This window comes from Lagopus leucura, unplaced genomic scaffold, assembly GCF_019238085.1.
Source record: "Lagopus leucura isolate 7727_CA_CO unplaced genomic scaffold, USGS_WTPT01 Super-Scaffold_100045, whole genome shotgun sequence".
NCBI classification, from domain to species: Eukaryota; Metazoa; Chordata; class Aves; order Galliformes; family Phasianidae; genus Lagopus; species Lagopus leucura.
The window spans coordinates 3459885-3528023 of NW_024962292.1; the positions used below are offsets into that span (position 1 = coordinate 3459885).

At 41.1% G+C, this 68139-nt stretch overlaps 3 protein-coding genes across 5 annotated transcripts; 1 reads left to right on the forward strand and 2 right to left on the reverse strand.

Annotated features, from left to right (window-relative positions):
• Positions 1-3290: 3290 nt before the first annotated feature.
• On the reverse strand, positions 3291-24438 carry CSE1L (chromosome segregation 1 like). 2 transcript variants are annotated; one of them, XM_042884737.1, is made up of 25 exons: positions 24340-24438; positions 22329-22424; positions 21663-21805; positions 19628-19729; positions 19056-19201; positions 18673-18763; positions 18306-18413; positions 17329-17421; positions 15873-16040; positions 15648-15777; positions 14925-14990; positions 12933-13135; positions 11564-11648; positions 10789-10850; positions 10014-10150; positions 9750-9853; positions 9199-9296; positions 8474-8624; positions 7759-7967; positions 6997-7094; positions 6710-6795; positions 6044-6125; positions 5472-5618; positions 4486-4717; positions 3291-3802 (listed from the first exon to the last, which is right to left on the reverse strand). In XM_042884737.1, the coding sequence occupies exons 2-25, from the start codon at positions 22411-22413 to the stop codon at positions 3713-3715; spliced, it is 2916 nt and encodes a 971-aa protein (XP_042740671.1). In that variant the 5' UTR covers positions 22414-22424; positions 24340-24438; the 3' UTR covers positions 3291-3712. The 2 variants fall into 2 exon arrangements, with proteins under 2 accessions (XP_042740671.1, XP_042740672.1); XM_042884738.1 differs by lacking the exon at positions 24340-24438 and adding an exon at positions 23781-23843.
• Positions 24439-27953: 3515 nt separating this feature from the next.
• On the reverse strand, positions 27954-59869 carry ARFGEF2 (ADP ribosylation factor guanine nucleotide exchange factor 2). The gene is made up of 39 exons (XM_042884729.1): positions 59632-59869; positions 52430-52460; positions 51565-51688; positions 50701-50847; positions 50346-50525; positions 49705-49924; positions 48973-49044; positions 48547-48695; positions 48045-48175; positions 47557-47791; positions 47204-47303; positions 46838-46977; positions 46068-46176; positions 45354-45555; positions 44727-44838; positions 43938-44143; positions 43658-43742; positions 43385-43556; positions 42153-42304; positions 41832-41960; positions 41462-41620; positions 40225-40372; positions 39194-39293; positions 38134-38174; positions 37880-38049; positions 37007-37158; positions 36708-36880; positions 35422-35582; positions 34860-34990; positions 34643-34772; positions 34013-34148; positions 33128-33266; positions 32983-33037; positions 32626-32740; positions 32209-32339; positions 31312-31480; positions 30793-30931; positions 29609-29726; positions 27954-28272 (listed from the first exon to the last, which is right to left on the reverse strand). The coding sequence occupies exons 1-39, from the start codon at positions 59768-59770 to the stop codon at positions 28096-28098; spliced, it is 5379 nt and encodes a 1792-aa protein (XP_042740663.1). The 5' UTR covers positions 59771-59869; the 3' UTR covers positions 27954-28095.
• Positions 59870-63618: 3749 nt separating this feature from the next.
• Positions 63619-67284, forward strand: LOC122187356 (protein MANBAL-like). 2 transcript variants are annotated; one of them, XM_042884790.1, is made up of 4 exons: positions 63619-63716; positions 65573-65671; positions 66100-66294; positions 66775-67284. In XM_042884790.1, the coding sequence occupies exons 3-4, from the start codon at positions 66145-66147 to the stop codon at positions 66880-66882; spliced, it is 258 nt and encodes an 85-aa protein (XP_042740724.1). In that variant the 5' UTR covers positions 63619-63716; positions 65573-65671; positions 66100-66144; the 3' UTR covers positions 66883-67284. The 2 variants fall into 2 exon arrangements, with proteins under 2 accessions (XP_042740724.1, XP_042740725.1); XM_042884791.1 differs by lacking the exon at positions 65573-65671 and having other exon boundaries at positions 63634-63716.
• Positions 67285-68139: the final 855 nt, after the last annotated feature.

The window sequence follows — 68139 nt, forward strand, 5'->3', positions numbered from 1 at the left end:
GTAGCCATATCCCAAGGGGAAGACAGCCCTGGGCATGGGGTGAACCACCTCCACTGCTTACAGCACGGTGCCCAAACCTCCACACTGCTACAGCCAGACTTTGTTACCCAAGCTGCAGGTGTATGTTTCTGCTGTACTGCAGGGAACACACCTTTGATTCTTCCAAAGTTTTGTCAAACTGCTTTTAGGTGCCTTTGCCAGCATTTCAGCTGCACTTGTGACTGGATGAGGCGTGCAGTCTCAGGACAAAGGGAAAATCACTTGTCTTCTATGGGAACGAGTGAACCTGGGGGGAAGGCAAAGAATGTAAACAGATTGCTGTGAGCAGCTCTGAAATCTCACCAAGTGCCCTCTGGTTATTTTGTTCGTGTGAAATACTGCTCTGACAGCTCAAGTCTGACCTGTCCTTGACAGCAGTAGAGGAAGGCTGTTCTCATTGAAGGGCCACGAACAAGTGCAGAAGTACATTCAGCAATCAAAGTAGTACAGCTGGGTGCAAGGTACCTTGAAATAAACTGCTGAGAGCCTAAAGAAAACAGACTTTTCTGAAAGCAGAAGTCAGCTGAGAAAGAGTCAGCTGAGTGTGAGAAAGAACGTGCTCTGGCCTCATCAGGTAATTCTTAGAGTGAATGCTCTGGCTCACTGGATGACTTTTACTTCAGCACACATTTAAATGAAGAAAAAAAGAAACATAACTTTGTAGCAGTAGGTGCTGCGGCCACTGCAGGAATGCTGGAATCATTTTGGTCCATTCAGAACCAATGAAAAAAGAACATCTGGTGGTCTTGAGGGTTGTGGGGTTTTTGTTGTTTTGAAGAATAAGGTGGTCAGTTCTTTTCTTTTGTAGCAGAAGACACAGTATTTAGAAGTTGAGAACTGCAAGTCAGTAGGATCCAAATAATCTAGGACAGTAGATTAGTTCCATGGTGTCAAGGGATGCAAAACAGATGTCCTTTTATCAATTTTGTATTCAAAAAGAAGTAATCATCTTTCCCTTGAATACATATACTACCACTATCAGTTACAAGGGTGAACTGGTGACACAGTTCCAGGATGTGCAGTTTTGTCTGAAATCAAAGCAGATGCTTACAGGTCCTCAGAAGATCCACTGACAGCAGGTGTTCCCAGTCTGAGCTTTCTGAAGGAACTGGTATTTGTCCAGCAGTGTAATAAAGAATACACTGAAGGGCGGCTGAGAGAAGTTCATCAGTCTTCTGAAAACTGTTATTGCCTTGCTTGTCAGTTTCCATTAAAGTCAACAGATAAATCTGTGTGGAACATTGTGTTGCCTCCTAAATCTTAAGGATAGGAGATGTCAGAAGTAGCAATAAGGCTTCCACCTGAATAAAGGTGAGGGTGCTGCTATCAACATTTCCTTGTATGCTGAAGAAGAGATGATCTTTGTGCCTGCACTACACTAGAAAATGTCATTTCCCTGAAAGGCTAAGCGTTGTAAATAAACACTCATACGCCTTCTGCAATCTGCAGAATACATCAGGACTAAATAACAGAACATTAACAGTGCCATGGCCACAAAGTCTACGATAGTCAACTCTGAATCTTCTGAAGGACAGTTATGCCACTAGTGTTTGTTGATCTGAAGTCACTTAATCACACAAGATGTCTGTCCAACATGAAAAAGCCACACCTTGCTGGAAGTGCAATACTGTGAATGTGAAGATAGAGTTTTTCCCTGGCTGCCTCTCAGAAGGGTTCTGGCTTGCTGCAGTACATCTTGACCAGTTCCCTTCCTTACCAGTAAAGTAAGAAAAATGCATTCACTCTAAATACTCAGCAGCGTGTCCCTCAAAGAAATCACACTTTAACTGCAGAACGAGGAGATCTAACACAATCAGCCCCTTAATACTGCACTGCACTCAAGAATCCCATTCTAGCATACACACAGAGGCTGTCTAGACTCGGTGCCAAGGTGGCATGTCAAATTACAGTTACCTGACAACCAGTACCGACTGAGCTTTGATTCTTTGAGGTTGACATGAAGAATCGTTCTCCCTGTCATCCAAAGGAAAGGCCAAACTGTGGAGCAGACAGCGACCTGGGAATCCTTCTCAGCTTGTAGGTTACGAACATCCCCAGCTCAATTAACACTGACAGTCGAGGTAGGCATTCAGTTCCTTGCAAACATCACACACCTCTCCCAGATGGTTTCAACCCATTGACATTTTTATTCTGCATAGAACTTCTGCAAACTTGCAGTGCTCATCACAGCCTCACCAGCATTAAGGCAAATGCTTCTCATGGTCTCATTATTTCATTCTAGAGATTTGCTTTCACTTCATACCTATAAACAAAGACAGTCTGACACTGAATTACAGACTAGATTCAAGAAAACCTGTTGATGTCGATTCATTTAATGCATTTTTAGGCACTTAAGCAGTTTAAATTAATTGTCTGACAAGTAACTCTTTACTTTACACTTTAAGAGAGATGGCCAACATGCATTCCCACATGGCAGCCACAGATATTAAAGAAGAACTGAAAAAAAAAAGATGATTGTGACTTATGTTTTACCTTCTGTAAATTCAGTAATTTCCCTGATACAATGCCCAGCTTTATCTGGCATCGTAACTTTAAAACCCCAATACTGATTCAAGCCAACTGCAGATCTACATGGTCAGGTAACTTAAAAAAAAATATATATATATATATATATATATATATATGTTTGACTTCACGCTTATTCAGGAGTCTTGCGGTCTCTGTAATTAAATGTACGTACATCCCTGCAGTATTAGTGTTCTAACAGCCTACAGCATAGCAGTTTGGTGCCCAGACCATCTGAGAACACAGTAAGGATCAGGCATTGAACTTGTCTCCTTTCATCAACCAGAACAACAAGGTTATATGAATGCACTTAGAACTCAGGGCTACCACATCTGATCAGTATATTCAGAAGGAGACAGGGAGAACACCCTAGCTAAACAAGATCAATGCTTCTGTTTTGATACATCACTAAAAATCCACTTGGGAGACCAATATCCACTGTGGCAGGGTACATTACTTGCTTCTACTTCATTACAGTGCCACATCTGAGGAGAAAGGGTGCACCTGTTGATGAATATCAAGAGTAATAGCAGCTTTGGATCTTCTGCCAAAGTTTCACATTTGCTCTGTGTGAACATACAATATATTTAAGCTATTACGTAGGGTAAAGAAAAATCCTCACATTCTCACTATTTTATAATCTATTCTATGTTTAAAACACTTTTTTTTTTTTTTTTTTAAGCCAGCTACACTCTTCTAAAACAGTAAGTGCACAGTGACAGGCATTTTAAACAAGTACTTCTTATTTATTCACAATTTAGATAAAGTTCAAGGAAAGACAAAAGAATTACAAAGGACAACATCAAAATAAAAAGGAATTTTAGTGACCGAAGTGAGTTTCTACAGCCAGTGCTCTCCATTCATGTCACACTTATCCAAATGCTGCAGATTTCAAATAAACAAACCGCTGTGCCTCCTCCCTTGGAAATTAAACTGCAAATGGAAGTTAACCACCTTTTACCTATGATTACGCACACCACCAAATTCTTCCTGCTTAAAGCCACATTTATCTTTTACAAGATGGATTCTGCTATACATTTTCAAGTAGCATTTTTCATTTTGTCTGAGCGCTGCTATAAAAAAAAGTCAGTGTCAACTTTCTGTGTAACAAAACAGCTTTTGATCTTGCTTGTGAAAGACACGCAGCTCAGAGCAGCGTCACGCTTGCAGCTTGGAGGTATCCCTGGAGATACTGCAACGCTTCTGCATTCAGACTAGTGCTCAGCATGGATGGAACCTTAAAATATGACAGAGCAGAAGCATCAATCTGTGTATAACTTACAGTGCTGCTACACCCTGTTAATTGCTGTGCCAACATGCAGTGCGAAGTCAAGCGACATCTTGTCAGCAAGTTTTTTTCTGAAGACAGTTGCTGGAATTAAAATTCTTGATGCTGACAGCATTTAGTTTTATATACTGCTTGCCTGAATTAAATATGAAAGAAGGTTAGCAAACCATCTGTCATGAAAGCAGAGATTTGGATGCAGCAAACTCCAAATCTCCCAGGCAGTTACTTATCAAAAATATTGAAAACAAATACACTTTGAAATAGTTGATTGAAAATAATCAACTTTAACTTCACATAAGTTGCCTGAAGTTTCCTGAATACAAACAATTGAATTGCTGGCAAGTGTTAAGCTATATACCTCCGTGTGGAGAAATTTTTGTTTGAGAAATGACATACTAAGATTATCATTGAAGTCAGTAGTGTGAAAATATTAGCCTTTCTTAGGCTGCTAGGAAAAACCACACTAAAGCTATATTCAATGACAGAATAAGATAAAACAATACTTAGCATTCTGATTAGGACATACTCCAGTCTGCTCGTTATCATACACTGGCAGAAAAGAGTCACTGTCAAATAAGCACTTCTTCTCTGTGCAATTTGGAATCAGCATGCCATGTATGAAAGCCACTTACCCTGCCTGGACACGCAGTAGACAGTTTGTGAAGAGACTGTGCCAGATGAATTCTAGGATTGTTCACCATCTGACCTACAGGATCATGTTCCTTCTTTCCAGCAAAGGCTAGCTGAGAGAATGCAGTCTGATATCCTGGAGTATCTTCTATGTCAATGAAGTGTTCTTCATCAGGAATAGTGTCATCCTCAGGCAGCTCAAAGAGGCCAATGAGTGCCTGCAGCAAAGGAGTCCTACATGGAAAGATGCAAGGAGAAAATCAGAATGCTGAAAACATGCCAGGAAGGACAGATTTTAAAGGAAAGTTCAAGTTATGTAAAACTATTTCAACAATCTTCTCTTTGAAGAAGAGAAGAAGCTACAATTGCAATCAGCTATTGAGAGCACAAGCCTAATATGTGCTGAACTTGAAGAGCCATGGATGTGTGTAGTTTAGAAGCATAATGTAGATGCTCATATTAAAAGCACAAACGATGCCTTTATTTTTTATCAGGTCAAATTCTCACATAGCATACCCAAGAAAAAGCAACTGTTTTGCAGATCACACCTTTTCTCTAACAACATTTTTCCCCCCCTTCTAAATTCAGAATTCAGCCTACCTGACAACCTAGACTGCTGGACAGTCTTTCCAGACAGTTTTCCACAGAAATCCGTGTTGCACAAAGATCTTACAGCACCTATCTCAAGTTATATGCTTGGCTCTCCTGACTAACAGAACAGCTACAAACTAAAACTGTTCCTAGCTTTTCAGAAGCAATACAAGCTAAAAACAAGTAGTCTATTCTCTTAAAAGCAATTCTAGCTAGCCCAGTCAGTGCTATCACAAAAATCTCAAACCAGTTCTGGCATCTGCTTTGATCATGATTTGTTGAGAAGAAGTGATGAGAAAAGCCTGAGATGGCAGCAGGCCTGAAGAAATCACAACAGAACTGAGTAGCTCACATTTTCAAAACCAAGTAGCTTCACTTGAAGAAGTGTTCTACATACCACAGCTTGGTGTACTCAGTGTCCATCATAGGAGGACATTCTGTTAATATTTTTGTAATGCCAACTGCACAGATTTTCTTTTCAACTTGTCCGGACACTTTCTGTATTTCAGGAATTATAATTTTCTCCAGAACCATTCCAAACATCCTATTATGACATAAAAAGAAGTGTTAGAAAGCCTTGTCAGCTTCACAGCGACAATAAAAAGACACAATAAGAGTCATCAGGAAAAAGAAAAACAGAATCTGTTATGATATTGCCCTGTCATAGTGGATGCCTGGTAGAAATTTGATAGCACAAATTTTTCTCAAAGAGAGAAGAATAAAAACATCACTCTTCCCTTTTTATGACCTGCTCAGGAGATTATTGATCTGGAACTATGAGGGAGGAACTGTGAGCAGCAGATCAGAAAAAGAAAAATGGCTCAAGAAAGACGTGAACTACAGCAGAAGAAAAGTCTGGCTAGTCAGTTTAGTGACAAATATGGTTTGCATCTTTAGCTAATGGAGACAGCCATTTCTGCTTTGAAAGATAAAAGCTACACAGCAGTTTGAAATAAAAATCATACTAACTTTGGCTGTATGCTGTCAAATATTTCTTGAAGAGCTAATGCTCCATATTTTACACAGTACAAGTTAATGAAGACTAGGAAACCTGAAATGAGAAAAAGGTTAGAGTTAGCAGAAAAACACGTAACAAGTTTTTCAAGGAGACAGAAATGGTGATCTTTGTAAATGTTCACTTTTAGTGAAGCACATTAACTAGCTACTGTGAAGCTTGTCGAAAGCTGCTGACCTTTTTTCTTGTTCCCTAATACACTAAAACTTAGTGGTAAGACAGCTAGGACAAGGTTCAGCCCCTTTGCCCCTTACAGCAACTATGAAGTGTTAGAAAAGCTGTTCTCAAACTTACATCACATCGATGACACAACTGCATGGAATATTTAACAGTAACAACACAACTATACACACCACACAGAAGTGGATGGGAATATGGAAGTCTTTCCCCTCATTTTTAATTTCAGTCTTTTAGTTTTAATAAAATGGATGTGCCCTGAGGGGGAACTGCCCCATATGCCACCCCGATTGCACAGACAACTCAAAGCAAGCCACTGATGTTATGAGCTCACTGTTCTCTGTCTGCATAATCAAAGGACATGACTGGATATTTATTTGGTACTGCTACACGTTCTAAACTGTTGGTATCACTGAAGCTCTTCATAAAAGCAATAAACTTACTTTTAATAAATTTTGTTGTTTTGGAATTTTGAAGTCTTTGGAACAGTAGAATGAAGATCTGTTTCCTGTATTGGTCAACTGATTCACTAGAAATTTAAAACATTGGTTATTCAAGCCACACTAGCATTTACCAGAAGTCAGACTACAAAAACACACACAAAATTACTCAAATTTATTTTACTGACAAATGCAACATTTTTCATTGTTAATAATTAACTTTGAAGTGTACCAAGTATTAAAGTCTATAGAGATTAGTTTTGAATACAATAATGTCAACTCATACTCACGGGGGCATGTGCTCTATAATACTGTTTAGAAGATAGAATCCTTGATGGTCGTTAGCTTTAGAGGCAATCAACTTCTGGAACACACCTAATAGCCCAGGCTGCAAGTAAAGCAAACATAAAACTCTACACAACAGTTCTTCATATATGACCTACCAGAAGGTGGGATCTTACCTAAAACATACACCGTGGCAAAAGCCTTCACAACCTAAACCAGTATTCTCTTTCTGCAGGAAGACCGATTTCTCTTGGGACCAAATGATATTCCATTAAGTATTAAAAAATAGTCTTAATCAAATGAACAAAAAAGCTAATTTGAAAATGCACGTTTGCTTCATCACTGGTATTGTGTAATCAGGTTTGACTACAGCAGATCATGCAGCAGAATTCACTGATCCTCAGATCTCCCAACATTTTGACTTCTCCTCAGTCACGCTTCTGGTGACTCTTCCAAACAGAATCCCTGAGCTTTCCTGATCCACTGTGTTCCATATGATGCAAGGCAAGACAAGAAAAACAGAGAAGTTTACCTGCCTGAACAAACTAAGTGCAGTTCATCCTAAATTATAAAAGCATATTACTGTGGACCCTGCTCCCAAATCCATCCCAAAAGGTTTGTTGTTGTTGTTGTTTTGTTTTTAATATAAATACAAGCATAAGCTGCACAAATTCAGCTTTCCACTTGAGGAAAAAACTCTTTCTAACGTCCCATCTTAAATCAGCGTGTCTGGAGGTATACAGAGCTGCTCCATCAACCCAACTCACAATTTTGTCAGCAGCAGCACTTGCTATTGTGTTGGCACCTCGCTCTAAATAAGCCTGCAGGAGTCGGACCAGAGGAGGAATATTTCCTGTCCTTTCCCATAACACTGGCTGAAGTAGATGAGGGAACAATGCCATATAGGATGATGGGATTTCATTTTTGTGCATTTCCAGAAGCAGGGACATCACTTGAAACACATATGGAATGAACTCTGCAAAAGAAGTCATGACACTTAGAAATTCAGCAATAACGGTCACTTGCTCATTCATAAGAACCATGTATCTAATGGCTGAGCCTACAACTGCAGGATATTAATGCAAAGATTCTGATAAATAAAACTTGGAATAAATAAATTTCATGACTGCAAACATTTGCAACCACTATATGTATGTACCTATGCATTTTATCTTCTCTACTGTTTTTTTCAGAACACGGAATATAAACCATTAGAAGCAAGGCAAAAATAACATTTGGGGGTAGCAATTAAGATACTTTTAAAATACATTTTTTTTTTTTTTTTAAAAAAAATGATCAATGATGATACAGTTTATGTGCCCTATGCAACAACACAGATACTTCCTAGAAGCGCTGGTGAGGACTGTGCAAACCTTGCCTTCTCACCTGAGTTTCCAGTGCTACAGAAGAAAACTGCCAGGATGTAAACAATGGCAACCAATCACAGCAGAGTGAGCACAAGAATTACTGATTTTTACTTACCTTGCACATCATTCTGTAGTATCTCAGTGAACACCATGAACAAAGCCTCCTCAAAGCTTCCAACAGCATCAGGGTTTGCTTTGCACGTTATCCTTATCGACAAGCATATTGACTCGAACATGTAATGGTTGAAGTGAGGTTTGCTTGGATTCTGTAAAACAAGTTATGAACAAACAACCTGAACTCATTTTGCAAAATGTATTTATTGTTTCAACAGAAGCCTAAAGGAGCAACTGAAAAAAAGGACTCTATGCCTTATTAATATGCTGATGAAGTTGATTCCGCAGATAAAAGCAAACATCAAAATTTAAAAGCCTGCACGAGTTTTCCTAAATATCTCAAAGCAAACAAGTTCTTTCTGAAGCTCTACATGAACCAACAGTTCTGTGATGTAACAAAAACTGGAAATAAGAAATATCTCATTTGTGTAATAGTCAGTTGTTCATCAGTTCTTCGAAGCAAAATTTTTATACTTAGCAGCCAAGTTTACACTGTATGTAGAAGAAGTTTTTGGGATAGCTGATGAAGGTATTCTAAAGTATTCCTTAGGTCTATGTTCAAGAACATGAATTTCACTGGAAGGCTACTTTTACATATTTTGGTCAAAGTATTGAACCACATGCAGTATTTTAACAGCACAGAAACAAAGTTTATATGAATCTTTATAAAGATTGTTCTAAGAAGGAAAAAACGTGAACATTTTGCTCACATGGCCCATTCTTTACCTTACTGACAGCCAGTAGTTTCTGTGTAAGCTGTGTGATGACAGAAGGGATGTATGGAATTATGGATTCCTGTAGCAGAGAAAAACTCCTCATGATTGCTGGAAATAAAAAGAAAGTTAGAATCTTTTGGAGCTAAACGTATACAAGGGCAATCAATCCATAATCTCAACAAAGTCTCACTATTCCCATTCTACAGACTGGGCACAGAAGACTGAGCAACTTGTCCAAGGTAAAAAGATAAGTCTGCAAATTCTCACACTGTGGCTGTTAGCCACACAGCACCCAAACCTCATGCTGACACCACTCAGGTGGCCATGCTGAGCACACTACTGCCATTTGACACAATGCCACTTTGTTTTGTGTTTCTCCTTTGCTTCATGCATTTATTCAAAGATAACTTAACACTGCCTGGTACACAACTGCAGGCTGTTCATACTGCTTCAGCAAGTTTGAGTAAATGACGCTGCTGAAGTTTCAGTAGCCCATGGCTATAAGCCTTTACCTCAAGTATCAAAGTAACTCTTACAGCGTGAGACTCATCCAGCATTTACCTTTCATTATGTATTCATTTTCTGATGAGCCAGGAAGCGTTAATGCTTTGAAAAGGTTTGTTAACAGCACTTCTACAAACGGTGCCATTTCTGCAGCTGTAATGCTGTAAGAAGAACACAGGGCTTTAATTATGAAGCATATTCACAAAATTCAAGCTTTTCACAAGATCATAATACCACAAAATGAAAGATCCTCTACCAGCATTTCATCTGCAATGCTTAAAAACTACATAGGAATGAATTTACTTCTGTTTGAAAACTTACAGTGTGGTATTGTTTGTTCCTCTCATGGTAAACAGCCTTTCAAGAGCGTGTGCTGCGTAAGTATGGACCACAATGCTTTCTGCTTGAAGATGATTGATTAAAAGAGGAATAGATAACAACAGTTGCTCTTTAGGTACCTAAAAAATTACAGCAATAAATTACATACTTCACATAGAAATGCAGATCGTTCAACACCAGAGTATAATCACTGAACTCACCAACTACAAACTGAAAACCTGGCAGAGGAAGAAATCTTAGAAGGCTCTGGTTGCTAAATCACACCAGATCTGTATATTTTCCCCCAGAACATCAGTGTTAGATTTGTAAAAGCTTATATTGCACTTTACTTTGTCTTAATGGATAGTTTAAAAAAAACCATCAAGATTAAAAAGCAAAATGATAGATGCATAAATACAGCATTTATAAATAATACTGAATGTGTTTTCTTACAGTCACCCACAAATCCAAAAAAGTAAAAGACAAAGTCTAGCAACTACTACAATCCAGTGCATGGAGACTAATACTCGAGATGCTAGAACATCTGAGTAGGTCACAGTTCTGAGTATCTGGTGCCCTGCTAGCATATGGACAGCATACACACTACATGCCCCTCTGATATTTATAGCTGCAAAACTACTTTCAAAACTAAAAATTCCAAACACCTGTTGAGTTACCATACAGCCAGGTAAGATACATGAGGCTTGGCAAGTATAAATAAAGTAACTAGTCTATGTATTTTTATTTTCCTATTTTTCACCACAGAAGAAAAACTTACTTGATTTCTAAAAATCATGATATATTTGATACCATCAGCTTTTAGCACTGGGAATTCATTCACTGCAATAGAGAAAATATGCAATTTTTCATATATGTACAATTTCTGAGCACATTCTACATATAAAGGTGATATTAAGTCATGAATTCCCCACCCCTGGAGTAAGACAAAGTTGTATGTTTGTTTGCTTATCCATCTCTGTGTGGGCACAACCCTGTTACATTAAACACAGAGTCCAACCCTTTCACATAACATTTCCCTTTTTTGTTCTGATGATAACAGACTCCAACTGCATATCCCAAAACCCTCCAAACACTGTAAGATAATCGCTCAAGTATAAAATCATGTTGCTTAACCCTGGAGATCTGTAGTCACACTGACACACGCTGATGCAAGCCACAATCTAGACTTCAGTATTTGAACTTCTCAAGAGTTTTGTACAGCAAAGAAGTTTGCATACAGTCTCAAATACAGAAATGAAGTTACTTTGATTCATCAAGTTACAGCACACCAGCTGATAGCAGCCATGCACATACATGCCCTGACCCTGCCAACAGCACGTGGTAATCCACCTTTGTTTAAAAGTTCACTCACTGTTGACCAAACCAACGTGAATCACCTCCCATGTGCCAGGTGAAAACAAGCCCCGTGTCTCAAAGACGGTGCTGATACAGGACCATGTTCTAATTTGTGCTTGAGCCTCAAGAAACAGGAGTCACTGCCAAGCTTCTCTAAACATCCCCAAAATAACATATGAAATTAACAGTAAACTTACCACTGGCTGACTTTAAGTCAGGCTGAATGTGATTCACAAAGAATTCTGTCAGATTAACAAGTTCATTGGCTTGTGTTATTCCATGCTAGAAAAAACAAAGCAGACAAAAACAAGAGAAAACACACACACTCTTTTTTATAGATGCTGTCATTCAGATACGTTTCCCACATCAGGTTTTAGCAATAACACTACTGAGCTTCACATTCAAAGCCCTGAGTTAATTACTAATAGTGTGTAACAGTAATAACGAACCAAAGTTTTAGGCAGAAAATACCAGCAACTTATTCAGTTGATCCTTCTCCCACCCCCACATGATTGCATTTTCAGAAGGAAGTTTAGGACTCAAACTCTGATTCTGAATTAGAACAACAAAATTAAAAGAAATACTTCCATTTTATCACGTGAAAAAGGCAAAAATGTAAAACAGACTTTCCAGATGGATGTATGTGTACCAATCAAGTGTTCTAAATGATGCTATCCCAATTTGGCACTAAATAGAACAGCAATAAGAGGTACGACGTAGCAGCATTCTAATGGCTAGAAGATTGGCTCACTTTATCCACCACAATCATCAGCCATTGCTGTGCAATACACAACTGCAGCATTACAAAAGGACTGAGAACTTTTATCAGAACTTCATTAAGATTATAAAACATGTTTTACTCTGTTTGCTTCAGACCTGTTTTGCAAAGCCACTGAGGCCTGCCCTGTAACACAAGTAGTACCTATCAGTAATTAAACCTGCTGTACAGGATGATGTGCTGTTGGTACAATGCTGCTGCTTCACAATAAATGCAGTCTAGCTGAGCTGCGCTTTCCCACACATTTGGCCTTTTAGTTACCTTCTCCCAGACAAGTCCTGAGAACCATTTCCAGCCAAGCAGCTGTGTTCACGTGCTGTTTTCAAGGCAACGAACATTCAACCAACAAGAAATATCATGTAATATAATGGCAAGAATTGTTAAGGATCACTTGGATTCCTTCCTGTCTGCTCAACACCACCAGTCACCTGCTGTAATTTGGCCTTACCAATTACTGAGGCACACTCTGCCTCAATACCATGTGAAAGCCCAGAGATTCTAGGCCACTTTTTCAATAACTGTTCCATACATATTATTAAGACTTGTCAAATGATCACACGTGGTTGTTGACTTCATCCAACCTATCTGAAGATCAGAGACCATCAGACTTCCATACATTGTGTCCATATATTATGGACAATTTTCCATCTCATCAACATCAAACTATTACAAATCCAATTATTCTCATTTTAAAGCAGAATTTTTAAAAATGCATACATTTCCCAGTCCTCACACGCACTATAATGTTAGAATGCACGTGGATTGAAATGAACACAATGTCCAAGTACCTTCTGTGTCTGAGCCTTGGATGCCAACGATGTAACAAGGTATATAGCTGCATCTTTGTGCTTCCAGTTAACAGATGGATTCTTTGCATATTCCTGAAGCATGGAATTAACATATCCAGAAAAAATTCCAGTCACAGGCCCTTCAAAGAACTTGCACAAGCCTCTGACTAGATCACAAGCTGCTCTGCGCCTTGTGTCAATATCTGCATAAGAACAAAAGGTTCTTTAGATATGACAAATTGCATAGCTTTTCATACTAATAAACATAATTTTAAAATGTATCAGTAATTACAGCTTCTCAAGTTACAGCCACAGCTCATATTAATTACTGCAACGTTCACATTAGTGCATAACAACACATTTAAGTTTTTTCACTCATTGTAACAGTAAAAATCATTGGTACAACACAAGGAGGAACGGACATTGACCCGTACTGCGTGTGTATTCACAGGTCCCACTGCTCTCTGAAGGTTTCAGTAAGCACAAGGAGGGAGGCTTTTTCCTGCCTTGGTAATTATGTGCCCAAATGCACTGTGTCTGGTGGTTACAGGTTTTATTTTCTTTACAGCAGTCTGTATGGTGATGTGCTCTGGGCTGGTGACTAAAGGCACCAGCAGCAGTTTGGTTATTGCTGAGCAGTACTCGCAGTGCCAATGTTTCCTTTTCTTCCTGTTGTGCCTTCCCAGCAAATCGGCTGAGTGGGCAACAAGTTGGGAATGGACAGAAGCTGCACTGCTGATCTAAAGGGCCAAGGGATTTTCCCCATGCCATGTAACACTGTGCTTGGCAATAAAAGCTTTGGGGAGGGGGATCTGGAAGAGGCAGCCATTGCCTGGGGACACACTGGGCATCTATCACATCCCACTTTCCACAAGCAGACTGACTTTTTCCTCCTTTTTCTTCCACCTTCTTTCACTAATTAAACTGTCTCATCTTCTCACTCATGGTCTTCCTACTCTCCTCCCATCCCACCTTGGCAGCGTGGGAACTGAGCCAATTGTTGTGTGGTGCTTAGCTGCTGGCCCACTGCAACAGAACAGTACATTTCTGTAATACATCTGTAAAAAAACCCTGTCCCAAAGAGGGGAAAAAAAAGAAGGCTGGAAAAAACACAATACATTAACAGAGGGACACACAGATCACAAAACAACAGAATGCAACAGAGTATGTTTCTAAAAGAGCCGTAGAAGAACACAGATAGTTCTTGCCTAAATTCTCTTCAAAACAGAAATAGCAAACATATAAAACTTCATAAATACCAGTAAAGCAGCCAATCCTGGATAAGCATCATAACATGTCTGCTCAAAAGAAAGTTCAAACGTAATTTTCCCCTACTTCCAACACAGAGCAAGTTCTCAAACCTACTAAAAGGCTTCAATCATCTAAAAATGTCAGTCAGCACCACGTCAGCAGCTCAGTGGCACAGAACAGTCATACAGAACTAGATTTAGTCCATTTGTGCACTGACCTGGCTGAAGACAGATTATCAGAAAATCAAGCTGTTAGCACAGCACTGTGTTTTTAGCACAGTTATTGTGTTGGTCTGAACAGTGCCAGCACACAAAGGCCGCTGCCTAGCTGCCTTTATCATGGAGTTGTATGCAAAACTGGTCAGAGTTTCCAGTTTAAACATAACAGACTACCAAATGTAGACAGTGTCCTCACGTCATTTACACACATAGGAACTAAATACACAGCCAGGGCTACTACCCAGTGTTGATATAGAGGCTATGTTTGCTGAAACAAAAATACATGCAGTGCAGGAGACATCAATCTGGTTCAGAAAAGAAACTACAAAAGCATTGTTCAAAGCAAAAAGATGCTGCAGTGGGTGCATCATGACAGTAAACTTGATCAAAAACTGGATTAAATATCTTAGGGGAAAACCCACCACCTTCCAGAGTTCTAAAATATGTTTTAGAAGCCTCAGTAAAATACTCTTCAGAGCTATATTTAAAGACAAAGTATTCTTAGTATAAATCTGTGGATTACCAGATCCTTCCAAATCCCTTCTTATATATTCTTCAGAATTATCTTCAAATGCTTCTTCATCAGCAGCTGAAAATATACCGTACACAGGAGTTTCAATACTGAAGTCTTTTTTTCAAATGATAACAACACCCTTTTTATCAAGTTGCTAATCTTTCATAGAAGGATAGCATTCATAGAAATTCATCAGAACTACCCAGACAGACTATCCTGTTCAGCCTGCAGGCCCACAAACTGCAGTCTTTCATACTCACAAGCTGATGCAATTCCTGACTTAAAAAACAAAACCAAAACCATACTCTATACTAAGTGTATTTAAAAGAGGCTTCCTCGATCATAGATTTAGAGAGAAGCCTCTTAACACTGTAAGACAACTTCAGTGCTTTTCAGATACTAAGATCAAAGTCAGTCTATCAAAGCTTGGAGAAGAAGACACTACAATTCAAAGGCCATATATCCATGCCTGGTACTCACTTCCAGCATGAAAAAAAATGACTGATGGCACATGACTTAGACTTTCTGTATTTTTCAATTTGAGATCACAGTAAGACAGAAATTCATACAACTCTACAAAGCCCACAAGATAACAATTTGCTGCAGAAAATTGGTTTTGAATCTTGTACTGAAGTACACAGAAAATAAATTCTCAACGTTGTAAAGCAAAATATCATCATAATTAGATACATTTTATTGTGTCTTTGAAAACTTAAAACCCCAAAAAGTTACCTCTAAATTCCATATTGGGAACAATAACTTTTTCACAGATGCTTGTCAATGTATTCTGGTCTTCAAACAGATGCTTGTAATGTGGTCTTTCACAAACCGAGGCCAGAAACTGGATTGCATTACTAACCAACTAGAACAACACACATTAAACACATATAGTTTTAGCTGACTGACCAATTTATAAATCATTATTAACCTTGATAAGATTAGTCCATAATGACTTACCAAATCATATTTCACTTCCTGACCTGTTGTGACTAACAGATTCCAGATTGCTGTCACAAAACGTGGCAAGTAGGGCTGGAATTCTTCATCATATTTTTGAGCATACAAAGCAGCATTATCACAAATTTGAGATTTCAAGAGCTCCAGCAACCCAGCTTCTTCTTCATCCTCACATAAAACAAAAGTAGGTACTTAAACACCCAAACTTCAAGGCTGCTTTAAAATTAACATTATTTGAAGAAAATACGCTATTATTTTGTGATGTTCTAAATAGGTCTCAGAAAATCTCAGAAACCCCTCCTACTTGCCTGGAACTACTGCATTTTGCCTGTGTGTACTGGAACTGTACTACAGATTATACATTCATGCTATTACATCCACATTTCAAACAGTTCTACTCCCCTGAAGAGATTTAGACCTGATAAAGTTTAGAACAGAATGAATTGACAAATACGATAGCAAAAACATAATACAAGGCTTTGAAAACATATGCTTAGGAGGCACTGTATTAGTAAAGTAAAGCAGCTTAGAAGTCTACTTAAAACTGATAGAGTTGCAGAAGTATGCTTTTTTCTCCTTCCCCATAGCAGCACAGATGTTCATAGAGCCACAAAGTGAAGTGAATTGGAAAACACCAAAATCCATCAACATATTTTCTTTTTCCCCCCTCCCCAAATGCCCACCTCCAGTTTTAATGCATATCACTTCTCTGAGTCAGCTCAGTGTGCAACTGCATGGATGTTTGTGCTGAGCGACAGCCCACAGGAAAATAAAAGAGCAGGAGAAAAGATGAGCAAGGCTTCTTTTTCTTTTTTAGCAGCAGCCTTAGCTTGAAACCACCATGAAACTATCACACAGAATGTGCTTATCATGTCCCCCATACATTGGAAAGGAAGGAATTTATAGTTTCTTTGGTTCCACCAGCTGGTAAACTACTGTACTGCACCTCAAATGCAGAAAGCAGGTACAGAACAAATGATTGAGTGAGCTTTGATTAACGTGAAACTACTAATTCTTATAATTAGCCAGCAGATGGTAAGCTAAACTACTCAGAAGTCATGCCTTATATGTTCCAATGTTCCAAGTTCTTTGAGATACTGTTTTCTAAAATACAGTACCTGAACCAGCTGAGAGGTACAGAAAACCTGAGCCCTGTGATTCTAATAATCAATCAGGTTACTTCAGCAGATGGCCTCAAAAGAAGCTCTTCATTGATGTGTACCTGTAAGCTGATCTCTGTGCACAACTGTAACCTGTAACTAATACACGACCTCAAAAACCAGGCTCCACATTTCTTAGACAATGGAGCCAGTTCTCTCAAATCCCATTTCCTTTCAGTCATTCTATTTATTTACCCAACAAAGGAAACACTGCACTGCTCAGAGCTAGAACACAACTCTCCTGTCAGTCGGCTCCTCTTTGCAGAGGCAAAGCAGGAGGTTTATGCAGTACTTACATCAGTCTGCAGAAGTTTATTATCTAAAGTTAAGAGACTATGAAAATTTGTCATCCATGTTTCCATGTTATCTTCAAAAAACTCAGGCAAATCCTGTGAAGGAAAAGCATAAATCTACATTTTAATATCTGACTGCATACTCTGAGTGAGTGTCCACCTTTTAATTTACAGAGGTACAATGAAGAGTGGAAAACAAACCTTCAAAATAAAAACTACCCCCTTTTCACACCCCCAGAACAACCAACCAGTAAAAAGTCCTACAGATGGAGACTTGGGAACACATTTCCAAATGTACCCGTCGATACACTCCATACAGTCTAAAGACCAATCTCCATCTCTCAGAGTATGATAAGAATCAGATAGCACAAGCCTCCCCTTTAGCTCCAGCTTTCTCTTTTGCCCAGTACAGAACGAGATGTTGGAGCAATTGAAACCATCACACCTGACTCAGGCTCATGCTGAAACACTAAATATACACCACCTCAGCAGTGTCTGGTTTTACTGTTTTTCATACAGTCTGCTCACTTACTGCTAGAATGTAAGATCTCATTTCAAAAAAGAAAGAAAGAAAAAAAAAACTTTACACAATACCAGGATTGCTTGCTACCACAGCACTACAGTTACTGAGCTGACTTTTATCCACATGACTGAACTCGTATGAGTACAGACACATGTAGTAAACAACAAACTGAGTATGAATGCAGGCAAAGGACTCCTGCCTCTCACAGCTCATACTCAACAGTGTTACCCACACAACACCTTGCTATCAGGAGAGCTTAAGATTCTCTTCTCCAGCTTTTGTTAAGATAGAGTCAAGCCAATGTGTTAATTAACCCCATCCTTACTGTCAACCCCATCTTTACTTTAGTTTGGCCATAAAGCATGGCCCTAAAGGCTGCCTCAAATGGATCCTATACAAAACAGCATAACAGCTTTATGTGACCAAAGCAAGAATATGAGAAAAACAAGAGAGTCACCTGAAAATTTAAACTGTAGAACAGCTTCGCAATTAGAATGAGAGAAGAAAAGAGAACCTTCAAAGCACTGGCATCGTTTGCATGTGTGCTGCAAAGGTCAATAGTTGCCTAAAAAAAAGAGAGAAAATTTAGCCAAGAAACCCACACACAAACTGTATCAACAAGATACACTGAGAAGTATTATTTATTTTTTCAGCCAGTTAATACAGTTCCTTTTCTTCCTCTTACTGATTCTGTCAGGTCTCATTTCCTGATTTTAGCTTGAACTTCATGAACAGTTTCAAGAGTTGCTAAGTTCTCATTTTACAGGCATTCATAACCAGCAATTCAGAACACCACAGTTGTTTCAGAAATCATTCAGCAGTACCTTAAAGAGATTTGTCAAGGGCAATGCAAAGGCATCAAGAACAAGTTTGATCTCTGTCCATAATTCATTTGACTTAAATTCATGGCGGTACCTGAGGAGTGGGAGAAATACACAAACAATGGAATACAGTCTTTGCATTTATTCCCCAATTACTCTGCATGCAATTGATCTCTAATGACGAACCTTGAAACAAATCCTATCAAATAAACTTAAGGACTGAACAGTAGTTCAAGGCCATAGAAGGTGCAAAATTTGACAACCACTTGAAGTCTCACTAAGAAGTCAATAAGCCTACGCGAAAGCCACAGAGGTGAGTATAAATTCAGATTTAAACACTTTTTTCTTTTCTAACACCCACGTAGCAATTCCCTGATCTCCAATACCTCTTAAACAAGGAGTGAGCAGTACGAAGGACGCCATTGATGACATGGAAGTCTCCACTTTGAAAGCGGTTCACCATTTCCGTCAGCAAGTCTGGCCACTTCTGAGGAAAGTCTTCCCGACCAATAATACTGATGGCATCACTTAACTGGAAAGGAAACGTAAGCACTGCATGATCCAGCAGCACACTACTTATTACAAAAAACACAGCAGCCAGGACAAATGTTACAATTATCTAAGAATGCTTGTTGTTCTCGCCAGATTCAAAAATCATTGGGTTAACTATCTCCTCTTTTTCATCACAACAAAGCTTACTTCAAAACCAATGTGTGCATGCAGTCTCACTGTATTCAACTGTCTAATGGTGAAATTTGACAATATGTTGTTTTGTTTGTTTTTTTTTTTTAAATTAATTTTAAACTGGGCAGAAGTAACTTAAACAATTTACTCCGAATTATTTGCATAGGGGTGACATCACTGGAAGGCTAACTCAGCTCTGACAGTAACCAGAGCCACCAGACACATTACATCATTCTAAAAATCTGATGGACACAACCAGAAATGGCCTCATTACCTGCTTTTGAATTTGTTCCGGGCTGCTAAGCATCAAGGGCACTATGTTGGCTTTAATGGCTATCCTGTCCGATTCAAATATTTTGTTCGGTTCATCCTCCACCTACAACAAAACCAACAATTCAGTCACTGGCACATTAGTACACTCTGGGCACTGAGCAAATCCCAGTGTTTCAGAAGTCAAACGTACAAATGTCTGAAACCACTGCATCAGTGAGGAAATTAAAAGATCTGTTAACGCCTACAATGACTCTTTCACAGCAGTAACTGATTAAAGCGGAAAGAAATTACACCTTTCTGCTAATTTTCTAACTAATATTCTCCTCTAACAGTGATCTTTTCAAACAGCAATTCAGGAGCAATAAGGGCGGGCACATATGCCAGTTACAAACACAAGTGTAACCACCAGTCCTCTATTTCAGTGCTCCAAACCATGTCTGTCCTCATTTCTGCCAACTTCAAAGATTTATTTTGTGCAACTGGACAGGAAGGTGAGTGCAGGTGATGCACACAAACTTCACGTTGCCTTTCAGAGTCAGCCAATCATCCTGCCAAGTGAACAGTGCTGAGTGGTAGTAAATTATGGTATCTGTATCAAAGAAGCAAAACACCAAGGCTTGTCAGCAACCACCGGCAGCAGGGATAGTCACATTCACAGTGATGACAGTAGCAATGTTTTGAAACATAGAAGTTACCCAGCAATTCAGAAAGTAATCTGATGATCTCAACATGCCTGGAGCCAGACAGCATTGCCCTCCTCCTCCTCACGTTCTTTTTGATCATCTTTCCACAAACTTACAAAGAATCAAACTGCCTGAATAGGCAAAACCACTTTCCTTCCTCTGTGCTTTGTATCAGTCCTAATCCAACACTGCTAAATTACACCATGTGATCTACGTAAGCTAGCCTTAAGGTTATATTCATAAAACTGCTTCTAAAAGCTTCAATCTTGGACAAAATAGTGCGTGTGGCTTCAAGCAAACTTGGGGCAATGCTAACTGTCCTCTGGAGGCACTCACTGCCTAGCATCTTCACCTACTCATACATGTCACATCTTGAATCACTTCAGTCACCTACACCAAGGAAGACACACACTTCTCTGTGAGTGGTGCTTCTGCTTAGAACACACAACATACAGAGAAGCAATTTTTGATAAATGACTGAAAAGGCAGTATTAGCCACACCAAGGCCTAGAAATTTCACACCAGCGTGAATGTGCTGGTTTTACCAAACATAACCAGCAAGGACTGCTGTAGGTTTTCAGTATTTGTACGGCGGGAATCACATGCAAACTCTTGAATAGTCACAAGCTGAGATATATAACAAGATCATACATTTGAGACTTTCAGATACACAAACTGTGCTTTCAAGGAGACAAAGCATAAACAAGATCAGTTGAAACCTCTCATCACAAAGGAGCTGAGCTCTTACATGTAATACTTGACACCATGAGTTACATTTCATGCATACTGAAAGCTCTGAATAAAAAATGCCTCTGATACTTTCAAAACAAAGGATAAAATGAGATTAAATGACAATATTTCTATTTTATGCCTACAGATACTTCCATGTGTTGAACTTACAAAGGTTCTACGTCTAAGAGGCACCTATGTGAAAAATAAATCAGTACCTTCACCTCCAGCTGCAGAGCTGGCTAGAAATGGTTGCAGTACTATGTCAACTGAGAGCAGCCAAGTAGGTCAGCTCACACATATGGACGTTCTCCAATCATTTTAACATGAATAATATTACACTTAGTTAAACGGGCAGTGAATACTGTACTTCTTCAGAAAGATACACACACCATTAGGAAGAATTCTTCCTCTCCATTTTATCACCCAGATTTATTTCTTTCCAACAGAATGGATAACAAGAGTGGAGGCTTTAGTCCCTTATCAGTAAATTGTGTTCATTCTCTGTATCATCTATCTTCTCTTCCAAAGTACAGAACACACGTATTCTGCAAGGTTATTAAACATTATTGGACCTTAAAAGGATGATTAAATCTTAGCAGAAATACTGCCTGGAATACCTACAATTCTCCAGTTCCTTTTGATGTAATTCTTGAAAGTTACCGACGCGCAGACTTTGATGACATTTTCCTGCGATTTCTCCAGCAACGTTAAGAGCAGCAATGGATAATTTTGGCTTCCTTCAACTGTCTCAAGAAACTTCTCCGCTGCAAGAGAACGCAGTAAGGTTAACAGGAAGCAGAGCTGATTTTCCTAACTAGAGATCTACGATTCCTCAAATGTCCATTTAAAATAACACAAACACCTCTGCAGAGTTTCACAGGAACAGAAGCACTGGGCAAGTAGCAAACTGTACTGTAACTTCTTTACTACTATAAGCTCTTTAATGCTTCTGCTGTTAACAAAAGCTCTCAATTCAAAGCAGGCTGTGGAAATATTGCCTCCTTGACACTTTTAAAGGCCATGACCTAAGAGAAGCCAGTCCAGCTTTGGTGTAAACAACATCCCTGTTTTAAAAAAAACATAGTACAAGCTTCAAGAAGAAAATTATATAAAGCAAACAGAAGATGAATTGATATGTAAATGTGTTCTTCATTAAGTTTTGGGATTTTTTGTTGGTTTTTTTTTTAGAAGGAGGTACAGAACTTCTGCAAAGTTTTGCATAAATTTCTACTAAAGTTTGTTACACACAGACCGCAGAGCTGAGAGGAAACCCTGACAATCGCTTACCAGGACGCCTTATTGCAGGATCTGGATCCAGTGTTTTCTTTAGATACTCAGTTAAGGTCTGTAGATTGGCATCGCTCAGCTCCATTTTGGCAGAAACTACGACACAGAAGCAGTTTTGTTAATGCAGATCAGAAAATCCACCCTATAAGCTCCACATACACAAAACGTGATTCCACAGAAGAATCACATCTGCTTTTTTTAGACTACACTTCTTAAAGCAGGGACTCATACATCTATCCAATAAAACAGCTAGCTAAATACAAACTCTAAAACATGCCTCATGTAACTGTTGTTGTCCAGGTTCCTGAAGGCAAACCCCTAAAACTAGATCGTACATCCAATGAACCACTACTCAGGTAAAGCCAAAAGGTGATCTCTCACCCTTCCATGAGAGGATGAGCTTCCTTTTAAAACTACTGCCACCCACAGAAATCTATTCCTTGTTGAAAAAATGGAATATTTGATCCAAATGATGGACAACAGAATGACCTGAAGTGCACTGAAGAGCCAAGGCCCATTTACAAATAAATGCTATCTCTAGAAAATTCTCAACTGAAAGTAATTTTTAATGAAGTGATGAAAGACTGCAGAAAGCCAAAGAGTTTGTCCACCCTGCAAAACGAACCCAGATCGGGGCAGGCAATAATTTCACCTGCAGTACTTATTACAGAATAACTGTGCAAATAAGTCAGATTTGACTTCCCACACGTACTCTCATACTTACCACAGTGGTTCATTAACTTCACAGCTTTAATTGGAATAATTAAAATTACAGTAACACCAGAACAGCATTAAGACACGCTTCAGCAGGCACATGGCTTAGGGTATCACCAGAACCATGGGATTATTTGGGTTGGAAAGGACCCACAAGGCCTCAAAATCCAACCATCACCTGACAGCCGAAGTACTGCATGCTGCCCATTGTTCTCCCAGCAGTACCATAACACCTTTACTACAGAAATAATGAGAAGCCAAATGCTCTTTTATCCCCTGGAGTTTCTCCTTATTAAGACAGGCTGGAATTTTCCCACCCCACTTTAGGTTTATTCTTTGTTGACCATCAGAGCAGTAAGTATGGTTCCTATTTAAGCTCTTCTGCAAAAGCTGTGAGTTTTAATAAGTGAGTTTTTCTTCTATATCTATCAGCAACAATACCCCCTTGGTTTAAATCAATGTTAATGAACAACTGAGATCCCAAGACACAGTGCAAAAAATCCAAAAAAGTTCACCTGAAACACTGTGCCTCCCCTGCCCCGCCCGCCTCCCTTCTAGGAGTTCCTGCCTGCCGTCCCCAGCCAGCAGCACCCTTACGGACGGCAGCATAAAGAAACAGCACCGCAGCGCCCGGCTCAGCACGAGCCACTCCTCCGCCACCGCCTCCCTCCCGCTCCCCCCTCCCCTTTTTTTCCTATTTCCTACCACCACAACCCGCGGCAGCTGCTCGTACAGCACCTACTGATGGCGCCGGTGTGCAGGCGGCTCCTCGTCCCGCCGCGCCACAGCCCGTCACTGCAGGCTGCCCACCCCACGGCCCGCCCGAGACACGCGGCTGTCCCGAGGAGGCGGCCGCTCGGCTCAGGGGCCTTCCGGGAAAGCCCCTCGGGTAGGGCCTGCCCTGCGCGGCCCTGCTGCTCCCGGCGGCGCCATCCCAGCGCTTCACCTCAGGCTGGGGGCCGCCCGCGCTGCGCGAGACGGCTCGGAGCTGCCCGAGATCCCCGCGCAGCAACGGCCGGCCGCAGCCTAACTTGCCGCCCTCCCCCCCCCGCCGCCTCCCGACTGGCAGCCGCGGGAGCCAATGAGAAGAGCCCCCGAAAGGCTGCCGGCCAATCCGGATCCGCGGGAGGCGGGTCGAGGCGCTCCATCACGGTGCGCTGCGCCTCTCGCTGCGCCGCGGGCCCAAGCGCCCGAGCCCGCAGCGGAACGGTGCGGCGGCGGCCGCGGGCCGTGCGGGAGGCCGGACTGCGGGGCCGCCGCACCCTCGGCATCGCTGGCCGGCGCGGCTCAACCTCACCTGTCGGCCTCCTCCAAGCGGCGGCGGCGGCTCAGAGAGCTCCGGCTGCGCTTCACATTCAAACTGTGGTGAGAGGGCGCGGCGGCGGCACGGTGACCGCATCACGCAGGGCGGCGACACCGTCAGGCCGCCGAGCCAATCAGCGGGCCCCTCTGCCTCGACGCGCCGCGCGTCGAGCCAATCCGTGCCTTCCGTCTCACGTGGAGACGGTAGCCAATAACCGAGCTCTTCCCATAAGGCTCCGCTGCGCGCCGCAGTGCCCGTCAGGCGGCGCCTGCGGTGTTGGGCGGGAGCGAGGCCAGGAGGGCGGCTCCTCGTTAGCATCCGTAATCATCCCTGAGGAAACGAAGGAGGGAAGGAGGGTTTCTCTGCTCCCTCCCACGTTCCAATAAGCACTGCTAAAGCCAAGCTCCACTTCTTAAAACTTTATTGATTTACCACTTCATTAAAGCATGGAGTATTGTAACAGTATTATACATAGTATTTTCATGTAGAAAACTTTACATAGGTTTTCATATTTTATAATTCTGCTATTCTCTCAAAAATGTGTACAACCAGAGGACAAGGACTGCTCTTTATCGGTATTAAATGCACTTCATATGGCAGTCCTCAGAAACATAGGCATCTTAAATACGTGAAAACATACATTTTACACAAACAACATTAAAGGTGCTGAACAAACAATTTACAGATTAAAGAGAGCCGCACTTTGGACAGGAGAAGCGTAATTTTACTTCAGGCTAAAAGATACTACACTTAATTGCCAATAGCTGAAGTCGGGGCTGTTGGCTCCTCTCAGGCAGAGCTGCTCTGCACGGCTCTGCTGGCAGCTCGGGGAGCGGGGCAGGAAAGGGGAAGGAGCCCCGGAGTGAGATGGCAGGCAGGGCACAGGGCTCTCCTCACAGCATCCCCAGCCTGCTGCCTGGAAGGGTCTACAATAAGTAGCAGTAAATACCATGCAGTCTCCATATTTGTACCCTTATAGGTAAAAATCTGTCTGCCATCTGTTGCAGAACAGCACTTCAGCAGTCCAAGAACTGTGTTGGTTTTTTGTTTTTATTACTCTGTGTATTGCAGAGATCTCTACTGGGATATGCTGACACAGAACCCTGTTTCATTCATCCTTCCACTGAAGAACTACCCAGGCAGGTCAGATCCCACAGCAGCAGAGCCAGAACAAGGCCAGAACCAGCAGCGCCTGCAGGCATTTTGGCCCAGCATTTTATGCTCCATTAAGATGACTGTGGGTTAGGATCTTTCTGATTGCACGAAGGAGAACAAAAAGCTGATGTGAATACACAGCTGTTTCAGGTATTCCAGTATACGCTCTGCATACTACTCTTATTGCTTTAGGATGTAAAATCAATTCCAGAAAATCATGACAGGATTAAGGCTGTTACAATCCCACTGCATTCCAGTCCCCTTCTCCTCCATGCACTACAGTAAGTCTAGAATGTTTCTAATGTCACATGCCTAATTTCAGCAGTTTATAAATGGTACAAATACAATAAAAGCTTGAGTAAAAGAAGAATCTCCCAGAACTAAGGCTGAAAAGAAGGGACTGATTAATTAATATGCAGAGATAGTACGTTGCACATTACAGTAAAGAAAGCCCACGATGCAACTCCGAATTTGAGATCTGAACATTAGGAGACCTCTTCCAAGACTTGAGATGTAAGGCTTTCAAAACTGAAGTTGCATGCTTCTTCTAAAGTTTGTGTTTTGAAAGGAGATACAGGTATACATTCAATGAGGCAGTGTCACATTCAAAACCTGAAAATAATATACATATGCTTAAGAACTATCTAGGACAGGAAGGAAAAATAATGGCTTATTCTTTCAAATTTATTAAAAATTTAAATAGAATTAAAATAAATACTTCATTTTATTGTAATTAAGTGACATTACCAGGGAACAAGCAAATATACTAAATGCAACATAAAGTGACATTTCAAATGCAGCAAGTTCAATATTGGCAACGCTTATTTTTCAGTCTTTTTCTTATGCTAAAATATAGCCATATATTTCCTCATATTAAATATCAGCATACAGACTTAATCTATAGGGTGTTTAAAACCTAGCCTGGCTGTGGCCTTTCTTTGGTTAAAAATAAAAACTTGAAAGCCTTACCAATACTACTGACTGCCAAACAATTGCCAAACGATGCTTACATAGAACAAGCTGATTTACTGAAGAATGCCCATGAGCCCTTTGGAAATAGCTCACAAGAAAAAAAAAGTATATATACACACACCAATAACTCTGAGAGTAGAATATCTCAACACTACATCAACTATGACTGCCTTATTAGGAAACTCAAAAGCAAAACAAGTTGAACACAGTACTGTTCTGTTGTCGCTGTTGTTGAATACTGTTGTTTCTGAGGTTTGCTGATACAGATAACACAGTGGGTAACACTTGTGTTTACACGTTTCAGGAAGTGGAATTTCTCCCATCCTGCCATGCTTTTCCATTTTTGAAAAAAAGTCTTGAAATTAAAACTTGAAATTAAGGTTAGTTCGAAGGACATAACTCCACTGTGCTGGACTTCTGTTATAAACTGGTATTATGTGATGGAAACAGTGTCAGAAAAAACTTAGGCGTGCTGAAGAAAGGAAAATCTCCAGGGTAAGCAAACAAAGATTGTGTTAAATCATGTTTGCTTCACATGTTTTTGAAATCACATAAATGTCCTGGTAATTGTTACAGTGCACGACTGATCTTAAGATTTATTTTGCTAAAGCAGTCAAGGAATTCAGATTTCACAGTAGTGACATTTATTCTCAACTATTAGTTATTTGCATGAAGAAAAAAAAAAAATGAAGTTGAAAGTATACAGTAAAAGAAAAAAAGAGAATTTCAGAGGTATTAAGAATAAGACTTCCTAAACAGATCACTACCACTAAATACACTAAATACACTGTTTTCAAGGATAAAGAGGGTGTTTTGTTTTGTTTTCTTTGAACCCTGTTTTTAATATTAATGTAGATGCTGCGTCCATGATTTGGACATATATCAAAGTCAATGGGAAGTTTAAAATTTATCTTTTTCTTTTTTAATGCTTTGAACTCAAGACTAAGGAGCTCAGTGGAGTTGATACTACTATGTACTTCTTCCATAAAAATGAGGGATCTTGGAGGATGAAGCACTGATATAAAAAAAATTCTTCTAAAATCACCTATGAACAAGAGGAAAACCCCTTCCCCAAATATCCTACAGGCTGTCTACATGAAAACCTATAATGCACTGCCTGGTCTAGCCATGTGCACACAAAGAAAAATCCAGAATGATCTGAGGTGGTCATCAGCCACTGCAATATAGTTTATTATGAGCACATGCTGACATCACAAGGCTATACAACTATATTTATTACTTCCATGGGGAATAACTTCCATTGAGGAATCCAGTTATTTGTAAGATTTGGTTGGGCTGCAAAACTGAACAACTGATAGAAGACTAGAAGAGAGAAACTTGATCATAAGGATAATGAGCATGGAAACAAATAGACTTTATATCTACAGCACTAATTATGTTAGCAATAATTTAAATAAAAATTGGTGATACTCTCATAGGATGGTCAGGACTTCCCCCCCCCCCCCCTTTCCTTCCCTCCCCATTCCTCCTCAAATGCCATTGTGTTAAGAGTAACTTGCTTTCTTTTGCTTATACCAGGGTCCCATTTCTTCCCCTATCCACTTCAGTCCATCTCTGGAGCAGCTTTATGAAGAAGCAGAAGTAACCAATTCTACTTTAGGGCTACCATGAGGGTAAATTTGTCCCAGTTGTCCGTATTTGCTCCTCTGTTATGCAGATTTTGAACACAACACCTATACGCAGGAAGAACTTCCGTAGCACAGCTCGAAGCTCAGGAATCAGGTCAAATTGCATGATTTCACACAAGTATGGATAATATGTTGAAGCATGTGCCTTAAACTATCAGGAAAGATATGAAAAAAGAAAATTATTCTCTATTCCTACAGGAAAGCGCTGAGTTTTTCCACATACATGGCTACACCAAATGTTAGAATGCAAGGTCTTAACAAATCAAACAAATCAAAGCATGTTTTATCTTCCTTTCCTAATAATGCTGAGTGTTAGTTTTCGAGTTTCTATTTGGCACACAGTAGCACAAGGCAAAATTGTTTTAAACTGAGAGAGGGGAGATATAGATTAGATATTAGGAAGGAGTTCTTTTACTCAGAGGGTAGCGAGGCCCTGGCACTGCTGCAAGAGAAGCCGTGGCTGCCCCATCGCTGGAGCTGATCAGGACTAGGGTGGATGAAGCCCTGGGCAGCCTGAGCTGTTGGTGGCAACCAGTCCATGTCAGATGAACGTTATGGTCCATTCCCATCCAAGGCGTACTATGATTCTGCAGAGAAAACTGAGGGGACACTTTTACTGCAAAATCTTGCAGTACTGAATCATAGAATGGCCTGGGTTGAAAAGGACTACACTGATTATCTAGTTATGTGCTATGTGCAGGATCACCAACCATCAGACCAGGCTGCCCAGAGCCACATCCAGCTTGGGTACCAAGGAATCGCAGGCTTGCCATTTTATCTACATAGTTAAAACTATTTTCCTAACACACCACAACCACATGGACATCTCTGAATTGCTGCTGTGTGGAGAAACCAAATCACTGCTAACACTCTCTTCTTCAAACATTGATGAGTTGCAATAAAACGTAAAAGACAATGTGGAATTACATATTTTGCAATACAAGAAACATAGAAAAAACACCAACACAAAAACCCACACTTTTAAACTATATTCATCCTTTTTACAATTAATGAACAACAAAGAAATGCCCACAAACCTAAGCAACCTCTAGAAGTTTCTCTGTGTGAGATATTCTAGGGAATATATACACTCACATTTTCCTCAGAAAAGCTAAGATTCCAAAGATTATTTTTTTGCCATCACTGTCGAGGAACTAAAATTACAGTTCTAGAATGATGAAGTTTACCTCTACCATTCTGTGCTGCTATAAAGCCCATCCTTTACTGCACACTCACAGTGCTTTATATCAAAGATCTGCAGTAATATTTCCACAAACTGGATTTCATGGATGTAGTCCCATTTTTACAATGTGAAGTGCTTGCCAAAAGAAAGGAAGCATAACAATTCCTACACTCCAAGGAGACCACACACTATATGAGTAAGCAAATTAGCCATCTTGCAGTATGTATGACAAAGAATGAATTCAATGAAAGCAGAGATGAAAACCCCTGAATGCAAACACACATGGCTTCTAGCCTGCTCTTACCTTTTCATCACTGATTTTCAGTGTTTTTGTTAAAAGCAGCAACAGAAGATTGGTCCAAGCTTCTCTGTGGCTTTCTGAGTTCACAGTAATAAAATACGCCAGGGCTTCACTGCATACACTGAAAAGATGCCAAGTTCAAGCAAACCACAAGGAAAACCCACAATAAGTTTTTGTTACATGCCCTGTTAGTCCTTTCACAGTGTATCCTGGTTACACAAGATGCATTTCCATGGGAAAGTTTTCAATCACATGCAATAATTTTATAGTACACACATTTGTCTATATTTTGTTACAGTTGTTACAGATAATTGAACTGAAATAGTTTTATGCTGTTAACAAACAACTATGGAGTGAAAAGTAGAGGACAACTATTTTCCTTGTGAGCATTCTAAGTAAAGCATTTTCTGTAATTGAAGTGTTTTCACCTTCAACCTGCAAACATTACTTCCTGATCCTTACATGGGGGCAATTTAGGCAATGGTACCATGAAAAAAAATTCTCTTTCCTCAAATCTACACTGCTATATTAAAGATCTGTAGCACTTAGATCAAAGGAGGACTCGTGTACATACATTTTTGGTCCTTGCTGTAAACTGAATTTTGTAGACAATCTGTACAAATTACAACAGATTTTCTTAGTACTTTCTGAAGAGGGAATGGGACCTCCCCTTTCATGCACTGAAAAGGTGAGCGTGTCCACAGACACTGAAAAATTGGAACACCACTGAAATGCACTGAAATAGTACCAATAGTGAGTTTGAGATTTCTTCACGTTTGACAGAGATTAGTACCTAGCACTTTTCTGTACCAACAACTCACTCTTCAGATAAAGGGGCTAAGTACCTTTTTGATTTACTTACAATTTTATTTTTTTAAATGCTTTAAGTTCCAGCTATACAGTAGCTTGCACTGCACTCTGTTTAAATTTCTTATCACATTGTACCTTTGTATTCTGTACCACCACTTTTGCAAAGAAAAGTGGGTCAAGCAAGAAAGCGTTTCATTTATTTCAAATGGACTGCTTGCTTATTGCTGAATTTGCTTTTAGTAAAGAGCAGACTATTACATCTTGGTATGCTCTGCATGTTTTGCTCAGCAACTTACAAACGGAACATTCTATCCAAAGATGTGCCGTGCACATGTTTCTGCACACAGAACACACCTGAACCAACTTCATTCTCTTACCTGAGCAGACGCTGCTGTATGGCATCCCAGGCGTCTCGGCGGTTTTCATCCACATACATTCGAAAAAGTATTCTCAAGCAACAAGCCAGGCTGCTGGTCTCTTGTTTTAAGAGATTAGGTTTTGATTTACCCTTGAACCCTGGAAATCAGAGGAAATAGTCACAGTTTTAGATACCAGTCAAGAGCCAGCCAAGTACCTCTCCATTAATGAACAACAGTAGGTATCTGATTTCTTTCACAGACAGCATTTCCTTCTCCTTGACTTTGACTGACATCTAACTTATTTTTACAAATGCATTTGAGTGCAGCAGTTCTAAGTATGCTGCTCTACTTCAATGAAAAATACATACAGGAAATAGAAATATCTCAACTCGTTGGCAAGGAGAAAAGTAGAAAAAGTATACAGTGTCAGATGAACTACAGAAATTGTTACAATCGTATACTTCCGCATTTCAATGGTTGAGGTCCTAAACGGCCTGCAGTGCCTTTTTTTAAAGCCAAACTACACAAAAGCCTCACCTGCTCTCCACAACACAGTTCTTTGTTCATAATTTGAATTAAAGGCTTTTGAAAAAGAGTGGGACTCCTGCAAACAATCTAGTAACTTGAAGAGGTGATGTGAAGACATGTGTTTATACATTCCTTGGTCCTCTGTGTCAATGTGGATATCTGCATCCAGTGCATCTCGCTAAATAAAAGAGATCAAGGCAGAGAACAGTATCAGTAATATATTCTTCTCGTAAGAGGGACTCTGATACTTCACATATCACATACTATTAACTCTAGACTCCAGCATGAGGTACAAGTGAAATATCAGAACAACACACCACAGCAGAACTGCCCTGTCAAATGCTAAAGCTGTATTCCTCTCACTAAAACATTTTCAAGAGAAGTTACGGCAAATCCTGGTCGTAAAAAACACTAAGAACAATAAAATGACTTTTTTTTTTGTAGGCTATTTCTGCTATGAATTTAACTACACCATCCCCAAGACACTACCTGAATGCACTGGCTCCAAACTTTCTGGCTTAGGGCTTCATTAACACAGACAAATAAGAGCCCACCTTACACTGTTTCCTAGAATGGTTATTTTCAGGGGCAAGGACCTCCTCTCCAAGGGAGGTGGTTATGTCTTGACAGTTGACATTGTTAAATTTCAACTTCCACATTACCATAATAATCTGAAGGGTAGACTACCAAGAAATACTGGAGGTAGTTAAAAATAAAATAAAATAAATAAATATATATATATATAAAAATATATATATATATAACTAAGTGTAAGGACACACATTCAGGATAGCATGGAGAGCTAGAAAAAGGAGGAGCTACATACAGTACCACAGCATTTTTTAAACACTTTGAAACATTCTGTACTTTACTGCTTAACAAAGTTATTTCTAAGTCTGCTGGTACCTGAGCTGCAGCCATGTGCTCAGCATCTTCTTTCTTGCTTGTTGCTGGATAGAATACTATGTTATCAATGGTCTGTATCAATTCCAACTGTACCACACACTTTATAAGGAGGCCAGCAAACAGTTTCTGGTCTAATGAAACAGAAAAACAGAAGTTTCAGAAGCAACTTGTTACAATTAATGTACAACAGATTAGCAAAGTACTACATTACCATTTTCATTTTTGGTATTGCTGTGAATTATCTTATAAAAAGAAAATCTAGAAGGAATAAATGCAAGTTGGAAAGACATGCTAAGTTCCTCAAATTAATTATCAAGTGCCCTAAAACCGTCTTTAAATGACTACAGAAGCAAAGTGACAGTACAGAAGCAAAGTGACAGTAAAAGTTCATTTAATAAACTTGGATGTTTTCCTTACTTGTATAAGGACCCCCTTTCCAGCTTTCATCTGTTGGATTTGAAAGTTGACTCTGTCCTCTTTCTGAAGCGTTTTTATCCACGCTGCTTAACGACTGACGATCTAGGTCCAAATCCTAGAATAGAATTTAGAACCACTCTTACAATCCAAAGTGCTACCTACCAACCAGCCATCAGAATTCTGGCCTCAAAGAATGCCTGCACTCATTTCTTTTCAGTTACTTGATAGCTACACCAAGTACAAGCTAGTGTCAATTCCAGAACTTGTTGTCAAGCACATCTACTACTATAAAATATTTCAGAAGCTAATCCAACACAGCCTCTTCAGCATAGTCTGTTGCACTGAATTAACTCTTACCAAGTGCTTTTCAGCTGAATCTTCCTCCATTCCCGCTGGCCTCCATGTAAGCAAGCTTCACATCAAAATAAAAACAACAAAAAACAGTAAATATTGTTGCTCTGAAACAGAACATTTGTGTGACAAGTATACCTTATGAACTTACACATGAGGAATGGTAGTTTTGAAGATTTCTAGCATACAATTGCACGTCTGGCCCCAGACTTCTGGGCTGAATTTCTGTCCATTTAGTATTACCAGATTTTCCAGGCAGTTTGTACCCGATCGAGCCAACTGCTCATTTTCTGTGGAAGACATGTTTCATATTTATTAGCTTTAACAATATCAGTGAAACTTAAGCACTATTATCGCTCCATTAAATGCTTTTTGAAAGGCATGTTAATTCAGCTCAAAGCATACGTATAAACTGTATTACAGTAACATCAAGCTGGGGACCATATGAATCGAAAACAGTGCTTAAAAATACACTTTGAGATTTCACTTCCCTGAAATCCAAATGGGGAAGACAAAGGAAGAAGGAAGCAGAAAAAGTGCATACAGTGGAACAAATGAAGGAAAGCACAAATTTGAAATTTGAGGACTTCACCCATAATCCATGCTAGCAATATAGAAAATTTCAGGCTTAAGAAACTGAGCCTAAATGAAAAAAACACTTGGAAAGACATACCTAGAAACACCAGGTGATCAGGAGACAGAAAGTGGGAAAAAATAATTTCTAAAGTCAGAATGCATTCATTTACAGATATGTATATATAAGATATTTAATCCGCACAGAAAGGCTGCAGAAGATTAGTGCATTATTAAAAGCTTTTGCTCTGTCACAACAGCACCATAAACACGTTAAAAGAAGAGCTGCCTAACTGATTAACCAGAATGAGACCCTGGAATACTTAAGATTCTGTAGACATTTATTACATCACACATTCTGATGATGGTAGTTATTACTCTTCAAAAATTCAACTAGCTTTCCCCTGAAGTAAAGAGATTATTTGGAAATAAGTTCACCAAAAGATGCAAGTGAACTAGGTACCTTGTTTCACACACCAGTGTAGCTGTGCAAGTATGTCAGGAAGAAGGATCTCATTTAAAGCTTCATAAAACTGCGTGAATACATCACAGATTGCATAAAGTGCGTGGTTGCATGTAGTGGTCATCCATTCAGATTTCTGCGAGAGAAAAAACAACATTTATTTCTGTGTGGGTTCCTTTGGCATGATAGCATTTGGCTCATGAATGGCCATTCAAAAGAGGAGGTGGCCTATGAGAATAATTGAATTCAGATAAAACTGGAAGAACCCCAATACCTGCGACTGAAGATACCTTGCCAGAAGGTACTTAGTTGGTCATGTGATTGCTGTTCTGAACAGTACGTGGTATTACAAAGCAAGAACACTTTTCCTTGAGAATAGTTAGGGAGAATAGTCAGTTAGGGAGAACAGAAAGGATATTGAGGCAAGTTTCTACGTGGAAGCTATCAAGCATTGGTCATCTCATACATGCCACAGAACATAATACAACAAATTATCACTACAAACAAAGTTTGTAACAGCATGGGCTGGAATACACTGACAGCAAATAACACAAGCTGCCATCTGGATCGTTCAAGTTCTTGAGGAAAAAAAGGAGAGTAAAGTTGGCTTGATTTTTTTCTCTGTTTTACCTCTGTTTGTTGTTCAGGAAGTTTCATATTATCAAAAATCCGAAATACTATTCTGAACAGATCTTGCCACCAATGCTTCTCAAAGGTATGGCCATAACTCTTCATTATTTCAAACATCACTGTTAAACCTCTAAAACAAACAAAGACTGTGTTAAAACATGTACCTGTGATCCCCTCCCCAACTGAATGCCAACAAAAACCAGAAAAGCCTTGTTACCTTGTTCGAACATCTAATTTGCAACGATTTATGATACAAGAAAGCTCAAATAAAATGGGGAACCATCCTCTGACCCATACTCTGTCCCCAGGAGCAACATTCATGTCATCACTCGTGTATTCTCTCAATACCTTGGAGACGGGCAGGAAAAAAAGATTAAAAAAATTCTCAGAAGTCTTTAAGATAGATTACATACCACTAATGGTACACAGACAGACTTGAAAAATTAGCTTAGTTTCTACTGTAATAATCAACTCTTGTAAAATATAAATCTGAGACACATCAATCTGTGAAAGTACCTGGAAAATATATACAGAAAATAAGTATTTCGATGGTAATAGCTTCCATTTTAAACCAAAAGGCACCTTTAACATGTTAACTAATCCTAGTTCATTACTTACACAACACCAAAACAATTCCTAATTCTGAATACACTTCTAACACAAACTCCTGCTGCTGGGAGACTGAAGTTTGAGTCTGAAAGTTCTTAGTTGCAAGAAGAACCTCAATTACAACAGTAAGAAGATAGTAAGAATGTACCATGTTTAAAAAAAAAAAATACCTGTGGTCTTTCTGAAACATATTTTGCACAATACCGAATAAGTCTAATTGCTTCCATGCTGGTGTCCGGGAATGCAACATTACAAGCAAACTCTGAGAGACATTTTACTGCATCTTGGAATGAATCAATTGCTGCAGGAAAGTGCTGTTGGAAAATATTTGCTGTGAAGAACAAACAAAAGCATTTCTTAAAACTTAGTGACAGACAAATGCATAGATGAACTGACATTGGTCTACTGAAGTCAGACCTGGTATATTGGCACCAAAACAACAGACATGAAAAGACTAGATTTGCTGGATTAAACAATTTCTTCCCTTCTACTCTTCCTTGTACTATACTCCCATTCCCAAAAATCTATCAGTATCAGAATCTATCCATGTTCTCAGGTTGGTTAGCTACCGATTTATAATCTAGGATTCTTTAATGGTTTCTTCTGTGGCTCCCTTTCCTTCCACAGCATATGCCACCCAATGCCAACACTATAAAAATAATAGGAGTAAAGCTTGATGCATCTTAACTAAGCCTTTAATTATTCAGATTCTGTAGGAACAGAGAATAAAGCAGTTAGATTTCAGGTTAAAGGACAGACTAAACACAAACCCAAGCCAGTACATACAAGCTTTTGCACAGACCTCAACTCTCAAGATCTATACAATTCAAATTGGACTTGATCTGCACAGGTACCTTTCAACTGAACTACTCTAATTCAAATTAGCAAAAGTTTCCTTACTACTTGCATTTATTAACACCATCCACAACTCTTTCCCCCACACTATTTAATGGGAATGCAGCAGGTTCGGGACACTTAAAGCTGCCATCAGTACTGAAATATGAGTTGGTTGCCTTCCTGTGAAAGTACATGTAGTATATTGTTCAAATATACTTCCAGAGTAGACAGTCTATATGAACTAAACTTCACAAGTAATAACATACCAGTGTCATAAACATGATATACCATATGATACTGAAACAGCATGGAGTTCACAAAATCTGTTAATCCAGTTTCCTTAATCTGCATCAATTTACTAATAGGCAACAGAGAAATACTGAATTTACTCCCAGTTTGAAGAGTTATGCAGCTGAGGATCTGTATGCATTTTTTCCTATTCATAGGAATTCAGAGACTTAACAGCTAAGACTTAGCTGCAGAGCTTAAATGGTTTAATTGCAAGACCTTGCATGTATTTACTTGTGTATACAAATCTCACGTGCAGGTGGGCCTTCTATACCAGAGTCACAGAAGCTAAGCTAGAAGTTGGTACTTGCATCTGTCAAGTATTACTTACTAACTATATGTGCTGTAGTCTGAAAGGCCAGCTCCACAATATTCCCATCATGGTCTGATGCTGCTTGGTGAAAGACAGCAAAGATATTTTTCCAGCCTGAGCGAATATTACCAGCTTGAGAGTTCACCATCTGAGCAATACAGCGTATGACCATGTCCCGAATAGTTGGAGATCTTAGGAAAATAAAACAGAAAATAAAACACTACATCAAAAGCCACTTTCAGATGCAAGACAATTAAATCCACAGAAAGAAACATCTTTAAGAAGGACTGAAGTAAGCTAACATCAGTCCATCACACCTGTTCTTCTTCATAATATGCTCAAAAGGCCTTAAGAAGTCTTTCTGGAAGCGGAAGTTGGCCAACTCTCCCTTCTCAAGAAACTTCATGGACAGCTGCCTTAATGAGTCTACTGCAAAGATGGCAACATCTTCATTAGGGTTACAGCCAACCTAGAAGAAACACATTTTCAAACACTTACCACCTTATTTCTTATATAAGTAACATATCCATCATATATTTCCTATCAGTTCACTGAAAATCTCAAGCACGCTGTAGCTTCCAGACATTCAGAAAACAGGAGGGCTGTTTGTCTCAGTCATGAGAAATCTCAACAGCCCCACAGATTTGGTATGCAGAAAGTGCAGAAGAATAATCAGCTAGATACTCAAAAACAAAACATAGGTTAGAAAGGAAGCTTCCAAGCTTCCAACAAAACTAACTTTGTTGTTTCATTATGCATATGTTTCATGTTATTATGTCATATTATTATGTCATTATGCATGTTTCATAATGTTGTTGTTTCATCTGCATGTGTTGTAGAGGAAAACTAATTTGGTTTTTGACCAGGAGGATAATACAATGGCACAAAGGAAGAAGCATAAATACACAGTTGTATAATGAAGTGATCCTTCGTTACAAAAAGATCCTTTCCATAAATATTTCCATTTTTATCTCCACTCTTTACATTTTGAAATAGATGTTTCACTTAGCATTAGAAAGTGTTCGTTCAAGTAAATATTGTCAGAATTACTACATATAAACTGCTGAGAAGTTAGCAGACTTTATTTCTTTGAAGTCAAAACCTACACCGTTCAGAAGCACAAAAAGAAAAAGCAGATGAAAAGTCCTTCCACACTGACATACGTTACGTAAGCTGGTTTTAAAAAATACCTTGTTGAAGTGATCTCCAATCACTTGCCAAATCCTTGACCACTGCAGCCTAATGCGATTCATGTTGTAATAGGATATCTCCACTATCTTCTGCAGACTGAACATGCGTGGATGGTGAGGGGAAGCCAGCTCATCCATAGAGACAGCACACAGCCATCGGACGAAGTCAACTGAACACGACAACACACTACCGTAAATTCAGGATGTGACATGGCAAGAATTGCTGTATTGCTCCATATGGTCAGCATACATACCTATTGCATTTCCATCCAGCCTAGTTGATCCTGTAAATATCCTAGGGAAGAAATAAATACGTTGCAGTTTTAGCTGCCCATCCCCAAGAACCAATCAAATCTTAGAGCTGTAAGCAATTGTCAGCAGCATCCTGTAAGTACTTTACAACGGCACATTTTGCTGGATGCTAACCACCTGCTTGGGCTTTTTGTAGTTTGTGAATACTCTAAGTTGTGGCTATCAGTACAGATAGCAGAAAGAAGACTACAGATCCACCATGGTCCTTTCCCCCCCTTAGCTCTTCAGAGTCTTGAGAGAAGTTCAGATTGCTAATTATGAGGCATACAGATTACTGCTAAGTTTAAACTGTTCCTGAATTTATGACATGTACACGCATACCTATGTTACAGTAAGTATTAAAAGCCTGAATATACGATTCTAGTGACTGGTCAAGCAGCTTCAATAATTATAAGAAATGCCCTTTTCAACACTACTTCTAATACATGCATCTCTCTTATACAGTATTTAAAAAGACAAATGAAAAAGATGATAATTTGGACAAGAATACAGTGACTCACAAATAAAAAGCTGCAAAAGAGCAACTAAATGCTGCAATACTGAAGCTCACACGACCAAATAAAATTGCATGACTTGATAGAGCATGGGCATTTTTTCTTTTCAGATACCAGCCCACCTCAAGCTAACTCAAAATGGGGTTGAGGAAAAGGCCCACATACACAGATTGCATGCACACAGATTAGAAACAGAGTGATACAAAACAAAGATACCTAAATAACTTGTTTACTCCAAAGAAAGGCATCAAAAACACACGCGCACACACACAGTGCCATTCTCCAAATCCACTGCACTAGTTTACATTAGTTATTTAATGCCAGCCTTTCTTTTGGTGAATGCTGCGTGCCCAAAGCATTATATTTAGTGGCTCCAAAGACAGCATCTAAACATCGCCTTTCTCTCGAGAGAAAGAGGTTTCAAGAACAGGAAACCCTGTCAGAGTCTGCAAATAAAGCAAGGTCAATAGCTTCAAGTCACATTTTCCACAGAACATATTTTAAGTACCTGTCTACTGCTACCACTACACTCTGGGAACTGGTCTCTCCCACTGACTCTTGAATGCTCGCCATATGCCGCTTATCAGCACCACTTCCAACAAGATTACCTGCAATAAAACCATAAAAACAAACAGTGTTTAGCATCATGTTTTTAGAGCTTTTGCAAGTAAACAAAGAAAAGCAATTGTAATGTATATAGAGCAGATGGTGCCCTTGCGTGATCTGTGCCAGATTATGACAAATTAAACATGCAGTTAGAGGTGTTCTTTTAACTGAGGGATAGCATTTTGGTCATTATGTTAATTTTCTTAAGATGTAATACTGTTAATTTGATTGGAACAGATGAAACATTAGAAAATATTAACTCAGTCTGATACAAGCAGCTGAGGTTAGGCACAGTTCTGCTATATTCAGCATCATCACAGAATTATAGTATCGTTAAGGTTGGAAAAGATCAACCTAAGATCATCTAGCCCAACCATCCACGACCATCCAATCATCATGGACAGCATGAGTTCCCAAGTACTTTGGAATCTAAGTGTCACCTAGACAGTTCTCCAAAGATTAAGACAGTCTGCTTTCTCCTCTAATTTACAGCTTTTTGTTTCACATACTACTGGAGCAATAGGAACCAAAACAGCAAGTCCAAGATGCAGAGATGAGGAATTTCTTTGGAAAAATATTTATCATTGGAACAATAAAGAGAAACTGTTCGTGTTTTAATTGTAAACAAAGCATAGAGAGGAAGAACTGATAACACTGGTAAGAAGATTGTGAAACACCTTTGAAAACAGCACATCCCAACAAATCAATCTGGAGGCATTCTGTTAAATACATTTATACACTATTAAATTATTGAAGTGTGAACATATTCTTTCATTACTAAAATATCTTGGAAGGTTATGATGGATTTTTTAAGTTCCATTAATCCACTAGACTCAAATGAACAGATGTATTTTGCTGTCTTATAACTGAGCTCTTAGCCATCACACTTCAATTAAATACGCATTCTGTGAAGCTCAAGATTATTAACCTTACCTAATCCGAGGCCCATAAACTCTTCCCCTCCAGATGCATAGCCTTTAATGATTCCTTCCCTTTCACGTCCAGCACCAGATAAATAACGAGTTTTTACTCCAGTTCCTATAAGTTGTGCTAGCTCCAGCTGGCTAATACATTTCAGGATCTAAAAACAAAGATATTGTAAAACACAGTTTCTGGATACCATTGCGTATTTATTTCCAGTACTGCCCAGGTTATCTAACCTTTAAAACAACTTAGATAGCAACAACATTACTAAAGCAACTGTAAATCAAACTGTGTTGAGTGACTCATTCAAGATCACCAGCTGCCATAAATCATTCCAACACTCGAGGGAAAAAAATATATATATAGTGCCAAGAAATCTAATTTAGATCTCTACCAGAAGTGACCTTTTTACTACGTCTCACAGCATCAGCTTTCAAATCTCAAATTGTGTAATTGCATTATAGCAGCTGCCATTTAATAACGACAGTGCAGGTAGTGAAAAATGCCACAGCTGCCATGCTATAAAGCACGTACAGGCCTTTCCTGACTCTTTCACACTGCAACAGCCCCTGGGTTGGCACAAGCATTTGGGGGTTGTTCTTTAAACAAGGTCCACAAAACTCATCAGCTAGAGCCCCTTTTGGTTCATATTATCACGCAGTCAAAGTCTAGCACCAGAGAATGCAATGCAGCAGGAATGTTCCAGTTTAGCAGCATCACTGATTTAGAAGTGATTGAAGAGTTCTTGAAAAATATGCCTTAGGAAAATAAGTATGATTCTCATACATTATCCTCACTTTTCCTTAACTCAATTATTGTGGACCAACTTCTTCATGCAACTGTGGTGTAAAAGTTGCAGAACACAACACAGAGAAGTCTGGAACTGTGAGCTGGACTATTTTTGATAACAAGAGCAAGAAAGCAGTGGTTTCTGTTTAGAATTCCATGAATTGCATTGAAATGCAAATTCAGCATAGTTTTAATTCCTTATCAAAAGCAACTACAAACACTACAATGCTAATCACACTGTGCCTATGGAGTCTGCCAAAAAAAAAAAAAAAATAGACTTTTTTTTAATAGTAACAAAATCTTGCACTCATATCCATCTTTCAAGGAGAGTTGAAACACATCCTGGAAGCTAGATGTGGTTAATTAAAGACTAGAAATAGTCAGAGAACCAGAACAACAAAGTCCTGCAGATTTTTGAAGAACAATGCAGTTGCATGAAAACTATTCAAGTTGTTACCTCGTGCCAAGAGTTCCCAAGATAGTTGCCATCTGTGTGAGCGACTGTAATAAGTGTCTTAATGGTATCTATGTTCTTCTGTTTCATTTCTGTGATACTGGAACTGGCTGTCAACAAGGAAAACCGAGCAAGGGCCTGTACGTAAGCATCTCGTTCAAGCTACAAGACAGAGAAACATGACATTGCAATAAAGTCTCTGAAGAGCTAGAGACTACTTGGCCAGCATGCCTATGCTACTTTACTGCATAATTGTCAGTTACACTAGAGCATTTTCCAGGGCAAGAAGAGTAGCAGGCAAACTAGCTAGTGCTCTTAATAGGACTCAGCAATAAAAGACAAGCAGAATTCTTGAGAGAAGTCTCACACAAACCTGCATTCCAAAGATGCAGGCTATTCGAATTGCACATCGTATGCCTTCCAAACAAAGGGATGCAACTTCTGTGTCATCACAGTTCTGCAAGCCAACACTGTAAGCTGCCAACAATGGAGTCCAAACAAGCTAAAGAAAGAAAGAAATTAAGTTCACAAATCCATTAAGATTTTAGCCTAAAACTTTATGCAAGAGGGACTAAATATATTTTTTTAAAATTTCCATCTGTTGCATTATCCAGCTGCCCAGTCATTTCCCCCCATTTTTTTCCATGCTTGAAACTCTTAATGAAAATATAACAAGAATTTCACAGACACTCACTTTGAACATGGGTCTGACATGATCCAGATGAGTGGCACTAGTAAAAGGAGCCTTTGCATGGCTTACTGCCTCCATGAGAGCTTTAGCAGTTTTAGCCATTTGTTCCATCTCCAAGTTGTACAAAAGCCTCCGCTGCTTCTCATTAGCTACACCTAATGGGAACACCACACAGATGCATTGTTGGTTTGTTTTTCTCCACATAGGAGAAGAATCTGTACCTTCATATTGACAAACATTAAATGAAGGTATTGACAATGAAATCTAAAGATAATCTTCAGAACCATTACAATGTAGGAGGCTTTCATAGTTTGCAAGCAAGGAACTCCAGCACCAAAATCCACACCTCAATCTAAGAGTTTATTCTACACAGTATATCTAGATTCTGCCTTTCATTACATACCAAGAACAAGTCAGACAGGCACAGTCTATTAATTTACTCTGCTTTTAGTAATGGACGGAAAAAGCTTCACTGTTTTAGTCTCACATCCTCCATACAAAACAAGTCTTTCACCAATTTAAAAATAAGTTATTAACTTAGTGTAAGAATGAAGAAACATAAAAGATCATTTTGTTTCTGTTCTGAACTAGGAAACTTGCAAATACCACAGAAAATCCAAAAAAAAGCACTATGCTGAAGATTCAGAATTAAATGAATGACCACTGTGTATGAGGAGAGTACAGCTGGAGACACTGGTTTCTACAGTAGACTGCACACAAATCTTTGCTTGCTGTGAATGAGAAAAAGCAACTGTAGAATAGGACATACTCTTCAGCATCTCTTTTCTCAAAGATTATCACAAGGACAGTGACATTTATTACCTATGAACTATGACATGCTACTGATAAAGAAAAAAAACACACGTCTTGTATATAAAAGAAGCTAATGAACAAAATAACAGCAAACATCAATTATTTTTTTATCATTTCCCCTACTTTCATTTAAAAAAAATCTAGTTTCTAGTGCCTTTCTGCAGTGGTCCTGGATGCACTTACACAGCCATGTTTCCATCACAGATATAGCTGCATTAAGTAACACCTGTAAGCCAGTTTCATTCCAGCTGAATATATTATATATACTATATACACTATATTTTACTATATTAGTACTCTAAATGTAATTTATATATTGCACAAAGATGTTATCAAAAGCGACCTGAACTTCACTATGCCATCCTGAAAGTTATGCAATAGTTCAGAACATGTGGTCTTTCCAGTTTCTAGATCCTTCTTACTTGGTTTACTACACTTGGTTGTGATTGCATATTCTTTTGTTTCCTTCATGGCAATTTTCTTTCCTTCTATTTCTTCATAGATTGTGGATAAATACTCCACTGGCAGGTCTTTACTGTCATTGATTCCTCGATTCATTTTAATGTATTGTTCCTTTGTCATTTTATTCTTTACCTGTAGAAAAGAATCAGGAAATCAGGTATTGAATGTAAGTTCTGTGGAAATCTGAGCTTCTACAAGTCTTTTTTTTTTTTTTTTCTTTTTTTAATTTTCACCTGTGGACTGTGTAAATCTGTAGTCAGCATTATGATGGAGTATGCCAAAACATAGGCAGTGTCAGCACTAGCAAACAGCGTTTGCCTAAGAGAAGAAAAAAATAAATGCGTTATTAGAGACCTAATTCCTCTACCAATTGCCTCCATTTTCACAGGAAAGGAAACAGACACGCTTGTGGAAATACCCAACCTCTAGAGTGCGAGTTGTACCTCATTCTTGAGGACCATGAACAAAAGAGACATTTTTCAGGCACTTATCCAATACAAGGTTTTGAATTACCGTTGGTTGCATTCAATATATCTAGCAGCAAATTTCTCCATTAATCTATCAATCTTCTGGGCTTCACCAGGCAGCCGGAAGCCTTCCAGAAATATACGTAGGGCAGAGACAAAGTCTTTCCCACAGAAATCAAGCTGGTCCACGTAGGCATACATCACTTCCTTGTTAAACTTGCTGCCTTCTCCAAGAAATTCCCCTGCTTGAGTCTAAAAAATACAAGAGACAGTTATTACTATGTAATCCAACTGCCAGCTTTGCAAGAAAACTTAGAGTTGCACAGCTGAATTTTGTAAGACTGATCTGATTCACTAAGTCAGCAGAGCAACCGTTACAAGGATGGCAGGAAACCAGCATCACTAGAAAACAGACATAACCTGCTTATTCTTGTTTCCCTCATTCCCCACAAGGTGAAATCTGCATTAACACAGATCCAAGGAAAGCTAATTTGCACCCCATTTCACATGCAGTGAAAAATGCACTGACAATGTGCCAACTGAAATTCCTTCACTTGACAAGATATTATTAATGCAGATATATACAAACCCTGTGCCCCTCAGCACTTCATTGAAAACAACTACGAAAATTACTTAAATTTACTAAAATGTCTGGGATACTTTATTAAATATAAAGCAGCATTGGGATTAAGTATATTCATTAGAACCCTTATGCTTTTAGTTATCTATTAATTAAATAGGAACTCAGAGTGCATACAAAAGGATCAGACAGCAATACTGTAAGAGCACTCGTTTAAAAACAATATGAATTATCTTATATCGCCCATAGTCTTACAGAACAGAGACGTTCTTCTTGGTGCAGAAATTGTGCAATGTCCTCTGCTGTACTTCCAAGCATTCCTTGCTCCTGTAAATACTGTATTCCTCTCTTTGGTTTTTTGTTAAACCTATTCAGACAAAAACATGGATGAAGTGATGCATATAACTGAAAACCTCCCTCTTGAAATACTTGAGGATATCAGAGAATTCCCATTAAAAATGCTGCTGTACATAGTATTTTCAAACAAAGTTCTTCAAATCAATGAAACAGCAATAAACTACGGCTGAACAAGCATTTCACTGCAACTATTTCAATAAAGACAATAAATGGTTTAAAGAGCTCGAAGACGATGTGTCTGCCTGCCCAAATCAGTTTCAGTATAGGTATATGCACACCTGGGTGTACCAGCACAAAGGAATACTACGAAACAAGCTCCACTCCACTCAAGATGTCACTGAATTCCTTTTTAAATACAGTAGCTCCTCAGTGCTCCTTTCTAAAAGAAGCAAGAGCCTCAGGACTAAATCTAACAGTCACATGTCCCTTTACTTTTCACTATATAAGACTAAGAAACAATATGGTTATACTTTTTTTTAACTAGCAAGTTGTTGGGTTTTTTTTTTCTTTCATTATTGAACTTACAGCTCTATCCCATGTTCAATTATTTCCTTTTGTTGTTTGATGACTTCAAATTGCTCGGGGTCATCTGGGACAGCAGTTTGGGTACCAACACTCCCAACTCCTGACGACACAGTGGAGTCCAAGGAACTGACACTACTTCGTCTCCCTCCACTGTCAAGACATTTTCCTTCAGCTATTTCCTGCTCAGATGGTTTATATGTACCTATTTATAAACATGAAGAGACTGAAGTCATCTTGTTCAGTAAAAACTCAGTAAGTTAGAAGAAGTTAGTTATAAGCCAAAATCCTAATTCTAGCAGGTTTACATTTTGCCAGACTATACTACACAAATATGCTGTACAGACACATTTCTGAAGTATTTCAACAAAAGCAAAAAAAAAAACCATCAATATCTCTAAAGATCTTTCACTTGAATCTAGGAGCTGCAAGATATGTCACATTCATGTTCTACATAAGCCAGCTTCTACAGTGTCAGTGATGGCCTGGCTAAGTTTTAAAACAGACCCTGGTTATTCAGATCAGACATTTGGAGGGTCTGAAACAGTATGCTCTTTCAGTATACAGTACTAAATAACCCTTTGTAAAATACTTATATAAATGAATTGTCATGTAAAAACCTGGCATCCACACTAGTGAATAACTTCTGAACTATAAGGAAACACAGGAACAAACTTACTTAACAAATTAGTCTCCCTATAAGGAAAACAATCTTACCCAAGCTTGTCTGATGGTTGGGGTTCACATAAAGGTCTTTGCTCCATTCTACCATACATTTTAAAATAGAAACCAAACATTCAAGCCCTTTTTTCCTCAGGCTTAATTCCTAGAAATATCCAACAAGAAAACACAATACACTTGTAGCCACAAATTTTTAGGATGCATTACATCACACCATTGAAATCTTAGCATGTTCATCAGCTATGATAATACCATTTCTGTCCCTTGACCATTTACACTGGACCAGACTGATGCCACATTCCAGCTGCTTTAAGCGTTGGATCTATTTACAGCTCATAAGTACAGCCAAAAGGCAATATACCCCAATTCTTAAATGCAACTTAAGTGTACGAATGATTATGAACATCCAGCAAGTTTCTATAGCATCAGAGCTCTCCACAAGGACAAATGTCTCACTACTTTAACTGTACAGTAAACCAGCTCATCCAAACACTGCCTCTAAGGTCTCTTGATATTACTTTCATTCTTGGCCAAAGGAACACATGATTAAGGATGGCTCATTTGTTGGCCTACGAAGGGAGAGAGGATCAAACGAGCACAGAACAAGTTCAGTGTCACAATGTAGATACACTGTAAAACCAAGTAAATTAATCATGCTGCTTCATTATCCAGCTTAAAAACTTACCTAATACAGCTAACTAATAAAAAATAAGTAATACGAGTAAGTTATGGACAACATTAACCACAGGAAGTATCAATATCCTGGAGACATAATGGTACCTCAGCTTGCAAGCTGTTATCCTTACCTGCAAAAGTGTCATTCCCAATTCATGGCCACTTCGTCCCTGGGCAATTTTGGACAAATCATTTACAAGGCGTTCAAATATATTAGCAGCATTTAAATCACAGTCATAGTTAACGTAAATATCCACTACACACTGGGCATCTTGAAAATAAATGAAAGCACAAACATTAGAGTTCTGTGCAACAGCATTTTTAAAAGGAAATACTCAGAGCAGGCAGTGGGTTTTAATGCACACATTTAACTCAAGCATTAAGGGATCAAATTCATTTTTCCCCAAAGAACTTGAACATCAAATGTAGCATTTTTCTAGAAAATAATTTTCCTCTGCAGCCAGAGGAAGTGTCTGCTTTCTCAACAATATAAATACCTGCACAAATTCTAGTTAAAGTTTGAATCACCATCCATTTGTGCTCGAAGGAGCTTGAAGAAGTCTCTAAAATATTCAAGAAGATCTCTTTGAAGAACACCTGCAAAATACATGGGGAAAAGGACTTGATCTGAAACTTGTTAGAACTATGTCTAACATACAAACTCATTTCTACTCAATTTCTCTTGAAAAATATAATCTCATGTACAGAAAAACTCAAATACAGAATTAACTGATCAGTATATTATGCAAACAAAACTAAGATGCCAAGTTTAAGTTGCCAATGAATTTTTATCATTGCAGTATCCTTATTTGAGAATTAGAGCAACAGAAAAATGGGAAAACTTTCTCACCTCGATTTGCATTTTTAAATGAGTCTTAAAATTTGAGAGAAGTGTGAGAAAGATGGCAAGAGAGAGTTCAAACACATCAGGAACAGATGAGACTCCATTTTTAGACAACGCTACACAAAGGTATTGCTTGATTGCATTGATGAACATTTCATGTGTCCTGAAAACTGGACCAGCATTCTGTAGCACTGAGAGAAGAAGCTGGAGAGACACTATCTTAGAACGCAATTCATGGGATCTAGAAAAAAGAATCAACACAGAAAATGAAGATTTACTACATCTCTGAATACAAACTTGTGTGTGGAAATCTTTCAAGTACTACATTTTTAAGACCTGAATCTAGGACTGAAATTTGCTTCATCAAGCTAACTGAAATAAGGGCCTGAGTGATAAATTTTGAATACCCATTTTAGCATACAGCAACTACTTATCTGCACCCCGTTTCCAAAAGCTACCAGGAGAGAACAGGATAATTAATACAGTTTCATTACTTAGGATCTGGTGGTCCATCACCAAGTGGTTTCATGGAGAGCTTGCACAGTGACCTGAACACAAGGAAGGCATCCTTTTGCAGAACATGAGAAAATTTGGCAGCAGCTTGATGGCCAGATATATCTGCTTCCTAAAGAGTAAGAAATAAAATATTGGGTACTCAGTGAGATAAAGGAATAAAGCAATTAAGAAAGATTCTACAGCTCTTCTGAGAATTAGCTAATGATTTGCTAAGACATAAACAAAACCTAAACTGGAATCAAGTGATCCGGACCACCTCTCTCTCCTCCCACCAATACTAAGCTACAAGTCACAATCAATTTTAGAACAGTCATTTTCAATATGTACTTAAACTGAATTTGCTGCTTCCTTTCTGAACCTCACCAGGACACATACATTAAGTCTTCTGCTCCTCCTCTCCTCAAAATCCCACTGTATTAATTGGTGTGAAAATTTTCCTCCTTTCCTATCCATACACAGGCATCCAGTGAAGTTATTTACCAGATTATCAGTAGAGGAAACAGACTGTCCATCATCTGGAATTCCATTTGTTTGTACATTTTCACTACTAGAGCCAGAAAGAACAGTATCTGCAGTCTCTACTGCAGGTAGAGCCTTAGCCATTTCTGTTACCTGCTTCTCTTCAGCTACTAAAGGGGAGAAAGAAAAATACAACTGAAACGTTTTTCAATCCATGACATTCGTGAAGCTCTACAATTGACTGACACAGAAGCAGCAGTAGTAAGCTAAAAGATTTTTCAGCTACAAACAACAGAAGAATCCAGTAAGACAATAAAAGGCCTCTCCTTATTGTGTTCTTTACAAGTACTTAGTAACAACAGTAAGAAAGAATCTGTGTTTTTATAATTACAGGAATAAGAATTTTATAATAAACATGCATCTACTTTATTTCTGAAGATCTGCTACCTTTTACAGCTGACTCAACCACATCTTCCAAGATGCCTTTAACCATTTCCTTTCCTCCATCAGTTGTTTCCTCTGATGAAACAGAGAGATAATTTTGAATTTTGTACTCTTGTTTAGGAAGAAGACAAAGGAGAAAGGGGACAGAGGCAGAAAGGTTAGAGGTAGTAAATTTTTCTCAAGTATTTCCCATTTAAAGCCTTTTCAAAGAAGTCACTTGAAAATATTCATTGAAGTTATTTCCATAATTTATTTCCAAGCACTTACATTTTTAATGTGGCATCTTTGTCCGTTCTATTTATCAAACGTTATGATTTTTTCCCTTTTGGAATATCTTACTTTTCTATTCTGATACAGTATAGGAGCATATGATAACATTCTCATAATACACGTTTTTACCACGGGACTTCAATTATCTTAAAGTAACTCTGTCACTTCAGGCACACCATGATTATTTTCTCCTCTCCTTCCCTTCTGTCAAAACAACCACGTCAAGTTCCAGAATAAATCTATATACTGGACCACATGAAGTTTCAGAATAATGCTAGGACAAAAATAAGCCTTTCTTCAGTGGCTATAATATCACAGGCAATATCTAATAATGGCCTGTATACACTGAAGAGCTACCAAGAAGACACAAATGTTATTTGAGCCAATAGCCCCAACTGTTCTCCCAACAGTAGTGTAAGAAAGCATTTTGCAATAGAAATGCAACTGAAAGCAATTCTTGTTCACCTGATGCTGAAGGAACCAAATCCTGCTCTGACTTCACATTTCCGTATCCTGTCCTCTCAGGCTCCCCATTAGTTAATTCCACACTTACAGGAGCAGTATATTTGCCTTCCTGATAGTGGTGCTTTAACTGACCCATCTTTGGAGATCTGGTCACTGCTTGAATTGCAGGAGACTGGGATTTTTGCTGATTTGTTTTTCCCACTTCTCTGGATTCTTGTACCTTGAGAAAACATTGTTAAAAAGTTACGTAAAGGAAGAAAACATAAGGGAAAATAAATATCTATGATAGCTGATGTTCCCTTGAGAATTCACATATTTATGAGAAACAACAAAACACTGCTTGGCTGCTCCAATGACAAAGATCTGCTTTAGCTCAGCCATTGGAGTGTGAAGCTTATGTTAGAAGCATCGCACTACTTGTACAAAGCTGTTCATCAGAAAGTGGTAAAACTAGGAGTTGTTATCAGCAACAAGCTTCCTATTTTAATCAAACTGGTACACCACACTATGCTTTGCTGCAGAATGACAGCTGCTTTAAATTACAAATCAACAGACATTTAACACAATAGACACACACAAAAGTATTCTATTAGTTCGTCAAGCCTAAATGTTTGAGATGAGCAGAAGCAGTAGGTACATACAGATTGATTTTCCATCCGTGTGAAAATGACATTTAGCATCTGTGTAAGGGTAGCTTTGGCAGTTGTCTGATTAATAAGATTTTTACTGGCCAGATAGATATTGTAGCAGGTTCTAACAGTCTGGAGAACTGTTCCTTCATGAATTTCTATATACGGAGATGTTACTGCAGTGAGGAGAGCCTGAAAAATTCCAAGAAACAATAGATCTCAGTTCAGTAACATATCTAATGCTGCAAGAAATGGAGAAACTGGATCATAAATGGAGTTTCACCACTATTTTTTCAGTTACAAAATCAATGATAGAAAAATTGTGTAATTAAAATCACACAATCACAAACTGTATCAAATAAAATACCTTAATTATCTGCAGTTGTACTCCTTCATCTGTTTGAGGACCCTGAAAGCAATTGCAAATTGTGTCAACTAGCCGATCAATCAGGCGTTTCCCAGGAGCTCCACTGTCTGGGGCATTGCCAGTGATATGTCCATATGCAATAAGTTTCTAGGTAAAAAGAACACAAGTTAGTTCTATAATTCTGTGATTTAGACAACCACATGCTTTTAAGTAAAATACAGTTGAGTATGCCATAAACAGGGGTTTCGGCAGCCTATTTCGCTTTAACAGTTTTAACACAGGAATTGAACACCTTCAACAGCCTGGTTAGCAAATACTTGTGCAGTTCATAGGCTTAGACAAGATTTAATAGGTAATACACATTTCTGTGCCACATTTCTTCCTACTGCTATTAGACAAAATTTATTTGGCCTTTGCCTTTGAACCTTCTCACAACAGAAAGGTTCGGTCAAAGTAGCCTGATAAAGCTAAGTAACATTTGTTTTTTCTCTAAGTACTGAGAGAGGCACAAGACAGAACAATTCTGGAGTCTGATCTCCCAGCACATCAGAACTACAAAGGACACCATGGTAAATATTCTTAAAGCAACACAGATTAAAAATCTTTAAAGAACAATGTAAGAACCCATGAGCCTCAATGAATTGAGTTCCACTGTAAAACAACAACACACATGAATTTCTTGCTTTTGCAAGATGTGCTTTCAGCCAAATCTGATGATAACATACTTTGCAGTTTATGCATTTAAACATCCACAGCACAGCTGTATGTTTTCAGGATAATAATACTTCTCTCTAAGAATGCCAACGGCATACAAATTTTTAAGTGCATGTTATTCCATTCCACTCTCTCTGAATTTTAACTTACTTGTAAACAATCCAGTGAAGTACTGACAATGCGTGGTGACTTTGACTGGCAGGCCAGCTCAAAAGGAAGGAAGTACTTATCAGCTTCAATGAAGTTTGCTTTTGGTGGAGCAACAGTGCCTTCTCTAGGTCAGAGGAGAAGAGTTGTTTATTTTTCTAAACACATTATCACAGCAAACTACCCATCCTTCTTTTTCACATTTAAAGCTAGATGGTGCTCAGAAGCATACAAACATAATGCAAGATTCTCTTATGCACACTTTCTTTACAAATTTTGATTTTCTTTAAAGTCACACATGAAAAATGCAAGGTTGTTCTCGTTTTGCATCTGACCAGAGAACAACTTAATGATAAAACTAAGCCATTCTGAATTACATAAACAGAGCCTGTATGAAGTACACTAAGAAAAAAAAAAAAAAGAAAAAACAATGTATTTTTGGAGCTCATTTCAAAATCATAGCACAGTGCTGGAACGGTGTTTTAATACTTTATGTTAATAATTAAATTACATCGGTACTCTTGATCTATGTAATTAAGATCATATGCTATCAAATTGAAAATTGTAAGCAGCAGCAGGCATCCCAGTAGGCTATATTAAGCCCAGTAACAGGAAATGAAAATCTAACACCTGTTAGAAGTTCTGCAATTATTTCATAGTGAAATTCAGAAGGCAGTTATGGGTTGAGTACCCAGAGTCACAGCCATTGTGTGAGTGGGAGATATGGGCCACATCATGTTTCTGGCATAAAGGTATTCACACACATTCACAAGTTCACTGCAGTGACTTAGGTGTACTTTCACATTTCCATTACCAAATTATTCAGTTTGCTCTTTTCTTGCACAGCTTACAGCAACCAATAATTTACCTTTGTTTTTCCAGTTCTGTCTTTATTTCATCTGGAATAAAGAAAAAATTCAAAATTTTTAACACCCGACATAATTGATTGACAACAACATAAATATGAAATGCATAATAACACAAAGCAGTTTCAAACCTAAGTCTTACATCTGAGCTGCTCCTTTTCTGTAACATCCTCAGCCTGACATCCTATGGGGAGGCATAGCTCTTAACTTCTACATTCAAAAATTATTCTTCCCCAAGTACTCTTAAGAAGGCATCTTTTAAAAATGTATGTATAAAAAATTTATTCAGTGAAAATAAAATAGAGAGCTTAGGTTTGGAGAAGTTTTAAACCCCTACATAATCCATTAGTTTAACACGAGACCTTCCCATTAAGTCCCATGCTGGTTAGCTGACATCAACTGAATAAACAAAGTCTCACTGAGAGAACAAACATGAAACAGATACTGTCATCTTGCCAGCAGTTACTTCTTCTTCATGAACTTAACTCTTTAGGGGACCTTTGAAGAAGATGAAATACAGGAAAAAAAATGCTCCCCATCTCTGTTACAAACACTACTAAATCCTTCATAACCTAATATGGCTTTAAGAATTTCTAACGCATCACCACGATGTACAACACAGACTGCACTGCACCAAACACAGCCTAAGTACAAACTACGAACACTGACACAGAGACCAAGCAGCACACACAGCAAGGGTGCACAGCTACAGGCACTTGTAACACCACTGGGATCCTGCATCCAGCACATCCAACTTCATGCCCCTGCAAGTTACCATACCCACATAAATTGTTTCAACTGCAAAGTTGTCAGAAATGGGTCATTCTCTGGAGGCACCACTGTTTTAGACTGGACATGCAGAGTTCAAATGACTTCAGTGCTGCCCACGAACCTCAGTCATTTATTTTATCTTACAAGCATTATTCCTCAAGACAGTACATTAAGAACTGCAACAGATGGATGTTATCAGTTTGAACAAAAAGGACTGTGCACACAGAACATCCCTTGCAGAGTATCCCCATCTTTTAGCATTACTATCCTGTTCTACAGAGAAAGTGGAAGCCAAGTGCCAAGGAAAATCCAAGTTGTGACACAACACATCCGGGACTGGGACTTACTACTGGTGCCATACTCTCTCCATTAATGAAGGCCACCATGGACAGAAGGCAGCAGTATGACATCTACTAGCTACAGATGATGCAAGAACTGAAGGATCATTCATTATCCACCCCGTATTTGATGGAACAGCAAAACTGAAGAATCACTCATTCAGAATGGGTCATGGCTCTGTTCAGAAGCCCACCAATTTCTAACCAAGTCAACATACCATAACATACCAACAGCTTGCCTAAAATAGAAAAGCTATTCACTAGTGCTTTTGGAGAAAAACTAACAAACCAGCAGTTACCACTTCTACCTACCTCTCACCACTTCTTGGCTCATGAGCTGCAAGCACTTAAGCCAGGTTTGTTCACGCTTACCTCTGCCACCAAACTAGGTTCATATTTGGTCATTAAAAGTCCCATGTCTGGTTTGTCCCTCCTGCCCACACTGCTGCAGCAGGTATCAGATCAGTTACACACCTTCTGACAAAGTAAGAACTGTGCATCACTGCAGTGTGCAGCCATAAGATCAGCAGCAGCAGCTATCTTGTGCTGGGAAAACTCAAAGCTCACAACTCTCAGAGCAGGAGCTGCGCAGGAACTGCCAGAGCACCAGCTCAGCAGTGAAGCTCATACCAAACACTGCAGGCTCTGATCACTGCATGCCTGTGGTTACCAGGTACAAGTCTGTAATTCCCAAGGGCTAAGCAGATAAGGTTTAATCACAGAGTCTTTGATTGTACCTGGTTCTACAGTGATAACAATAGTTTCCCTAATATCATGTTTTATGCAAGTGAATGGAACTTCCTGCAATTAAAGTTTTAAGGTGGTCAGGAAAGACAAAAATAGCATATTTTTCATAAACAAATCAGTATTATTTAACCAAAACTTGGAATTTTACCGAATGTAAGATAAAGCTTAGACCACTTACTCAAATATTTCACTAGTCTCATATTTTTCCTTTTTTTTTTTTTTTTAAATGGAAACACTACTTGCACATGTCTCTTGGTAGGACTCCCCAGGGACATTTGGTTTTCTTACCAAATTTTCATTAAGAAAAGCACATCTTAATTTCAGTTAGAATGCAGACTAGTGATCTTTCAGCCAAAACCAAAACCTGTTCAGCATCAACTAGTCTGCTCAGCCTATCACCCAAAATTTAGGTCAGCTCACTCAGATCAGCTGTAGCATCCTCCTTCCTGTAGGCGCTCAGCTGCTGGCAGAAACAAAGCTGAAGGTCACAGGCTCTGTCTTCACTGTCATGCAGTCCGGTGGGAGGCCAGCAAGGAAGGCTTGCTGGGAGAAATGCTTGGGGTGGGGTTGAGATGATTTTGTTTTTCCCCAAAGTAAAAATTTCTCAACTTCACCTTATTTGTAAAAATAATAACAATAAAATAATAATAAAAAAACAAGTAGAAACATTAAGCAATGAGTCCCACCTAAGAAAATATCATTTCATACAATTTAATACTCCACAAGAAAACAGGCTTCCCTGTTAGGATCTGCAGCTGAGGATAACGTAAGTGCTCAATTCCACATTCAGGGAGTAACCAAGCCATGTGTGTCCAGATTGTTTGGCGGGGAAGAAGAAACAACAGGATTTTTCTTCCTTTCCAACAAGTCACCTTCCCCATATATTGATCACCAGCAAAGCACAATAGCTAATAGGTTTTAAATGTAAATTTCATGAAGATTTTAGCCATAAGAAAACATGATCTAGACCCTTCCTCATATTTTTTATATTGTAATACCTTCACCGACATTTATATTAAATCTTTCCATAAGAAAAAATAAGAGTTGTGCTCCATATCAAATAGGTGATCATTTTATTCTCCAAAATCCTCCATATATTAAAGAAACAAATTTAGCAAACAAACAAACAAAAAAATCCCCTACAATTTTTTTTAATATAAAGGATTTTCCAAAGCACCATAAAAATGTCTGCATCACAACAATATTTCAATTTAAAATGTTGGCAAAAAAGAATAAGTCAGACAAGGAAAACAAGTTACAGGCATGCTCCTGCTGCTGATTGCATCAAGATCGTTTGGAAACATCTATGTTTCCAGTGCTCATTTGGTGGTCTGACCACCAAAAGTGAATGAAACACCAACTGTAGCCTAACTGAATTTTGTTACGCTGAGAGCCACCAAGGCAGACCAGGCACAGCCAGCTCCCAGCAAGTGCTGCACACTTCTGTCCCACGCAGAAGTAAGGGCACAGCCAAGTCATTTCCACAGCTCCAGTACAGCCTGAGCACAGGTCAGCTTGTGGCCACCACAGGACAAGGCTGCCCCTCACCTGGTGGTTCTGCTCTCAGAGCTTCCTGCTGCTTTCAATTCAAAAGGCACCAGCGTGCATCCATCCACTCAATCAGAAACACCTCTGACTCCACACCCTATAGGTGCTGCCCACTCAGCACAGCCTTCCAACACTCCTACAGCCAGCACAACAGGAGTAACAAGCAAGGCCCTGCAGCTTTCTCTTGCAGGGCTTCTTGCCACAATGAAAGCAGCACCAGGCACAGGCAGAAAGGAACTCCAGTAACAGATGGATAGTTTAAGTTTGCTCATATTGAACAGTATGTATTAAAACGAAGGACATAGTTTCCTGCCTGCACTTATTTGTATCCTACCTTAACAGCCATGTTCATCACAGTGGAAGCAAACCAGGTCCTGTGCAGCAAATGGTGTCACTTGTCTCCCCACGAGGACAAGAGCAATGTCCTTTCATGGCGGCTCAGAACACCAGAGAGCAATGCCAACACAAACATGGAACAGTCCATTCCATTTTGTGTGAAGTCCATTTCATTGCCTAATTCCAGGTTGCCTTAGATTTAAAACAGCTACAGCAACGACTCAACTCAAAAAACTACAGAAAATCCTTGAGAGGAGCTGCACAATGAAACAGGATCTCCTTGCTTCAGCCCAGCACTCTCTGAGTTGGAGGTTCAGAGATAGCCACGAAGTTTTACTAAACCAACAAACTTTCTCTAGACATCCATCGTTTATACCAAGAGATGACTTAAATACACACAGATTCCTAAGTGAAGGCGTGGATTAAGAGATTTTTTTTTTAAAGCTTATTAACAAACTAACTAAATACATCCTGTTGCGTACAGAGCTCTAAGACGCACACACAGAAGTGCCTAGGCAATCAAAGGTCACAGAACCAGGCTGGCTGCATAGCATGTCGTTAAAAACAGTCCTAATGGGGTAATACAAATAGTTTGAGAGACCCGGGGACACAATTAGCATTTCACCCACATGAACTGCTGCAATATACGATATGCACCGCGTTCCACTGTAAACCTGTCAGGATACTGAGTGTTTCACTACACTTACCAAGAATCACGTACACCCACAGCTCCACAGAAGTGCTTATTAGGCAACTATTTATATGCTGGCTGTTGAAAACCAGTTGGAAAAAAAAATTACCACATTCTAGAGCAGAGCAGAACAGAACAGTTCCTCTGTTTAGAAGTTCACTTCTCCCCACCTCTCCTGGGATTTACTGGCACTAAGGATACAGGATACAACTATTACACCTACTGACCAGGCAAGAGACTGCATGAAGGAATCCATTCAAACTCTGCTTACTCAACATTTACTCTGTATGCTTCACAAGAGGGGTGGAGAGAGGAAAAAAAAACATTGAGAAAAAAACAACTGAGAACTGGTTTTGTTACCGATTCCATTTTCAAGGACACATCTATCACTGCTTTGGGCCAACAGTGCAAGCTAACAAGCTCTGTACAGTTTAGCAGTAAATAAGCACTGCTTTCACCCTGCTCATATTCATCACCTATTTGAGCCCATGGTACTCCTCATTTCCAGTCACAAAGGTATTTTGCAGTCCAAAACTGTAAACTACTGGCTCAGAAAGAAAAAAAAGAATTATTGGAAACAGAAGAAAAGTGCAAAATAGTTTAAAGTTAACTACCACATAGATTTCCTTATGTAAGAACAACAGCAACTGTCAGCAGCAATTTCTCAGCAGTGAAGCACATTTATAACATAGGAACATCATTCCCACAGCTGGAAATGCATTCCTCTGTCTCACCAAACAGAAATTTAAGGCATGTGTAATTAACATAAACACTACTCCAGTAATATTACAGCAGAAACTGTAGAAATCGTTGCAGGTTAATTTAATTAGGTAGCTCCAGAATGCACCAGTTCCTCCCTATTTGGAATAAGAATTTACTAATGAATCATGTCCATGCTTTACAGTTTATAAAAGGTATAATACAACAATGCTCCATTAAAGAGAATATTGTACACATAAGACGGCACAGTAAATTTATTGAGAGCTGAAAAGGGATTACTTCAAATATGACATGGGGCAGGAGGGCAAGAACAACAGCTGACACAGTGACCAGGTTCCTAAAGTGAATCCAATCTGAGAGAAACAAAGTTATTTGTACTCTGATTTAATTACCAGAGACTAACTGGATTTTATTATTACTGGAAGTATTGAAGGTTCTTTCTTGAATAACAATCTGTGTAAATTAAGAAGTCTGGTCAGATTTCTGTAACATTCTACCTACGCTTCCGACCACGTTTACTACAGCAAAGGGCTTGATAACTAAGCTAACACTTCTAAAATTAAGCTCACAGTTTTATTTTATAAGCTTAATTAAACTTATGTAAGCTTAAGTAAATCTGATTTGAGTAAAAAGGAGCTTACTCCATATAAAATCAAGTTTAAAGAACTTAACACAAATAAAAAGAACTATATCCATGTTGTCAACTTAAGATGAGGCAGCATTTACCAAACATTATAGAAATCCTTTAGCACAGTAATCAAAGCACTGCTAGGGCAGGCGAGCTGGCTAACAGGAGGTTATCTACTCTTATCTACTCCTGTGTTAGTCCAATGAAGTACACGGACTTCTTTTTCCCTCCAGCAGGATTACAAAAATGTACATCTACCTTCACAGAATTAACAGACCTCAAATGTACCGTACTTAAGACACAAAGATCAAACAGTTATAATCCAAAAGGCCAATGCTAATAGGTGACTACTACATCCTCCCAAAAGCACAATCTTAGATGTGCTAGTAAACTAAGACTTTCATTAGCAATCTTTAAGGAAAGTTCTCTTTCTTACTCTCTAAGTGGATTTACACTGCAGAAAAACAGGCTCCCAGACAAGTAAAAGGTTTGGAGGGATACTGAAGAAGTCAGAAAGGGAAAGTAAGTAGGGAAAGTCATTTCAATTGCTCACAGTGTTTGTTTCAAATAATAATAAGCAGCCTCACATTTCTACCTTTCTCTGGATATACCATCATTGCAGTCAGCAGCTACAGATTTCTTCAAAGAGCTGCAAGTAAGAAACTTAGAATGTCAATTTTTCAAGTTTGCTTCTATAGTACATTTGAAAGGCTTGCAGCTGCTTACTCACATGCTCAGCTATCTCTCACTTTTCTCCAAAACACACTCAAATTAAAGGAACAAGCAATCCATACCATAAGAGATGTCACCTCTGTAAAATAAGAAAGGCCACCAAGAACTGCACCTGTGAGAGCCATGCTGCTTCACCTACTGTCTTCCCTCCGTAACATATCATATGCTTGCACAGAACTTTAGCAGTCACACCTACATTACAAAAGGATGGATTTGTAGCCGCAGATTTTAGAACCAGGCTGCCAAGTTCAGAAGACGTGTTTCAGTTCTGCAGGACGCCACAGCCTGCCCGGGGCTGCATCACAGTTTCTGCCAGCCCAGCCACAGGCTGGAGGAAAAGTATCAGAGCCCATGAGATCAGGGGGGTCTGGACGCGAGGGTCCCCACACAGCTTGTTTCCTATTTGAAAAGCTTGTCATTAATTTTCTCGAAAGCAATCCGAGAGCGGCACACCCAAGCCCTTCTGTTCATACCGAGGCCAAAAGCGAGCAGAGCAGACAGCGGCCCGGGCTGTCCCTCCGCACCAAAGGAGCGCTTCCCCCATTTTCCCTCCTTTCCCGGGCCTCCCGGCTCTCGGCCCACGGACTCCCCGCCGCAGCACCCCGCTGTGACGCTGCCCCGCTCTGGGTCCGGCACGCAGCGCCGCGCAGGCCGGCGGCTCCCAGCCCGGCGGGTCGGCCCGGCCGGACTCACCCAGCGCCACCTGGCAGGCTCTCCGCAGCTGCCCGTGCGGGGGCCGCTTCGCCTCCTTCTCGGCCAAGATCTTCTCCAGGGCCCGCGACACGAACATGCTCTTGGTGCGAGCGTCCTGCTCGCGGGCCGGGGGCTGCATGGCGGGGCCGGGAGCGCTCGAAGCCCATCACCCGGAAGAACCGCGCCTCCTTCAGCGGCCACCACAGCGCCGCCGCCACGGCACCGCCATGTTGGCACCGTCACGTGATTCGGGTCGGCTCCCCGCCTTCCCGCCGCGGCCTCCGACCCCTGCGAGGCGCCGGCGGCAGCGGGCGGGGCGGTTCGTGGCGGCGGTGCGGTCACCGTTGGTTCGAAGAATCGCTAGAATTTAAATTTCAACTTCTAGAAATTCAGTCTTCATGGCCAATTGTTTATTCTTATGTTCAGCTGTCTCTTGCCCTTGCCCACTGACCCGTGGTCAGATGCTCTACACCCAAAAGGCTCAGTGTTACCATGGAAATAACCCGAAAATTCTCTCACTCGATGCCTTCCTTCAGAAACTTGCAGCCATCGCAGGCTGATACGTCATTCCTCAAAGGGCTTAACAAATTAAGGCAGCAATATCTAAGAAAACGGACATATTAGGTTGTCTGGACTGTATTTCCTTATTCCCTGAACGCTGGGATTCGTACTCTTTGAAAGTGATTAATAGACCCTTGGTGCCAAGTTGTCAAGGTACGATTTTTAACCTAAAAAACACTAACAAAGAGTCCAAACACAAGCACCTGCTCAAAACATCAGTATTATTTCCCCCACTGTGCCTGGAGCTGTTCAAGGCCAGGTTGGACGGAGCCCTGGGCAGCCTGGTCTGAGGTTAAATATGGTGGTTGGTGGTGCAGCAGCAGGTTGGAGTTTGAGCATCCTTGAGGTCCCTTCCAACCCAAGCCGTTCTATAATTCTATGATTCTTTGGTTCTGTTTCACATGGATGTCAGGCATGTGCTGTGAGATCACCTGTGCTGCCAGCGGTTTACGTGGACTTGCATGGAGCTGAGGACTTCAGTTAGATGAGTGGATGAGTGGTGTGAGTGAGAGCATGGGAAATCAGGCATTAGAATGACAGCACACTAGAAGTGGGGGAAGTGTCCCCACCTGGAAACAGTTTTTAAGGTAACTATCTAAAGATATATTAAGATATATTTGGGGGTTGGACACAATGATCTCTGGAGGTCCCTTCCAACCCCTACAATTCTGTGATATGGGTTTTCCTAGGAAATTAGCGGTTCTGGCATGCCTGTGATATGAACGCAAATTCATGGCTCATCACTGAATCACAAATAGCTAGGGTGGAACTGCCTCAGAGTCCTGCTGGTTATATCAGTTCTCTTGCCAGTAATAGTATGTTCAGCCTCCTCTAGTATCAGTGAATGTACCATGTAATAAATGAGGCACAGTGTTGGAAGGTTAAAGTCCTTGTGTGAGCTGAAGCTGTCATTAGGCAACTGACTTGAACTTTTCTCTACAGTGATTAAAATAAATTTAGAATGCATCACTATTCTGAGTCAGAATCACTGAAATGCAGGGCTGGGAAGGATTTCAGAGGTCATTTAGTACATCTCCAAGCACCAAGACAGAACACAATGTCTTCTTGAAATGCTCTAATCAAAGAGATTTAACAGCATTTCACTTTGTTGTCTTCAGCATGTCACTGACCACCCAATTGGGAAAGTCCTCCTAATATCTGATCTGAATGTTAACTGCTATCCATCAGAAAATTGAAAGCCTCTATACCGTGGTCATGAAATATCAGAAGAACTGAGACCAATAACACAGAAATCAAATATTCAAATTATTTTTTTAAATGAAGTTATTTCCAAATTATGGCTACGGTTCGGATTTTGTTTTCTACTGAAGGTCTCATTGCCCTCATATTTTATTAGCATTCCTGGTCTCTTAAACAAAATATGTTGATTCCTGTTACCATATGGGTGTGCTGACTTCACTTTTCTTGTAGCCTCAGTAACATCACTGATTTTACAGCAACTCTTTCATCCTGATGCTTCTTGCAGATACTTTGTGTATTAATTTTGCTGTACAACATAGAGAAACTACTTACCTTGAGATTCTTTAGTAGAACTAACTCCATTAATTGTCTAAGAAAAATGCAGCTAATGCCAGTTGGGAGATTTCCCCTATTTTTTCCTGATGTTTTCCTAGCAGGATTCACCATGATATTATTTTTAAATCGAATAAATTGTGTAATCATTGTTTGCACTGGCTATTTATTATTCAAAGTATGGTCCAATTTTTTCAGTTATCCAATTTCACGAGATGTTGCAAAATATCCTCTAGGTTTGTGAATGTCTCCAAGTTTTAAACCCAATTCGTACATCCTTGTATGTCTGGGATCCCTTAAGTGTGCCATTTCCAAGTATATCACTTTGGTGTCAAGTGACTACAGGTTGCATGCCAGGTAGATAAATTCATCTGCATTAAAGAATAAAATACAGACAGAATTATGGGGCCTAACTACAGATTTCAAACCTCGCTCCCAAAAGACAAAGTCTGAGAAATATGCTTTTCAGGTAAATGCTGATTGACTTTGGCTGTGGGAAGGAATTAGAAATTAGGAAGGTGGCTTGCTATGCATCTCATGACACAGCTGCATCCTTTAGTTCCTACTCTCAGCTTCACTGCAGCTTTGCTATATTACAAGCTTTCAAATCCTCTCAACAGGATATCTCGCTGACTATCTTAATAACCACGCAACATCTAATTTCATGTGCTGTGTTCTGAAGGGTAAAAAATTCAATATGAGCCTTAAGAGCTTCATTGCTGAACCAAAAAAAAAAAAAAAAAGAGAAAAGGGAAGGGAAGGGAAGGGAAGGGAAGGAAAAAGCAAAGTAGCACGAAGAGAGGGGAGGGGAGGGGAGGGGAGGGGAGGGGAGGAGAGCAGAGGCTGCACGTCAAGAGTGTGAGTGTCTGCCTGCCATTTTGGATTGGCGCGTCAGTCTTCCTCCTTCCACGAAGGAGCCTGCACGGTGCACTGGGTCCAGCGTGCTACACGGCACTGCCTTCTGCTGCCTGCCTGCCTGCCTGCCTGCCTGCCTGCTGCACTGCTGGAGAGGAAAGAGCAGACTGTGGGGCTGCGTGCAGCCAAGGAGCTGGCTGCAAAGGAGGGAAACGGAGTATTGAGGAGCGGTTAGTGCGTGTTAGGTTTGGGTGTGGATGCAGCGGGGGCTGAGTCAGCTCCAGCAGCTCCTCGGGGCTGGGGCCGAGCCCGGTGCGTGGGGCTGCGCTGCGGGCAGGAGGGCTGCGGGGCTGGGGCAGTGGTGTGGGTGCAGCACATGGGGCCGTGAGAGGGCGTGCAGCAGGGAGGGCGTTGGGCCCGAGCCGCGCTCGTGTTTGTCGCAGCACAGGGGCTGCAGGGGATGGCAGGAGCGCAGAGCAGAGCGGGGAGAGCCGGGCTGTATGAAGGCCAGGGCATGAAATCTTCCCTTGGCAGCTACGGAGCTGCTGAGCTTTTCCCGCAAGTCTTCAGACTGTGGGGTGATAAGGCTCCGCAGCAAAGCCAGCCGGGCCCTCCTGATACTTGGGGCTTAGGAAAGGGCAAAACAAATCAGTGTCTTTCAGGAGCACAAAGCAGTGAAGCACAGCACAAGCCATTTATTGCCTGCTTAGGTGATCTTCTCCAGGCATGTCCATTGGAGGTGTGCAGACTGAGTGTGGACAGAAAGCAAACAGAAGGGAGAGGAGGGGAGGGGAGGGGAGTAAGAAATGAAAGAAAAAGGGAAATGTGAAGGGGAAGAGAGAAAGAGAAGCAAGGAAAAGAAAAGAAAGGCAAAGGAAAGCCAAAGGGGGAAAAGGGAAAAGGCGGAAAAGAGGAAGAAGACAAGTTGCATGCCGCCGGCGCCACCCGAGGGGAATCCGGCAGCGGACCCCCCCAGCTGCCGCTCCCCCTCCTCCAGGCCCCGGGCCGCCCCCAGGCCGCCCTCAGGCCGCCTTTAGCAACGTGACGCCGCAGGCGGTTGGTAGGGCCGGGGCAGGAAGTGCTTCCTGCCGGCGGAGAGCACTTCCGGGGCAGCGCGGCATGGCGGCGCCGGGCCGGTGAGCGGGGCCGGGAGGAGCGGGCTGTGTGCTGGGAGCGGGGTCGGGCCTGGGTGCGGGGGCATGGAGGGGCGCTCGGGGGAGGAGCTGGCGGTGCTGCCGGCACGCAGAGGCGATGCGTGCGGCGCCGGCGAGTGGTGCGGGGTCGGGGGGCAGCTTCCTCTCAGGGAAGGCCGTGCGAGTGCGGAGCTGTGTTGGTGTTTGGGGTGTGTGAAGGAAGAGGGCCCGTAGGGCCTAGTTGTCGCCAGCAAAGCCCGGGCGGGCAGTGGAGCAAGGCGCGTGGGCGCTGTGTTGGCCGGAGGGTGCGGAGCTGGAAGAAGGTTTGTGAAGATGTGCTTCGTCGGGACGAGCCAGGGCTGCAGTTGTGTGTGATTGTGTTTGTCGCTTGGGAGAAGTGCTGCCTTAGTAGAGTGGGGGGGAGGGAGAGGGAGATTTTCAGATTGCCATCAGTCAGGAGCACGGCACGTTTCTGCCTGCTTTGCTCATGCTGTTGTGTGGGTCCCCGCAAAGCATCGGTGAGCCAGGGTGGCCCTGTGTGTGTGTGCCAGCATTGTGCGCGGATGTGGAATGGAGTCAGAGTGATTGTAATGAAAATGCAGCTGGTGGTATTGATTGTAGGGGATGGTTGAATCCCCAGGCGTGAGGCGCAAGAAGAGGCGCTGGATGCTAAGGTGGAAAGCGGAGCTTGTGTGTGCCAGGAGGCAGGCGTAGTCAGGTGCGCTTTGGAGCCTGCTGTTGTTGGCGCTGGGCTCGGGAGGCCCCTGAACATGGCGCTGTGTGCTGCGTGTCCCAGCCCCAACAGATTCCCGTGTGGGAGCAGGGAGAGGATGAAGGAGGCCGAGGGCCCTTTTCTCGGGGCCGGCTCCTCTGTGGCCTCTTGCTTTGCGGAGAGAAGGGCTGCCCGCTGGGCACAGGGAGTGCCTTCTAGCTGGCGTCCGGTGCCCTGTCCTGCAGCCCCCTCCTCATGCTATGTGGAACGCCATTGCCAGCAGTGCGGCTGCCATTTTAGAACCTTCACCGCATCACAGCCGTCACCTTGGTCACCGCTGCCCCGGCCAACGCACTCGCTCTGAGAGCTCTGGCAGCCATGGCTGGAGCGAAGAGAGCGAGGGGCGATGCTTGCCCTATTTTAAATGGGAAGAGGGAGCTTGGCTTCCCAGAGGCAAAGAGGAGGAGGGGGGCCGCCCTTAAGATCAAGCGGAGGAGGGGGCAGAGAGTGCGTTTCCATCGCGCCTGGGCCAGCGCGGTGACCACCTCCGTGGAGCCCATGGAGGTGGATCCACCTCCGGATGAGCCCATGGAGGTGGATCCACCTGCAGATGAGCCCATGGAGGTGGATCCGCCTGCGGCACAGCTGGCCTGGCACCACACCACCGTGCCAGGCCCCGCATTGGCGATGTCCCAGCTCCACCGCCGCTGGTCCAGGCGCTCGGCTCCCTACCCGCTGCGCGGCCCCCGCCCCCAGCATTAGCTGGGTGGCATGAGTTTCCATCAGCTCCTCCTCCGAGCCTCCTGGGGAGCCAAGTTCTCCTCTTCCCATTTAAATGCTGCGGCAGTTATTGTTTAGTTGTTGTTGTTGATTTTAGCGTTTAGTGTTAGTGTTAGGAGTAGGTTATTGTTCGCATTTTAGAGTTAGGCGTAGGTTACTTTTAGTTTTTTAGTGTTAGGCATAGGTTCCTGTTCATACTTGACAGTTAGGGGTGGATTGCTGGTGTCGAGTGGCAGTGAGCAGCGCTCACTCGGTAAGCACACGCCTGATTGCTCATGCGAAGACATGAGTGCGAGTGCCGTGAGCACGGAGGCCCGATGGCATCTTGGATGGATTGAATTTCCAGCTTGTGACTTTTGTGTTGCAGACCATCGAGGAGCAGAGTGTGAGTGGCTGCGCCGTTGCGTTGGGCCTCAGGAGAACAGTGTGTGAGTGTGTGTCGAGCATCCTGCGTGGCCGTTGCCAGGTAGGTGTGCCTTCCTTTGCAGTAAGCAGTGCTTAGGCGTGAGCCCAGCTCATCGCCCTGTCCTCAGCAGATGGGCTTTCTGCGTGCTTTATTGCTGTGCTTGGTGCCGTCCGGCACAGCAGCAGCAAGGCCGTGAACACGTACGTACCCAGGTAGATGCAAATGTGCAAGTGATGGTATGAATCCTATTGTTGTTAGTGTTACTGAGACAGTGGTCGTGCGTGTGTGATCAAGCTCAGGGAGAAGTTGATTCTTGCCTGTTCAGCTCTTGCTGACGTGCAAGTTTGGCGTCCCTCCTTGTGGTTGGGTCGGAAGACCAAGGCTATCTTGAGAGCACGTCTGTGAGTCAGGCTGGGAGTTTTTGCTAGCAGGAAGTCGCACCGTCGGAGCGCACGAATGGAATGATGGCTCTCGTTTCCCCCTTGTAGAAAGCAGCCTCCTGGAGAGCAGCAGAGCAGCAGGCTGTCTGCGCTATGGCCGCTGAAGTGCATTTCTCGCCCCCTGAGATCCCTGAGCCCACGCTGATGGAGAACGTGCTGCGCTACGGCCTCTTCTTTGGAGCCATTTTCCAGCTTGTGTGCGTGTTGGCCATAATGCTGCCAGTTCCCAAGTGCCCAGAGACAGTAAGTAGCGCTCTGTTTGATAGAGGTTGATAGAAATGCTGAGGAAATGGGCTGGGAGGGAAGCAGCTGGAGCCGTTGCCTACGGTAGCGCGCCGCGGCATTGCTGAGAGAGCGGCAGTTTGTTCTGTGCTTCCTTGGGCGTGCGTGCTGTTCCTGGTGGCACGCAAGGAGCCTGGAGGTGCAAGCTGATCTTATCGTCGTGCTGCTGCTGCTGCTGCTGCTGCTTCTGTGGCCTGTGAGTGGCAGGCAGGGCGTCCCCCTGTGCAGGGACTGCCTTGCAGGCAAGGCCTGTAGACTGTAGCTTCCATGGGATTTTGGGGAACAAGAGAGAGGTGGAGTTTCTGTTGTGCCCTGATGTCAGGAAGGCAATGTGCAGCGCTGGCACCCAAAGCTGCCCAGTCAGGTGACTTGAGCTCGCAAAGCGAGCTGTCAGGCAATTGTCAGAAAGTTCCCTGACTGTTTGTGAATTGATTCCTGCAGGACTCGGACGGCTTGGAGTCTAAGACTTGGGAGACGGTGAAGAAACCAAAGGCAAGTGCTGCACAGCTGAGCAAGAAAGCCAAGAAGGAAAGCAAAAAGAAACGGTGAGGGCTTGAGCGCTAAGCCTCAAAGGCCAAAGGGAGCAGCGGGAATGCTTCGTGAGAGGTGCTCCAAAGGCAGCGCACTGTACGTCTGGTTTTGTGGCGTGGCCGTGCTTTCCCTTGCATGGACATTGGAGAGGAACTGAGGAAGCTGGAAGGGCTTCTGATGCGTGACCAACAAATGGGACTTTGCCTGTGCGGGATTTCATGTCTGGCAAGAGCTGGGGACGCTGCATTCCTTCAGGGTCCTTCAGCTCGATAGCTGTTTCAGAATGTTGATGATGAGGTGAACTTAGCGCATGTGGTTGGTCATGAGCGGTATCCAGGCTATTTTATTGTCTGTTGACATATCTACAAAATGCAACCCAAATCCCTTAGTTTAAAATAAAAGGGAAAGAAACCTTTTCAACCTGGTGCTGCCTCTTTCAGTAGCTGGTCAAAACATGCCTGGCTTGGGCTGGCAGTGGCAGGGCGATGAACCGGCCGGCTTCACGTCCCTGCCTGGAGATGGAGCTGCTTTTCCCGCGTTTCCGTGTTGGTCTTCCCAAGGGGTGGCCTTTCAGCCAAAGCGTAAGTGCCAGCGAAGAGTGTGAGCATCAGCTTGCTCTGTGAGGAGTGAGAGAAACAAAAGGAGAGGAAGCAGCGCGCGAGGAAGAAAGGTGTCCCTGCACTCAGCCCCTTGAGCTTGTCTCTCCAGCTTGCCTGGTGGCTTTTCCAGCGTTCTGTAGCACTGACTGTTTCTGCTTGCCCTGGGAAGGCCAGCTGCAGCTGCGGGCAGCCGTGGCCTGCACGTCAGGCTCCCGTTGAGCCGCGAGGAGTTCAAGTGCGGGTGGGCTGGTGTGAAGAGCAGCGCTGGGAGTGGGGCAGGAGGAGAGGGCAGCGGGAGGGCTGCAGGTGAGCGCGCCTCGGGCCCAGAGCTCAGGCGTGAGCCGGGAGGGCAGCGAGCCGTGCTGCGCTGCTTCAGCTGCAATGGCTTTGAGCGCGTCATGGGCAGCGGCGCGTGTGGAGCGTCTGGGTGCTGCGAGGGCACCTTGCTGAGCCGGAGCCCGAGAGAGGGGAGGAGAGGAGAGCAGAGGCTGCACGTCAAGAGTGTCTGCCTGCCATTTTGGATTGGCGCGTCAGTCTTCCTCCTTCCACGAAGGAGCCTGCACGGTGCACTGGGTCCAGCGTGCTACACGGCACTGCCTTCTGCTGCCTGCCTGCCTGCCTGCCTGCCCGCCTGCCTGCTGCACTGCTGGAGAGGAAAGAGCAGACTGTGGGGCTG

Coding starts and splice junctions, on each gene's coding strand:
- CSE1L (XM_042884737.1), bottom strand. CDS start 22,413: ATGGAGCTGAGCGATGCCAATCTACAGACCTTAACTGAGTATCTAAAG. Junction 9,854..10,013: donor GGAACAAACAATACCACACT/GTAAGTTTTCAA, acceptor TTCTTCTTACAG/CATTACAGCTGCAGAAATGG. Junction 5,619..6,043: donor TTTGACAGCATACAGCCAAA/GTTAGTATGATT, acceptor ATGTCATAATAG/GATGTTTGGAATGGTTCTGG.
- ARFGEF2 (XM_042884729.1), bottom strand. CDS start 59,770: ATGCAGCCCCCGGCCCGCGAGCAGGACGCTCGCACCAAGAGCATGTTC. Junction 33,038..33,127: donor AAAACTACCATTCCTCATGT/GTAAGTTCATAA, acceptor TTTGATGTGAAG/CTTGCTTACATGGAGGCCAG. Junction 28,273..29,608: donor TGAAAATCAGTGATGAAAAG/GTAAGAGCAGGC, acceptor CTTTCCTGATAG/TTTAAGGCACATGCTTCAAC.
- LOC122187356 (XM_042884790.1), top strand. CDS start 66,145: ATGGCCGCTGAAGTGCATTTCTCGCCCCCTGAGATCCCTGAGCCCACG. Junction 66,295..66,774: donor TTCCCAAGTGCCCAGAGACA/GTAAGTAGCGCT, acceptor TGATTCCTGCAG/GACTCGGACGGCTTGGAGTC.